Below are 72,089 nucleotides of genomic sequence, written 5' to 3' on the forward strand. Positions count from 1 at the left end.
TTATGAATGCTAGGAGTTCACATGTACACGTTGTACCACTCGTCTTCTGGTAAGTGGAATGAATGGTGAGTTGCTTTCATCACTTGGTTGGTGGTACGAAGGTGGGTTCCTTCTTCCTCTGGTTGGTGGCATGAATGGCAAGTTGCCAAATGATATTAGAGTACGGGTTGTACATTTCATCACCTGGTTGGTAGCATGAAGGAGAGTACAGGTTGTACATTTCATCACCTGGTTGGTGGCATGAAGATGAGTTCCTTCTTCACCTGGTTGATGGCATGAGTGACAAGTTGCCAAATGATATTAGAATACGAGTTGTACATTTCATCACCTGGTTGGTGGCATGAAAGAGAGTACGGGTTGTACATTTCATCACCTGGTTGGTGGCATGAAGATGAGTTTATTCTTCACATTTCATCACCTGGTTGGTGAGAATAAGGGTAAGGTGTCTAGGCACATTGTAGCAAGTGTCGAATGACACAAAATATGTTGAACCCTTTCAAAGCATAGTTGGCTTATGTATGAATGTGTTGGAATGTATGATTGAACGAATATACCGTGAAGTTGTTCGTTTATTTGTATAGTCTTATTGACATATACTTAGACTTTGTTTCATGTTGGAAGCATTCATGTTGAAGCTTTGAACCCGAATGTTTCATTGCTAGGAATGTAAGAGGATTAGGATCGAGTTGTCTAAATCACCTCTTTATTGAATTCATGCCAAATAGTCTTCGTTACATAGGATGCCGAACGGCTGAAGCTTAGCACTTGTACAATGTGAGTTTACTTGTAATAGTACTTCAAGTGATCAACATTCCATGGATGGCCAAGGGTCTTACCATCGGAGCTTCTAAGCTTGTAGGAGCCAGGGCGATTGATGCCAACAACTTCAAACGGTCCATCCCAGTTTGGACTAAGTGTTCTTTCATTTGGGACTCTGTCGTAGAGTAATCTTTTCTTTAATACCCAGTCCCCCACTTTGAAAGAACGAGGTTTGACCCTTGAGTCATAGTAGTTGGAGATGCGCTGCTTGTAGGCGACATTCCTCAAGTGAGCTTGGTTTTTGTGTTCCTCGACTAGATCTAAGTTGAGGGTAAGTTGTTTGTCATTTTCGTTTTGCACGTAGTTCTGGACTCGGAACGTTGCTTGCTCAAACTCAACTGGGATAACTGCCTCTGTACCAAAGGCAAGTGAGAATGGGGTTTCTCCTGTTGATGTCTGATACGAAATGCGGTATGACTAAAGAACTTGGGGTACAAATTCTAGCCAACAACCTTTAGCCTTGTCCAAGCTGGTTTTCAAAGTTCGCTTGATTATTTTGTTGATGACTTCAACTTGTCCATTAGACTGGGGATGAGTTGGGGAGGCAAAACATAAGTTGATGTTGAACTTAAAGCAGAACATCCTGAACTTATTGTTGTCGAACTGTCACCTGTTGTCAGTGACTATCGCATTGGGAATGCCGAATCTGCAAAGGATGTTCTTCCAAACAAAGTCTTCTATTTTTGCCTCAGTAATGGTTGCCAAGGGTTCTACTTCAGCCCACTTTGTGAAGTAGTCAACTGCAATGATTGCATAGCGAACCTTGCCCTTCCCTGCAGGCATTGGGCCGATCAAATCAAGTCCCCATTGGGCGAAGGGCCAAGGGCTGATCATAGGAGTGAGCGGCTGAGGAGGGGAGTGAGGAATAGTTGCGTAGCGTTGATACTTATCACATGAGCGGGATATTCTGATGGCATCTTGGTGTAGTGATGACCAGTAATATTCTTAGCGAAAAGCCTTGTGTGCTAGGGATCGAGATCCAGCATGATCTCCGCAGACTCCTTCATGTATTTCCCGAAGGACAGTTTTCGCCTCTGCGGGCATAAGGCATCTTAGGTATGGTAGGTTAAAACCCCGCTTGTAGAGTTGGTCATTAATGATCAAGTAACGGGTAGCCTTGTATCGAATCTGCTTAGCTTGGACTTTGTCATTTGGAAGGGTGCCGTGAGCAAGGAATCTATAAATCGGGGTAATCCAACTATCTCCTTGTTGTAAGTTGAACACTTCCGCAACCATGGTGTTTGGTGCTGCCAACAATTCGACCTGAATTTTTCTCCCAATCTTGTCTTCCACCGCTGAGGTGAAGCGAGCCAAAGCGTCTGCATGACTGTTTGCCGCTCGAGGAATTTGGGTGATCTAGTAGTGGAAGTGCGCTTAAGCAACAATTGTGTTTGTGCCAGATATGCTGCCATGGCACTATCCTTAGCGTCAAAGTTGTTGGTGACCTGGTTAACCACCAATTGAGAGTCACTGAAGATATTAATTCGTTTAACCCTAAGGTGTTTGGCCAAACGTAAGCCTGCTAGGAGGGTTTCATATTCGGCCTCATTGTTCGACACCTTGAATTTGAAACGAAGAGCATACTCCTTCGCCACTTTGTCAGGGGTCGTAAGGACTAGTCCTGCTCCACAACCCGGTTGGTTGGACGAGCCATCAACATATAGACTCCATGCTGGGGCTATTGGTTCTATTTTCTGAGCTTTCGAGGGTAATGAAACCACTTCTTTAGGCGTAAAAACAATGTCAATAGGATATGTGAAGTCGGTGATGAAGTCTGCCACTGCTTGGCCCTTCTCAGCTGACTTTGGTTGGTAGGAGATGTCAAACTCACCCAATGCTATCGCCCATTTAATCATTTGCCTGGAAGTGTCAGGACTTTGGAGTATTTGTCAAAGATGATGATTGGTAAGCACGATGATGAAGTGTGCTTGGAAGTAAGAGCGAAGTTTTCGAGCAGACATGACCAATGCTAGAGCCAATTTCTCAATGTTGGAGTACCGTGTCTCCGCATTTTGTAAGGCCTTACTAGCGTAGTAGACATGCCGTTCGACATTACCATCCTTTCGAGTGTCACCAACCTCAGGTTTGGAGAGCATAGGGGCTTTACTTATGTAGTCTTTGTGGTTCTTGAATGCCTCAGCACATTCATCAGTCCATGTAATGTACTTTTTACTTCCCTTAAGTACTTTGAAGAAAAGAGCACATCTGTCTGTGTCCTTAGAGATGAACCTAGTTAAGGCTGCCACCTTGCCAGTAAGGCTCTGTATGTCTTTTGAAGTTACCGGTTCCTTCATGTCGAGGATTGCTTTGATCTTCTCGGGATTAGCCTCAATGCCTCGTTGGCTTATCATGAAGCCTAAGAATTTGCCAGAGCTTACACCGAAGGCACATTTGTTGGGGTTCAACCTCATTCGATACCTTTTTAGAATGGTGAAAGTTTCAGATAGGTTGGTGATGTGTTGGTCAGCATGTTTGCTCTTGACTAGCATATCATCAACGTAAACTTCCATGCTCTTCTCAATCTGTTCGCCGAACATTGAATTGACCAGTCTCTGATAAGTCGCTCCTGCATTATTTAGGCCGAAGGCCATGACTTTATAGCAATATAGTCCCCTGTCAGTAGTGAAGGCTGTGTGTTTTTGGTCTGGAGGGTTCATGAGGATTTGGTTGTATCCTGAGTAAGCATCCATAAAGCCCAGGAGTTCACACCCTGCCGTAGAGTCTATAAGTCTGTCTATGAGAGGAAGAGGAAAGCTATTATTCGGGCATCCTTTGTTTAAGTCGGTGTAATCGACACACATTCTCCATAAGACCTTTTGGAGCAGGAGACTTTCCTTGGTCGGATTCTTCTTAACAAGGACAACATTTGCTACCCACGTTGGATAATTGACTTCGCGGACGAAGCCTATGCCTTTGAGTTTTTCAACTTCTGCCTTCATTACCTCGTACCGTTCAGCGTCATAAGATCTTTGCTTCTGTCTCACTGGCTTGGTCTTGGGATCAATACTTAAGCGATGACAGATTATATCGGGAGAGATACCTAGCATGTCCTCGTATGACCAGGCAAAGACCTCAATGTTCTCTTGCAAAAAAGAGATCAATGCCAACCGAATGAGTGGTGACAAGGTGGTACCAATCTTCACCATACAATCCGGATAATCTTTTGAGATAGAGACCTTCTCCAACTCTTCAGCGGGTTGTGCTTGCTGGGTGAAAGAGTCATCTCGATGATCGTCGGATTGACTGTTGCCACCGTGAAGATCCAAGTTGGCTTTGTCTGGGCTGGTCTTTATGACTTCGTCATGTATAGAAAGGGTTTCCTTGGGCACATGCGGGTGATGTTGCTTGACCGAAGTGTTGTAACATGATCGTGCACTAAGTTGATCTCCTCTGATGTAACCATTGCCATAGGGGGTTGGAAATTTCATCAACAACATATGTGTGAATACCATGGCCTTGAGATCATTGATGCCTGTGTGTCCGAAGATGACATTGTATGCCATTGAGCAATCAACCACCAGAAAGTTAGTGGTAATGGTAGCTGTGTAAGGGCCTGTACCAATGATGAAAGGTAAGTGTATGCTCCCCAAAGGTTGCATGATATCACCGGAGAAGCTTATCAGAGGGGAAATCGAGCGGTCGAGCAAGTGTTCAGCTACATTAAGTACCCTGAATGCTTCAGCAAACATGATATTAACTGAAGCCCCCGTGTCTACCAGGATTTGTCGTACTTCAAAGTTGGCTATGTGAGCTTCCACGACCAATGGGTCGTTGTGAGGGTAGATGATGCCTCTTTCTTCCTCAGGGTAGAAACATATTGGATCCCAGTTAGGCTTTTGATACTTACCTCCCCTGATGTCTTCCACGTGAAACACTTGGTGGCCAGACCTTAAAGCTCGTTCACTATTTTTCATGGCCCTGTTGGAAGATTTAGATATGGGTGTGCCACCACTTATGGAATATATCACATTTACCTGGCATTGGTTACGGTTACCCTTTAGAAGGTGAAGGAGGAATTGATCAATTTTTCCTTCACGTGCCAAAGCTTCAATATGATCACGAATGGTGATACACTTTTCGCCGTCATGGCCGTTATGCTCGTGGTAGCAGCAAAACGTGCCCGTGTTCTTCATGGGCTTGTAATTCGGGTGCCTCAGCTTTGGCTTTGGTATCAAGTGTGCTATGCTGGGGTAAATGGCCACGCATGTGGTGTTCAAAGGTGTGTATGCTTCTGACCTCGGGGTAGGGGCTGTCCTGACACGTGCTTGACCCACTGTGTTGACTGCCTGGGGTCGGGGATTATCATGGCGATACCCTTGGTTATCGCGGTAGTGTCCCTTACTCATTTTACTAAAATGAGACTGGTGAGGATGAAAATCTTTCCTTTTGCCTTGAGATTGATATGTCTGTTGACTTGGCAAAATATTAAGTAAGGCAGGGGGAGGCACCGCTGCCGTTTGGAAGGTCGAGGTCTTCTCATTTGGATGGATTTGGCTTCCATTCCCTACTTGCTGATAAGGTGTGGTTGTGGGGGGTTTCCCTTGATATGTCTTTGCCTCGGCGGAGGCATGGTTGTAAGCCTATGCCATCACCTCAGAGTAAGTCTTCCAAGTGTTGGCATTGATCATGTACTTGAAGAAACAATCATGTAGGCCTGCCATGAAGGCCTTGAGGGCGGTCTTATCATCTGCCTCAGCGCACCGAGAATACTCATGGTTGAAACGACTAGCATACTCTCGTAGTGACTCGTCCGGCTTCTGGCGAATAGTGTACAAGTCATCTGTAGAATGCAAGCGATAGGTCTGGAAGATGTGTTGAGAGACAAACAGTTTCCTCAGTTCCTCAAATGAGTCTACTGTCTCAGGTGGAAGATAGCAATACCAGTTTAGAGCTCTGCCAGAGAGGGTGGAGGGGAAGAGAAGACATCGCTCTTCGTCGATATGCATCCGATATGCCATGGTGGACTCAAAGAGGTTAAGGTGTTCAATTGGGTCCTCCCTTCCAGTATAAAGTTGTAAACCAAGCTTTTGTTTTGTCTTTGCTTGAAAGGGCTGTCGAGAATCCTCATTGTGAGAAGGCAGGCCTCGATTGGTTCCAGTCAGGTATCTCGGCCTGACGTTCGGCCTTTAACTTGTTTACTTCCTCAAGGTGCTGTAGGACAAGGGGGTCTTGAGTGGAGTCATGTACCATTGGGATTTTCTTTCGTAAGTCTCCATCGCCTCTTAGAAGCAAGAAAGTTTGAGCATGGGTGTGTGATTTTTCCTTGGACTCGCCGTACTGACTTCTAGGGCGAGTCTGTCGGAATACCTCAGGGTCCCTTGTACCTTCATGTTCCTCTAGGACATGTTGTTCCTTCCCTAGATTGGCAGCTGGCCTGGGTCGTGGGAGGGGACCGAGTCTTTCAGAAACCCTTGGGTCATTGATCTTCGAGCATATGTGAAGGGGATTCTCTCGACGTTGCTTTAGGAAGTCTCGGCAGTCACGATAAACGGTTTTCGATCTTTCCAAACCTTCTGCAAGGAGGTATCTTCATCCACTTCTTCTGCTTCGGGTCGAAGCAGCTGGGTTGAGAGAAGTCTCACGTTGATTAATGTTTTGATGATTAACTCGCTCCTCATCAGGGATACCCATGTCGAAGGAATGTGACCCTCCATGTTGGGGGGCACCCAGATGATGGTTGATGTCCACATGGGCAACAAGCTCGTGTGTTTGAGTACGCATAGTTTCATGGAGCGTCTAAAAAAGCATCTCATACTGCTCTTGGAGGACCTCATTTTTCATTGCTATCTTGTTGTTTTGAGCTTCTAGCTCATCGACTTTAGCTTAAAGAGCAACCCTTTTTCCTTCCTTTTTTCGTTGCTTCGCACTAGGTGCAAGAAGGGTGTCATTCTATGTGTAGTGGCTTCCTTCGCTCCCCATGTTGGAGAGGGATGCCTGGTCAAAAGAGAGTGTACGAATGGTGGAAGCCAGCTTGACAAAGCTGAAGAGAATGAGAATAAGTGTCGTTCCCACAGACGGCGACAAATGTTAATGCACAAAATCAGTGAGAACTTTGGTACAACAGAAAGTGTTAAGTTTGTGACCTTCGCTAGATTGCTCCGGTCACTAGTGTGGATAAGTATGTAAATGGATAGAGACAGGGAAGCAAACACAAGATGTACGTGGTTCACCCAGATTGGCTACGTCCACGGAGTAGAGGAGTTCTCATTAATTGTGAAGGGTTTACATAAGTACATAGGTTCAAGCTCTCATTTAGTGAGTACAAGTGAATGATTTAGTACAAATGACATTAGGAAATATTGTGAGAGAATGATCTCTATTTATAGAAGAGAGTTTCTAGTTTCATTCTGACATTGACATGTGTCATGTTGTGATTGGCTTCTGATGTTGACACTTGTCGCGCTATGATTGGCTTCTGATGTCGACACGTGTCGCGCTGTGATTGGCCTCTTGGTTGGAGGGAAACTCTTCTGGGTCCTTGACGGTATAACGTTGACCGGTGTTCAGTAGTTTCGGGATTGGTCAAGTATGGTACAAACATACTTAAATTGTTGATTAATGAAGTATTCCTTATATTTGTAATTAATTGTCATTTTAGAGTACGAAATAGGGAATGTGATAATTAGTTTGCCATATATTGTTCCTAATAAGCATTTGGTTTTGACATGTGACATAAGTTGTGCCACATATCAAAGGAATGGGTGATGATATTAATACCATTATCCTCAACCATTGCATCTGGATCATATTGGGTGACGATAAATTCATCACTTATACATCTGATATGTGACGAATTTATTGGTCATTGACCTCTGTGTTTTGTGACGCCTAATTCATCAAACATATAGTTATTAGGTGACGTATGTGGTGTCACATTTTCTGAAAAAATGTGACGATTTTGAAATTTGTCACATAAACTATAGGTGAGTTGTATAGGTGACGCAACTAGTGACGCTGAAAATGCGTCACATATAGTCAAATGTGACGAATTTCCATATTTATGTGACAAATGTTTGTTGTCACATAATCCATGTTTTCTTGTAGTGTACGAGGTACTCACTCCTATCCCTTGCTTCTCTTCCATCGGTTAGATCTTGTTTCGAATTGTGAAAATTACAATGCAGTTTGTTGATGCTTCTTCTGAGGTCGAATTAAGATTACAACTCAAAGGTCGAAATTTCGAAAGCTCGAGAGATGTATTTGTGGATGCAGATGGCACCTCATTGACAATAAAAGTAGAGCATTATGGGTCTCTTATCATACTTGTGGAAAATAATCATCTGTTTGGTAAAATAAAGCCTTCTTAAACAATATGGTTTGTGAAACTATATGCAATGTGAAATTATATAAAAAACTGTGCAGTCTATAGGTCATATGTTTAGGGGGACAATTCTTGTCTTTCGCAGGTACATCGATGATGATCTGTTAGTCATAAACTGAAAAGAAACACGATCCTGAATTGAAATGGCCTGATATTATGTAGTCTTGGGAGTCTCTGTCAGTGGGATACGTGCAACTTTTGAAAGAAGCATCAATTTACATTGTTGGGGATTCAACTGAAATTAACCAAAAAGTAGCTCAAGAACTTGCAGTTGGTCTCGAGTATTTCTTTACTACCATTTTCTAGTTGCATGTTCATAACGATTAACTAGCTGCTAGTAATGGACAATAGTTGTTTCTAACGGGAACTGAGATTCAATTGCTTGGTTAAAGACTCTACCCATATCTCAAATGCTTTCAAAATTTTGATTGTTTTGATTTTTCGAGTCTTCCTACACTCAGTTGTTATCTTTAGTTGATATGGTTATAGATATACACCACTAGATACAAAGGAGTTTATGGAATCATTTGCAAAGCAGACCATTGAATCATGCGAGTATTTTGCTGGAAACTTGCAAGTGTTTATTGAGCCTCTACTCGCTGTGCCTTCTTCCTTCTGTAATCTCATGATGTGCATATTATTGAAACTTGAACTCGCTACGATCAGTGTTAGTGTAAACATAGTCATCTTTCTTTCTGAAGTGTTCAATAGATGAATCATTGAAGTTTTAGATTATGGACATTACAAAATTAACTTAGATGGAAGCGTGAAACAGTGCTATTGTGAGTGATGATGGTGATGGCTGACCAAACATTAACATGGTACAAATACGTGACCAACTTATGTTACTGAGATTTTAAATTCTTGTGGAGGGGCAATGTAGCCCTAATGGATGAGAGCCTTCAACACCCTTACTCCCTTCCCTCACACACGATCTCTGGTGCTGACCAAATTTATTTCCTTTTCCTTTTCTCGAAAATAATTAATTAATCCTTTTCTGCTTTATGATTGTTTTCTTTTCTGTACTCATAAATTGACTGTTATAAGTTAAAACCAGTGAAGAAAATATCGATAATATCGGCGAAATATCGCCGATATTATCGTTTTTTTGGGACCCCGATATTTTATTAACTATCCAACTTGTTTTCGGAAAAATATCGCGATATTATCGATAATATCGCGATATTTTCGAAACTATCGCGATATTTTGTATGGACTCATCGGAGAACAAAGCCGGAGCAAATAATCCGAACCCCTAAATCCCCAAATTCTAATTCAAAGCAAATGAACTGAATCTACAATACAGGAATCCCTAAAATCGATTTCAGTACAAAAATCAACATGCAGAAAAATCGCAATCTGTACAAAAATTGTAATTTACAAGCCGAGAAGAACGCCGGAGCAAATTAACCGAATCCCTAAATCCCCAAATTCGAATTCAAAGCAAATGAACTGAATCCCTAATTCCTAAATCCCTAAAATCGATTTCAGTACAAAAATCAAGCAACATGCAGAAAAATCGCAATCTGTACAAAAATAGAATCCCTAATTCCTAAATCCCTAAAATCGATTTCAGTACAACAATGGTGCAACATGCAGAAAAATTGAAATCTGTACAAAAATTTAAATTAAAAGCCGAGAAGAAGAGAAGTAGGAGCCTGGGAACATCGTCTTCCTCACGAATCCAAGACGGCTGGGACAACGTCGTGCTCCTCAGTGGTGTCGACGGCTGGGACTACGATGATTTCCGGTCGATCTCCATGGAACAAGGTGGTTTAGAAGGCGGTTATCGAGTGGTGTAGACGGCTGGGTTTAGGGCGGGTGAGATGGGAGGAGCAGAGGGAGACACGGACGAGGAGGATCGAGAGATGGATCGAGATTCGAGAGATGATGTCTCTGTGTGTGTGTGGAAGAACTGGAGAAGGGGGAAGGGAGGGAGAAGACTGAGAACGAAGGGTCAGAGAGAGAAGAGAGAGATTGAGACGATTCGAGAAAGGAAGGAAAGGAATGATCGAGAGAGAGACTGAGCTCCGTGTGTGGTGTGCGTGTGTGGTGTGGTGTGGGGGGTCTCGAAGTGTGTGTGTGGTGGAGTGTGAGTTCTTCACTGTTTTTGACTATCTGTATGGTGGCGTGTAAGAAAAAAAAAGCATCCAATGCTCCAAATAATTCAAAACCTATCTCTAGCTCTCTGATCCAATGATCCAAATAACTTTTTGCAATTTCAGAGCATGGACAACAAATAATACTGCTTTCATAATGAAATCGTGTGACAGTTAGTAAGATTCTTTCACATGCGAAACAGTGTCAATGTCTGTTATATACTTATGTATGTGTGGTGGAGTATCAGAGGCATTCACAGAATTTTCGTTTCTTCTTCTTCCCATACCATTTTCAAAACCATTACAGATCCATTCCAAAGCTTGAACACAAAGGGTTCCATATTTAAGGTAAGTTTACAAACTTAAATTTATATTATTGTAATTTATACAACAACAAATAAATTTGTGTGGACTCGTATGTTAATTTTTTTAAGTAATTAATACTTGCATGTTAATTTTTGTAAGTAATTAAGTAATGTTAACAATTACATGTTAATTTTTTTAAGTAATTAAGTAATGTTGTATAATTATTCCCTAGGATAATTTTAATATGTTTAATGTTATTTATTATTTTATTTCCCTTACCATTTTCAAAGTCATTCCAGATCCATTCCAAAGCTTGAACACAAAGGGTTCCATATTTAAGGTAAGTTTACAAACTTAAATTTATATTATTGTAATTTATACAACAACAAATAAATTTGTGTGGACTCGTATGTTAATCTTTTTAAGTAATTAATACTTGCATGTTAATTTTTGTAAGTAATTAAGTAATGTTAACCATTACATGTTAATTTTTTTAAGTAATTAAGTAATGTTGTATAATTATTCCCTAGGATAATTTTAATATGTTTAATATTATTTATTATTTTATTTCCCTTACCATTTTCATTATCAAATTGGATTATTATTCATCACCATGTTTTATATTAGGATTATTTTTTTATCAAATTGGTGGATTATTCATTAAATTGGATTATTATTATCAAATTGGATTATTATTCATCACCATGTTTTATATTAGGATTATTTTTTTATCAAATTGGTGGATTATTCATTAAATTGGATTATTATCAAATTGGATTATTATTATCAAATTGGATTATTATTCATCACCATGTTTTATATTAGGATTATTTTTTTTATCAAATTGGTGGATTATTCATTAAATTGGATTATTATTATCAAATTGGATTATTATTCATCACCATGTTTTATATTAGGATTATTTTTTTATCAAATTGGTGGATTATTCATTAAATTGGATTATTATCAAATTGGATTATTATTCATCACCATGTTTTATATTAGGATTATTTTTTTTATCAAATTGGTGGATTATTCATTAAATTGGATTATTATTATCAAATTGGATTATTATTCATCACCATGTTTTATATTAGGATTATTTTTTTATCAAATTGGTGGATTATTCATTAAATTGGATTATTATCAAATTGGATTATTATTCATCACCATGTTTTATATTAGGATTATTTTTTTTATCAAATTGGTGGATTATTCATTAAATTGGATTATTATTATCAAATTGGATTATTATTCATCACCATGTTTTATATTAGGATTATTTTTTTATCAAATTGGTGGATTATTCATTAAATTGGATTATTATCAAATTGGATTATTATTCATCACCATGTTTTATATTAGGATTATTTTTTTATCAAATTGGTGGATTATTCATTAAATTGGATTATTATTATCAAATTGGATTATTATTCATCACCATGTTTTATATTAGGATTATTTTTTTATCAAATTGGTGGATTATTCATTAAATTGGATTATTATCAAATTGGATTATTATTATCAAATTGGATTATTATTCATCACCATGTTTTATATTAGGATTTTTTTTTATCAAATTGGATTATTATTCATTAAATTGAATTATTATCAAATCGGATTATTATTCATTAATATTAGGTTTTATTATTCCATATTATTTGTATAATTACTTAAATTTTTACAATCATTTTCTTTACTTTGTATTTAATTCTTCTGTAGAATAACTTTATTATTTAGGTTCTCTTATTTTATCAAAACATAATTGTCTAATTTTCATGAAAAATAAATATAGGTACGTTTAAGATGTCCAGTAAACGTGATCCAGCTTGGGAACATGGAGACCCAATAGACGGAAACAAACATGGCACAATTTGCAAATATTGTGGTCGGGTAATGAAGAGTGGCTGAGTGACACGACTGAAGTATCATCTTAGTGGATTAGATCCATCAAAAAATGTCCAACGATGCGATAATGTCCCCCCAGAAGTGAAGGCATTCATCAGCACATTATTAAAAAATAAAAAACAGCAGAAGGAAAAGATAGCACAGGGAATGGAAAATATTCGAGTTGGGCTACGGGGAGAAGTCTATGGCCAAGCGGTTGACAGTGATGATGATGACGATGAGGACGAATGTGATGATGACATGGGACCTGAAGAACGACGCAGTTTGAAACAAGCATTACGTGCCTCCAAACAATCAGCATGGGAAAGAGAACACCTTCATAAAATTCCTAATAGGGGACAAGGTTCCGGGACAAGTGGTGGTGCACAAATGAGACGGGGAGGCAGTCTTAGAGAATCACAACCAACACCACCAATAGCCCCAAGTTTATATAAGTCATCCAACGCACGTCAAAAGAGTGTTTGGAGTTATTTCAAGGGAGGTAATGTGAAGGAGGGAATGGGGCGTCTAATTAGCAAGTTCTTTATCTATGAAAATGTCCCTGCTGCGAAGGCATCATCACATCATTTCAAAAATATGGTAGTGGGATGTCAACAGGCCGGTGTTGGAGTACAACCTCCCACTCCCTATGAGATAAGAAACAAATATTTAGATATGGAGTATAAAGACATTGGCGAGTATGTTAACAAGTTGAGGTCAAAGTGGGAAACTAATGGTTGCACAATCATGTGTGACGGATGGACCGGCCCGACCAGATTATCTATCATCAACTTCATGGTATACTCCAAGGGAAAGACAATTTTTTTGAAGTCTGTTGATGCTTCAGACCATATAAAGAATTACAAGTATATTTACAAATTATTGAGGGATGTAATCATGGAGGTGGGAGAGCATAATGTTGTCCAAGTCGTGACCGACAACGGTTCTGCATTTGTCAAAGCTGGAAAAAAGTTAATGAAGCATCATAATGTGTTTTGGACATCATGTGCAGCACATTGTATTGATCTCATGTTTGAGGCAATGGGGAAGAGAGAGAATGTTGCTACTGTGGTCAAAAGAGCTAGAACGATCACAAATTATATTTACAATCACGGTTGGTTGTTGGCAAAGATGCGTGAATTTTGCAAAGGAGAAATTATCCGTCCAGCTACCACTCGATTCGCCACCAACTATATTGCATTAAACAGCCTACTCAAGAAGAAAGCAGGGTTGAAGCAACTATTCACTAGTGACGATTGGGCCAACCACAATTTCAGCCGCTCAAATACAGGTCGTATGGTGGAAAGTATAGTGCTTGATCATGCTTTTTGGACTCAAACAAAACATGTGTGTCAAGTGTTTGAACCTCTTTACAAAGTTTTACGGATCGTTGACACAGAAGTGTATCCTACTATGGGGGCAGTATATGAGTTGATGCGTGTAGTGAAGGATGAATTGGAAAGAAAACATGGTGCAAGGTGGGTCATAAAAATAATTGAAGACCGATGGTATAAAACATTATACCACGATTTGCATGCAGCAGGTATAAATTATGTCATAATTTGCAATTCATTTTTTTAGTTGCATAAGTATTATTTCTCTTATTAGAGTATGTGTTTCTTTGAACAGCATATTATTTAAATCCCCGATACCAATACAGACCCGGTGTTGGAGATGATGGTGACCTTATACGTGCTGTACATAATGTATACTCTAAATTAGACCCTGCATCACCAGCAGTTGGCCAATTTGGAAATGAAGTACACAATTACTTAAATTATAATAATTACTTTGTTGGATTAAACTAACACAATTTATTGTATTCAGCTAACATGGTTTAAAGATGCAAGAAGAACATTTGGAGAACCAACATCAGTTGCTGCTCGAACAAATATGTCTCCTAGTGAGTATAAACATATTTCACTATAAGTTTATAATAGAATTTGTTGGAGTTATTAGGCTTATCAACATTATTTTTCATTGTAGCTGAATGGTGGATCATGTATGGGACCGATGCACCAACTGTGAGAAAGTTAGCAATAAAAGTATTATCACAAACAGCTTCCTCATCTGCTTGTGAAAGAAATTGGAGCACATTTGCACTCATACACACAAAGCAAAGAAATAAGTTGGCTCATAGTAGCTTGGAAAAATTAGTTTATTGCTACTACAACATGAAGCTTCAAATTCGAGATAAGGAAGCAGAAATCGATCATGTCGACCGTGGTGACCCACTAGATGTGTTTGATATTGTTGGTGAAGATGATGATACGGAGGGTAACCAACTTTTTCAATGGATTAGACCTCTTCATTTAGATGATGATGAAGGCAACCCAGCTCCCAGAGTTGCTGAAGAAGCACGTAATGAAGGGATAAATGTAGAAAGAGTATTAGAGGAGGAGGAGGTGGGATCTAGCAGCTCTGACTCTTTCGAAGAACTTTTGCACGCAAGACCAAGAAACACTGGAATTTCACCTTCTTCCAATCCTACACAACCACAACATCGTGCTGATACTAATGATAGCTCTAGTACAAGATCAGGAGACTCACCTACCACCGGAGGTGGGAATGATGAAGGACATAGTGGAGCTGGAGGTAGTGGAGCTGGAGGTAGTGGTGGTGGACATGGAAACTATTATGGACCACCACCTCCCAGATATATGAGCCCCTTCACTGGTGAGGCAAACTTCACGCATGCAACACAGGATGATGACCATGGCAGTAGGCGGGCAGGACCAGGAATTGGTGCCATAGGGAAGGACTATACTCGCAGAGAAAGAGGCAAGGGGATTTTGTCAAGTCAAGAAGATGACTCGTTATCTAGAACTTCAGACTCTGTTGGATTGGGAAGTAGTAACTATGGTTATACTCATAACCAACCATTTCCCTACCCTTCATATCCCATTCCTGTTGGGATGGAATCGAGCGACTTATGGAAACAATCCCAGACTCAATCTTCAAATGATTTTTCTTATGGACAACCTCAACCAATCTCGGATCCATATGGGTGGCATATTAACAATTACATGCAAAACTATTTTGGGGATTTATCATTTGATAACTACTTTTCACAATACACTCATTCTACACATAGAGATGATGAAGATAGTGAAAAATTTGAACCTCATAGGAACTCTATGTGGTACTAAAGTGTAAAATATTGTACTAATTCATTATATATAAATGATTATGGTGTGTTTAGACTTCTTTCATTAATTACTACATATTTTCTACACTCACAATATTTGTCAGATCGCTATATAATCAACTTGATAATGTTAAATCCATCATGCAATGCATTTCCTTCCAATTTTTTGTGATAAACTAATAGATAATTGACTAAATAAACATCCTACAAAGTTTCAATAAAAATTTCCAAGTTTTTCTTACAATTTCCGTGGTTTCCATGTAATTTTTATCGATATCGATATTTTACCGATATTTCCGTGTTTTCGGACTACCGATATTTTCTTCCTTGGTTAAAACAAAAGAATGAATTATGGAGGAATCTCTTTTGGTGCTTGTTTCTAATATGGGTAAATTACATAGTAGTCATTCAGGTTTAAGGTCTATTACAACCCTATACAACATCTTTAAAACATTTCACTTTCATACCTCACGTAATATTTTATTTCAAAATAATACTGTAGACATCGAAATTTCGGTAAATAAATGTTGACCGATAAATCAAAGTTTCAACGCTCATGTATTACATAAATTTTACACGTAGCATGTGTCTAAACAAAAAATCGAAATAAGTTGGAAAAGTCATCAAACAGGACACGTGTCAACGCCCGGTAGAAATGATTTATTTCATCTGATTATTTAATCCCAAAAATCAAGTTTTGGAATTCTATAAATAGAAGCCAATTTCATTCATTTCAAATGACCAATTCATATTACACCTTGAAGCTTTGAAGCTCTGAAACTCCGAAGCTCTCAAGCATCCAAGTTCCCGAAGAATCAAGAAAGCCTTCTTCGTTCTTCGTTCATAGTTCTTCCAAGATCAAGCCCCGACGGCCCTTGGATCAATAATCATCCACCAATTCAAGATCAAGCCCCAAAGGCTCTTGAAGAACTTCCACTAATTCAAGATCAAGCCCCGACGGCCCTTGAAGAAAGTATTCATCGTTCATTATCCGTTCATCCCAAAGAATCAAAAAAGCCTTCTTCGTTCTTCGTTCATCGTTCTTCTAAGATCAAGCCCCGACGGCCCTTTGATCAACAATCATCCACCTTCAAGATCAAGCCCCGATGGCCCCTTTGAAAAACTTCCACCAATTCAAGATCAAGCCCCAAAGGCCCTTGAAGAACTTCCACCAATTCAAGATCAAACCCCAAAAGCCCTTGAAGATTCGTTCATCACTGTTCTTCAAAGATCTAGCTCAAAAGCCCTTTGAAGATCCGTTCATCACCGTTATTCAAGATCAAGTCTCAACGACCCTTGAAGAAACGCTCATCCTCAAGATCAAGCCCCAACGGCTCCTTGAAGATCCGCTCAAATCCACTTTCAAGATCAAGCCCATGACCCTTGAAGAACGTTCTTCCAAGATCAAGCCCCGACGGCCCTTGGATCAATCGCACATCCAAAAATCAACATCTTACGGAGATCGAATCAAAGGATCAAATTTGAGAGAGATTGTAACCCAAAATCATCAAATGCAAATATTATTTTGTGCACATTGTTCTTGTCTCTTTCCTTTCAGGAAATTTTCGTTTCACAAATTTGGCACGCTCGGTGGGACTATCTTTACCTCTCATCTCTTTCTCCGTTCAAGAAATTTAAGCACACTTCCAAAATTAATGGCATCAAGGAAGGCTCAAACTGTTTTCGCAACCGGCGTAAAGAACAAGAGCGTCCTCATCACTTTGGGCATCACGACTCAAAGCAAGAGAAGAGCTACTTATGCCGCCTCTTTCACCTCTGCATCAACTCTGCCAAGGGAACAAGAGTACCCAAGGCACGAGCCTTTGATCACCTTAGCCTCACTAAGGGCACCAAGGGGGGAAAGCCTAAGGAAATACTCCGAATCCATGCTCTCCGATGTCGATTCAAGCGGCAATTCAGCCATGCAAGTCATGACCACTGGAGCAACTTCAATCGATGAGCAGTTGGCTCAAATGAATGAAGCAATCGCAAGGCTAACCCGAACTGTGGAAGAAAAAGACTTGCAAATTGCAGCACTAGTCAACCGATTGGAGGCGCAGGACGGCAAGAAACCCGACCCAGAGGATGATCCACTAAAGGGAGGAGCTGGCGGAGAAGAGGAGCCTCCGGTGAAGAAAATTGATGTGAAGCCAGAGCCAGACCAAGCAGCGGCACTCATAGGATCTCTTTCTATCCAGCAGCTGCAAGAGATGATCACCAACACCATCAAGGCACAGTACGAAGGGAGCTCCCATGCCTCCACGTTGTACTCGAAGCCTTACTCCAGGAAGATCGACGCCTTCAGGATGCCAATGGGCTATCAATCGCCGACGTTTATGTAATTTGACGGAAAGGGAAACCCGAAGCAACATGTCGCACATTTCGTCGAAACCTACAATAATGCAGGGACGGAGGGAAATTACCTCGCCAAGCAGTTTGTGCGCTCGTTAAAAGGAAACGCCTTTGAGTGGTACACGGACCTGGAGCCCGAGTCCATCAACAGCTGGGAACAGTTGGAAAGGGAATTCCTCAACCGCTTTTACAGTACCCGCCGCACTGTGAGCATGCTAGAGCTGACGAGCACGAAGCAATGGAAGGAAGAACCAGTCATGGACTACATTAACTGATGGCGTAATCTAAGCCTCGACTGTAAGGACAAACTCTCCGAGATTTCTTCAATCGAGATGTGCATCCAGGGCATGCAATGGGGTTTACAATACATCCTTCAAGGTATCAAACCACGAACTTTTGAAGAATTAGCCACCCATGCCCACGACATGGAGCTGAGCATCGCCCACCATGGAAAGAATGAGCCAATCACCGATTTCAAAAGGGATAAGGTGTTTACTTAAAGAGCAGACAATCATGGGAAAAAGCCCGCCAAGGAAGCTTTTACCACCAATACCACCCCTATCAAGACCTCGTCCGCACCCGTCAAAATCTCATTCAATAACAAAGCAAATGAGATAAAAAGAAGTGAGCCTTCCCACACCCAAGATAGGTACAAAAACACTTTAAGGGAACTGGAGCATAAGGTATACCCTTTTCCGGACTCCGACATGGACGCAATACTGGACGACCTGCTGGAGAAGAAGGTGATTGAGTTGCCTGAATGCAAACGCCCTGAAGAGATGAATCGCATCAATGATCCCAAGTACTACAAGTACCATCGCATCGTGGGTCATCATGTGGGTAAGTGTTTCATCCTAAAAGAACTCATCATGAAGTTGGCACAACAAAGGCAGATTGAGCTCGACTTAGAAGACACAGCTCCAACGCACACCACTACGGTCGTGTTCGAATCATTTAAATTGTGCCTCTTCAAGAAATGCCTGACCATGCTCGGTAATACTCAAACCACACTGCACCTTCTGCACCACCGTCACTGGGGGTAAGCAACCAAGATGCACCTACTGACGATGACAAAGGATGGACATTGGTGACCTATAAGAGGATGAGGAAACCGAGACCGTAAACTATAAAGCCAAAGGAGGAACAAGGGAGAAAGCATCGCCGCCGCAGCAATAGGAAGCCTAAAAGAAACATAAGAGCTGCTAAGCCAATATATGATGGGGAACCTGCGGAGTAAAAGCCACGCATTCCCGTCTCTTTGCACGAGTACTTCCCGGAGGACTTCTTCCAACATTGCACTATCGCTGCATGTCATATGGTCGAAGTAGAAATGGAAAAACCCTCAAAAGGCAAAGTTGTCGCCACTGAGGGAGAAAATACTCTTACACCTGAAGAAGGTCTGCCAACACACTTTAGCATCGAGGAAGCGCTACAATTGCCAAAGAAGATACGAAGGGCACTGGCAGCGGTTTTAGCAAGTCCAAACGACCACGAAGTGCAAGAAAGCAAGAACGAAGGCTTGAGGCTTTGGCCACACGAGTGTGCCACATGTTGTGCTGCCGAGGACATAATCCACTTCACCGACGAAGACTTGCTGCTAGGATCCAAGCCTCACAACCGTCATCTTTTCGTCTCTGGGTACGTAAAGGAGCACAAAGTCGACCGCATGCTTGTGGATGGCGGATCAGCCATAAATATCATGCCAAAGTCAACAATGAGCAAAATCGGCATCAAGGTGGATGAACTATCCCTAAGTCGTCTACTAATCCAAGGTTTTAACCAAGGAGGACAAAGAGCGATGGGCATGATCCGAGTAGAGATGACCATTGGTGAACTCAAGTCAAGCACAATATTTCACGTGATTGATGCAAGAACTTCCTACGGTTTGCTCTTAGGAAGGCCTTGGATCCATGCGAATGAAGTAGTACCGTCCACCCTTCACCAATACGACTAACTTTCCTCCATGACAGTTATTTATGGAAAGACTTGAAGAAGCCAAAGAGCCTTCCAGAATGAGAAAGACGACACCAGAAGTAGAAAAGATCGATCGTCTGGTAGAAAAAGATGACGTTCGAAGTTCCATTCCTTCAAGAATGAAGCGCCAAGCAATTTTGGAGGTAAACACAGTTGGATCACTGAAAGTAAAAAGGCGCACCATCATCCACACTGGACAATCTTCATGCCAACAAACTCGAGAGGTCAACACCGAAGAAGAGGCCCAAGACGTCTTCCACATCACAATCCAAGAAGGTGAAGAAGATGAAATCCTCGAGGAAGATGTCATTGTAGCACCGTCACAACTCGAAGATGGGGGGCAAGCCACAGTTGACGATCTCAAAGAACTCAACTTAGGCACAAGTGAGGAACCGAAGCCTATCTTCGTGAGTGCATTACTAAGTGCAGACGAGATAGAGAAGTATTACCAGCTGCTATTAGAGTACAAGGACGTCTTTACTTTGACCTACAAGGAAATGCCCGGCCTCGACCCTATCATTGTTGTGCATCATCTTGCAGTCAAGCCTGGAACATGACCAATAAAGCAAACTCAAAGACGTTATCGATCCGAGCTCATCCCACAAATCGAGGCCGAGATTGACAAGTTGATCGAAGCAAGCTTCATTCGAGAGGTGCAATACCCTAAGTGGATCTCCAACATCGTCATAGTCCTTAAGAAATTTGGACAAATATGTGTTTGCGTAGACTTCCGAGACCTCAATGATGCTTGCCCAATCATTGAAATCATGGTGGACGCGACCATTGGCCATGAGGCACTATCATTCATGGACGGCTTTTCTGGATACAATCAAATTCGTATGGCTCTTGAAGATGAGGAACTAACATCCTTCCGCACTCCAAAAGGTATCTACTGCTACAAGGTGATGCCATTTGGTCTGAAGAATGCTGGAGCTACATATCAACGCTCAATGCAGAAGATCTTCAATGACATGCTACACAAGAACGTAGAATGCTATGTAGACGATGTGGTGGTCAAGACAAAGAAAATATCAGATCACTTGAAGGATTTGCGAGTAGTGTTCGAAAGGTTACAAAAATACAACATCAAGATGAACCCGTTAAAGTGTGCATTTGGCGTCACATCTGGAAAGTTCCTCGGCTTCATTGTCAAGCATCGTGGCATTGAAGTGGATCAATCAAAGATCAAGGCCATTTAAAGCATGCCCGAGCTAAGAAACCTGCACGAGTTGAAAAGTCTACAAGGACGACTAGCCTTCATCAGACGCTTCATCTCCAACCTTGCAGGGCGTTGTCAACCGTTCAGTCGACTCATGAAGAAAGATGTTCCGTTCGTATGGGACAACGTATGCAACAATGCTTTTGAAAGCATAAAGAAGTATTTATCAAGTCCACCTGTCTTGGGGGCACTTGTACCAGGGAAACTGCTCATATTATACATTGCTGCTCAGGAAAGTTTAGTTGGAACACTCTTGGCATAGGAAAACGAATCCCAGAAAGAAAGAGCGATTTACTACCTCAGTCAAACGCTCACCGGCGCTGAGTTGAACTACTCCCCAATAGAAAAAAAAGTGCCTTGCCTTAATGTTTACCATCCAGAAACTCAGATATTACATGCATGCTTACACCATCCACTTGGTTGCTAAAGCTGACCCGGTCAAATACGTCATGTCCAAGCCAGTTTTGACAGGGCGACTAGCTAAATGGGCATTGCTTCTCAATCAATACGAGATCATCTATGTCCCAGCTAAAGCCGTCAAGGGACAAGCGCTAGCAGACTTCCTTGCCGACCATCCAATCCTAGTCGATTGGAAAATCTCAGACGACTTGCTTGACGATGAGGTGTTCTACATCGACATATTCTCGACATGGACGATGTTCTTCGACGGATCTGCACGAGCAGACGGAGCGGGGGCAGGAGTAGTATTCATGTCGCCACAAAGGCAAATACTACCTTATTCATTCCAACTAAGCGAATTATGCTCCAACAACGTCGCTGAGTACCAAACACTGATCATCGGGCTCCAAATGGCAATCAACATGGAAATCCCAGCCCTTGAGATATATGGCGACTCCAAGCTCATAATCAATCAACTTCTGATTGAATATAAGGTGAGGAAAGATGATCTCGTCCCATACTTCCGGCTGGCAACGCAATTGCTACAAAGGTTTGAGGTCGTAACACTAGAACACGTGACAAGAAAAGAGAATCAAATGGCAGACGCTCTCGCCAACCTAGCCTCAAGCATGACATTAGAAGAAGACGAAGCTGCAAACGTGCCAATTTGCCAAAGATGGGTAATCCCGCTTGTTACTGAAATGGTACTAAGCGATACAAACGTTATTTCAATACTTTCAGTCAATGTTGAAGAATGGAGACAGCCTCTGATCAGCTACTTGGAGCATGGAATACTTCCAGATGATCCAAAACACCGCTCTGAAGTACGTTGACGAGCACATCGCTTCCTCTATTACAAAGGGACACTCTACCGGTGATCTTTTAAAGGAGTACTTCTGAGATGCCTAGGCGAGGAAGAAGCCAATCAAGCCATGGAAGAAGCACACTTAGGAATATGTGGGGCGCATCAGTCCGGACCGAAGCTTCATTTCCAGCTCAAAAGAATGGGTTACTACTGGCCAAGCATGGTAAAGGACTGCCTAGAACATGCCAAAATGTGCCAAGCCTGCCAATTTCATGCCAACTTCATACATCAACCGCCTGAACCATTACACCCCACAGCTACTTCATGGCCATTCGATGCATGGGGATTGGACGTCGTAGGACCAATTGCGCCAAAGTCATCTGCAGGAGAAGCTTACATCGTGGCTGCAACATATTACTTTTCCAAGTGGGCTGAAGCCATACCCCTGAAGGAAGTCAAGAAGGAAACTGTCGTCCGTTTCATCAAGGAACATATCATCCACCAATATGGTGTGCCTCACTACATTGTCACTGACAATGGAAAACAGTTCTCCAACCGACTTGTGGACGAGCTCTGCGAGAAATACAAATTCAAGCAGCACAAATCCTCCATGTATCATGCTCCGGCTAATGGTCTCGCATAAGCATTCAACAAGACATTGTGCAACCTCCTGAAGAAGGTACTCGGCAGAACAAAGAAAGACTGGCATGAAAGAATAGGCGAAGCACTTTAGGCATACAGGACGACATATAGAACGCCTACCCAAGCTACACCTTATTCTCTCGTATATGGCGTGGAAGCTGTTCTACCGCTCGAAAGTCAAATCCCCTCGCTAAGGATGGCTATACAAGAAGGCTTGACTGATGAAGAGAATGCAAAGTTACGCCTTCAAGAGCTGGAAGCGTTGGATGAGAAAAGACTCGAAGCCCAGCAACACTTAGAGTGTTATCAAGCACGACTCTCCAAGACCTTCAACAAGAAAGTTCTCCCTCGTTCTTTTCAAATGGGAGATCTCGTCCTTTCATTGCGTAGGCCTACCATCACAACTCACAAGACAAAGAGCAAGTTCACGTCAAAGTGGGATGAACTATACGTAATACAAGAAGTCTACACCAATGACGCCTACTTAATCATGGTGGAAGACGGCTTGAAGATCGGCCCTATCAATGGCAGATTCTTGAAGCGCTACTACCCCTAAAAAAAAAAGGCAACAACTCCTGCTCTTTGTTCACACGAGCCTAAACTGCATGAGCCAAAGCTCCTGGCCCGCAAGAGCATAAACTGTGTACGGCGAAATCATCATCAAAATCATTGTTAAACCCATCGTTCATTTGAACTACGTCATGACTTGATCCCTCCTCAACCAAGGGTACGTAGGCAACTTGAAACTTCAAAACTTCAAGTACAGTCACATCATCAATAAAAAAAAAAACAATTTGAAGAATAAAGAGCAAATTCAAAATACGAATACTTTATTTCTTTAAAGGAATGAGTTGGCAGGCGACATGGTCGGTGTGCACGGCGACGTCAACTTCGAGGAAAGTTGTAACAAAAGACAGTACACAGCAAATCCCCGCTGCAGTCTTTTTGCACAACCCCACAAGGTAAAAGTGACGTACTGGAACGAGCTCCAAGCAACAAATAGCAGTGCATTTTGGCCACCATGATCAAAATCGACGAAGAACTTCAATAACCGCCGTCAAACGACTAGCCGATCATGAAGCTCGATGCCTTACATTCTGCCTCAAGCTCCAATGACTCCGCCATCTCTGCAGCGAATCCCCGCTGTAGTCTCTATCACAGCACCACACGGCAAAGACACCACTGAGGGAAACTGTGATCAAAGGCACTACATAGCAAATCCCCACTACAGTCTCTTGCACAGCACCACACGACGACGTCACCACCAAAGGAAAGTTGTGACCAAAAGGCATTACACAGCGAAGCCCCACTGCAGTCTCTTGCACAGCACTACACGGCAACGCACCACCGAAGGAAAATTATGATCAAAAGGCATTACACAGTGAAACCCCGTTGCAGTCTCTTGCACAAACCCTAGGCAGCAGAAAGCACAGATATGCCCACGTCCTGCTCACTCCAAATACCATGTCTCTGAAAGCTTCGTGAGGGTTCTAGCATCATGCTCTGCCTTCTCCAAAATTAAAGATTCCTAGCATCACATCAAAATAAGGAATAAAGATTTTACTAAAAGTTTGATGTTATTACAATTTCTTTGTACAAAAAAAAAATAAAAAAAAATAAAAATATATATATTAAAATAGGGTCTTTCTAGCCGGTCCAAAACTCTTTTCTTTCCAAAACCAGCAAGCCCAGGTACGAATCTACCAAAGCATATTCGTAGGCCCACCATACGGTCACCAATCTGCGAGCCCATCTACACACAGGTATTAGCAGCTGAGGAACACAACCCACATGCCACAGCCCAGCCCAGTGTCGTCATCAATTCCTCACCGTCATCATCTTTGTCTCTTTCTCTTCATCAAGGGCAGCGACGATTCGATTAACTCGGGCGACACTCACAATCAACTCATCCAGACAGTCGTGGAGCTTAAATTCCAGAACAAATTCCTTAAATCTCAGTTCGAATGATTCTAGAATCTTCAACTGCCAAAGCACGAAAGCAACAGCAATGGGATCTCAAGCAGGAGAATGGCGACAGGGAAGTTCCTGGACCTCGAAGGCGGGCAAAGGCGGTGGAGCTCGCATAAGAGAAGAAGTTTGGGAAGATGAGTCAATGCTCTGCTGTATGCGAATGACTGCTGGGGATGTAGAAGAAGCTGCAGAGGCTGATTTGGAACATGTCCCGAGACCTCATGTGTGCACCACAATTTGACCTGTACTTGACCCGTAGCCTTAAGCGCTTCTGCTGATAGCAGCCCGGAAAGCACCACCACGTTTAGGCATGCTGAGCAACAAATCCATGCAACCTGCCCACTCTTCTCTTGCTTCGACACTGCCCACTGCAGTCCGCTTCTCCCCTCGTCTCGAACTTCATCGAGTGGATTAAACCATTTAAAAAAAATAAAAAATTCATGGCAGCCCATGTGCAGCAAGCGCAGCAAACAGCAATAGCAGGGCAACAAGTAAGGCAATGGCTGTGCAGAGGTTGCAGTTGCTGCTATCCCATATATATATATAATGGCCTCTAGAGAGGCACATGAATGAAGGGCTGTGCACAGTAGAGGGAATCAGAAACAAAATATTAAAAAACACTGATGGTGCGGTGGGAGTAATGGTGGCGTGCGGAAGGTAAGTGTCAAAAAAATAAATAAAAGAAGGATGATGGCCATCATTTTGTGAGTTAGGGGTGGGTTCGAAAAACTGAAAACCGAAAAAAACTGAACCGAATACCGAACCGAGATCGAAAAAACCGAACCGAAAAAAAAACCGAACATAAAGTGTAAAACCAGACCGAACCGAAATTGGTTCAGTTCAGTTCAGTAAGGAAAAACGATGTCGTTTTTCTCTTGAACGGTGTCGTTCGTTCGTTCAGTCCAATTTGTAGCGCGCCGCGTCTGCCTTCCTTCAATCCTTCTTCAGTCTCAGAACTCTGAAACCCTAAACACTAAACAGAACCGAACCCATTCCCATTCCCATTCCCTTTCTCTTGAACGGTGTCGTACTTACTCTCTTACCATCTTAGCGACCTGTCTCTCACTCGCCGTCGCCGTCTCTCAGCGACCTTTCTCTTATCCCTCTCACTCGCCGTCGCCGTTTCACTCTCAATTTGTCACCCCTGCGACCCACGAATTTCTCTAGCCGGTTCAAGGCTCAAGTGTCGACCCACAAATTCCCTCATTTGCAAGGTTAGTATCTCACCCCATGATGCGTCTTGCAGATTTTTTTTTTCAATTTCGTTGGTTCTAATGAATTTGATTTGTAACTTTTCAATTTCATGGTTTTGCAATTTGTTTTGGGTATGCTGGATTTGGTTAGGTAACTTCATTTATGAACACTATTAGACTATTAGTTGAGGTTTGATTAATTTGTGAGAGTACATACGGTTTGATTAATTTGTTTTGGGTATGCTGCTACTGAAGCCTGGATTTGGTTCTGCAAGTGTAGCTTTATGACTATTAGATTTAGACTATGAGTTGCTGCAGATTACTTGTTGTTTGTTGTGTCTGAGATTGTGAATAACTAGTTTAATCCATCTGGTAGTAAATTTAAAGTGGAAGCGGAGAGGAAGATTTTGGAGGTGAGGGAGGGACAAATTAATGAAATAGCTTGTGAAAATTTAAGTGGGAAAATTGATGTGAATAAACAAACTAAAGGGTCAGAAACAAGGTTAATATATAACAAACATGGTTGTTTGATGTGCTTCTGAACGAGCAGCAGAAATATGGTTACTTATTTTACTCAATAGCACAGATTCTTTGTGACGTGTTTAGCACAGATTCTTCAATTGGTTTTAAGTTTTAACCTGAATATGGTTACTTATTTTACCATTTCCAAAGCAATCTAGATGGCTGATAACTACATTTGTGCATAGGGGGAAAGAACAAGAAAAACATCGAGCTAAACAAAATGAAATAAGGCGTTTCTAGTTCTAGTTTCGGATGAGCTTCTCTCAGTTATGTATGGTAGTGTTTCATCCATTTTAGGTTCTATTGATTTTCTAGGAGTCAAGAGAGGTTGAGAGTACCAAGCCTTCTAAAAGTAATATGGCGTGTTGAGGTGCGAGGTATAAACTGTTTCTTAAAATTTAGTTAAGTTGTTTTCCTTACTTTTCTGGGTTTCCCACTTTAATGCAAAATTGTTTTGTATCATATTGATAGGTTGTAAATAGGATAATTATGTTCATTTGCTGGATTAACTATTCTCGTGCATAGGTCAAATGATAATTACATTTGTGCATAGGTTCTACTTTAATGCAAAACTGTTTTGTCTCATCTTTGTGTGTGTAGCACAGATTCTACTCAATAGCACAGTAAGCCTTAGCCTATGATATTTCTCCCAACAAATAAATACAGGATATGTTTTGTTTTCTTTTTCTTCTTAATCAATGATGTATCCAGATGGCTGATAACTACATTTGTGCATATAGTTTGTGTTTTGTATCTTACCTTTGCTTCTTAGTCAATGATGTATCCGTAAGGACCGTAACCTTTCCAAAGCAATCCGTATCTTACCTTTGCTTATTAATTAGATGAAGTCAAGTGCATCAAAGGCCTCGAGCTCAAGCTCAAACTCAATGAGATCATCAAATAGCTCCCGTGAAAAAATAAACTCATCTACGTCTACTCCATCACAAGTAAGTTGTCATCTCTATACTTTCTCTATGGTTCTTATGTCTCTAGTTTATTTAATAATTAATTGTAATGATTCTTTCTATTATTTTTGAAGGACATTGTTGGTGAATCAACTCCACCTCAACTCCCCATGGTGGCAACTCAACACACTCCTCTTACTCATGGTGGATCCAAAAAATCATCCGATGCAACTCCAAAAGAGGGTTGCTCAAGTGATCAAGTAAGTAAAGAAGATACTCTCTTGGATTCACTAAAAAGTCATGAAAGGTCTACAATTTGGGAGCACTTTGATAGGACAATTGAGGGAGGTAGAGTTAAAGGGGTGTGCAAGTATTGCAACAAATCTTATATGGCCGACACGGATAAAAATGGTACAACTAGTATAAGAAATCACTTAGCTAGATGTAGGAGCTACGGTCCTAATAAGGAAATATTTGCTGCAAATAGGCAAAAGATCTTAACCTTTGCCGGCACAAAAGATAAGTTGGAAGCTATAGGTTTTTCTCAAGTGGAAGTTACTAAGGCTTGCGTTGAGATGATAATTATAGACGAGTTACCTTTTTCTTTCGTCGAGGGAGAGGGTTTTCGTCATTTTTGCATGCATGCATGTCCTTTATGGAGAGTACCTTGTCGTAAGACAATAGCTAAAGATGTACTTGGCTTGTTTTACTTCGAAAAGGAGAAATTGAAAAGTCAGTTGAAGACATTTAGGGTGTGTCTAACAACGGATACATGGACTTCTATTCAACAAACAAATTACATGGTTCTCACTGCTCATTTTATTGATGATGATTGGATGTTGCATAAAAAGATTTTGAACTTTTGTGTCATTCCAAATCATAAAGGAGAATCCATTGCTCAACTTTTAGAGGAGTGTTTGGTGGAGTGGGGCATAGAGAAGGTGTTAACTATTACGGTTGACAATGCTTCGGCAAATGATTCAAGCTTAAGGGATTTGGTGCATCGAATAAGTGGGTGGGGGATTCCTAATGCACTTTTGCATGATGGAAAATATTTGCACATGAGGTGTGTTGCTCATATTCTTAATTTGGTGGTGAATGATGGGATAAAAATGTTGAATACCGCCATACAAAGCATTCGTAATGCGGTTAGGTATGTAAGATCTTCCCCTCAAAGGTTGGAGAGCTTTAAAAGGTGTGTTGAGAAAGTGAGAATAGAAAGCAAAGGGCTTGTGATTTTAGATGTCCCTACTAGGTGGAATTCCACATTTTTAATGTTGGAATCGGCTTTGAAGTTCAAGATGGCTTTTGATAGGTTGAAAGTAGATGATGGTCATTACCTTCCTTACTTTACTAAAGAAAATCATGATAATATAAGGGAGGGGCCGTTGTTCTAATACTCCAACAATTCATACTACTTTTGGTGATTTGTTTAAGATCAAAAGTCTCATTCTTGAAAACAAAGATAATGAATTCTTGTCTATGATTTCCATGTTGATGCAAGAAAAATATGACAAATATTGGGGTTCAATTGAGGATATGAATCAATATGTTTTTGTGGCACTTGTGCTTAATCCTCGCCATAAATTGGAGAAGGTGGTTGATTATTATGAGATACTATATGGCGAGGACGAGGAAAAAGTTGAAATTGCAACTAATGCGGTGAAAGATTTGTTGTTTGATCTTTACAAGATTCATGAAAAGTTATCTTTTGATACACAACAAAGCACTAGTAGTTGTGGTAGTTCTCAATCGGCAACTACAAGTGGAGATCATTTATCAAGCATGACAGAGATTGAAAGAAAGTTGAAAGAGAAAAGTGAAATGAGAAAAGCAAAGAGAGCTCGTATTGTGCATAATGATTTGGATAGGTATCTTTTGGATCCTAATGAAGGGGAAGAAGAGGCAAACTTTGATATCTTGAATTGGTGGAGGGTGAATGGGCTTTCTAAGTATCCTATTTTGGCACGAGTTGCAAAAGAGATTTTAGCTATTCCCGTATCAACCATTGCTTCAGAATCCTCCTTTAGCACAAGTGGACGAATAATTGATCCATATCGTAGTTCTTTGAGTCCAAAAATGGGTGGAGGCTTTGATATGTACACAAAATTGGCTTAGGTCAATTCATGTAGCATTACATCATGAGCCAACCATTGAGGAGATTGAGTTTTGTGAAGAAGTTGAGAAAGGTAATTTTACTTATTGCATTTGGTTTGTTAGACTATTTTAATTAGATGCTATGTTGCACGCTTGCTTTACATCATGTTCTTTTTTTTTTAATTTGTATGTAGAAATGGCAAGTGGAAGCTCAAAGAAAGGTGCTATGTTGCCTCCTAGGCCGCCTATGCGTTGAGCTTGAGCTTGAAGACTTGGAAGATTTATTTGTGCAAGACATGAAGTGATGAAACCTTGAAGGTTTATTTGACTTGTGTGATGTTTATATTTGGACTTTTTGAAGACTTAAACTTTGATGTTTAAATTTGAACTTTTTTAGGACTTAAACTTTGATGTTTAAATTTGGACTTTTTGAAGACTTAAACTTGATTGATGATTCTATTTCTAGTTGGACTTTAAATGTTTATTTTCATTGTCTTTGATTCTATTCTAGTTGGAATTCTTATGTTATGATTGTTGGAACTTGGAAATGTTAAAATTTCATATTTCAAAATTTTTCATTTTTTGACTTTTAGTTTTATGAGACTTTATGTTTTTAGATTAATTAATAACTTCTTCCCTCATATTGAAAAACCGTCCTGGAGAGATGGAAACATATCATATTTTCTATCTTATGTTATGGTTGTTTTGCATTTTTTGGAGGAAAAAAAAAAAAACCGAAAAAAAACCGAAAAAATTTGAACCGAACCGAAATTTCGGTTCGGTTTCGGTTATGGCAAAAAACCGAACCAATAAGAACCGAACCCAGCCCTATTGTGAGTAGTGGTGCATGCACCGAATATATATATATATATTAAAAACAAAGTTATAAAGGTTTCAAGAATGATGGTGGACGGCACCAAGAAAAAAAATATACATATATATCAATTATAAAGGCTTCAGGCACCATGTGAAGGTAAAGAATAATAAATAAAAAAAAAGAGGCAGCAATGATAATGTTGGGAAGCATCTTTCAAAGGCAGCACCAACATCCAATTGTTTAAATTAGCAGATTGGAGGGATGAAAGGGAAACGCGCACTGACAACTTCATTTGAGAGCTGCTGCATTTGTGTTTTTTTTAGACGTCACCCATTGTTAGTACTACTTTTACAGCTTTTGGAAATGAAAGCATGAAGAAGAACTCAAGGAGGGGCATTCGGCTCTCACAATGCCAAAACCACACACAAAAAGAAGGTGCATACTATTGTTGGCAAGTCAAGAAAGAAAAAGGAAAAGAGTAGTGAAGACAGAATGATTGAGAGGAAAAAAAAAAACAAAAAACAAAAAAAAAAAAAAAAACAACAAAACACAAAAAAAATGCATTGAGAGAAGTAAAGTCCATTTTATTTATTTCTTTGGAAAGATTACATAAAATTGCATTCTACATGCAAACAAAAAAATTTTCAAATGTGCAAGCAGCAAATATAAGGGAGCCTTCATTGATCAGGTGGCGCCTCATCACTCGGCGGAACTCCGGGAAGAAGAGGAGCCGGAGGTTGATCATTTGGAGCTTTATTACGCGGTACAGCCCCAGAAGACAAAGGCAAATGTTGTTGAAACAAACCCACAAATCTTTGATGATCAAGTAAAATCTGACTATCAGATTCCTGCATCTGGTCAATCTTCCTCTTCATGTTTGTAGCATAGTTATGTGCGAGCTTGTGCAACTGTTTATTCTCATGCTTGAGCCTTCTAATCTCCTGTTTGAGACTCATCACTTCAGCCGCCAATGATTCAATTTGACGGGTTCGAGCAAATAGACGTTGGGCCATATTAGACACAGAACCTGCATACTGTACACTGAGAGCCAGAGAATCCTTAACAGCCAACTCATTAGACCGTTTGGAAAGTAGTATGTTATCTTTAGGAGTGACAAGGTTCCGGGCCACCACCGCAACAGTCATATCATTCTTAATCACCGAGTCCCCAACGGTAAGAGGACCAGTAGGGGATATGAAGGATGGGCGCCATATGTTGTCTGGAGAAGGTGAGACTGCCTCTTCACCAAGGTTTAAGTCAAGACGACGGTCGGAGGGGCCAGACATTTTCAAAAGTGTTGAAAGAAAGAAGAGGTCGAACAAGTCAAGATCGTAGAAGTGCAAGAAGGGAGTTTCTACAGACAGAAATTCAAGTTTGCTTTGAAACGTACTGCGTACCTCTATAAAAATCGGCACTCAACGGGATTTCAGAGATCAAAGAGGCGAGCTCAGAATTCAAAGAGGCCAATTCAAAATCGAAGAGGTGCTAGCTTTCTCAAAAGCTGGGCTTACTCAGAAACCACGGGCCAATCTTCCTTTCCAGACTTGTCCGCACTTGTCACATGCAACCTCTGCACTCGACGGAGCTCGGAAATCGAAGAGGCCAATTCAAAAATCGAAGAGGCAAGCTCAAAAATCGGAGAGGCATCTGCTTTTTCAGACGTGTCAGCATCTGTCACATACAGACTCAGCTTTGCAGAAATCACGGGCAATTTGTTGAAACGCCGATCCCAGATATCGAAGAGGCGCCAGTCTTTTTCAACCTTGTCAACACCTATCACATGCACACTCAGCTTGGCAAAAATTACAGACAATTTGTTGAAAAGTTCTGATGAAGAAGAAAGCACGTGAAGCCATACTGATCAATCACTCAATAGTTGCCGACACGAGTGAAAGAATAGTACCTCTACAGGTATTAAAGAACTTCCTATAACTGTCCACCTTCACCGTCCATAGCAAAGCATACCTGCAAAAATGCCCCAACCCTTCCTCATTTCCGAGAGTACACACCCAGCAGAGCCTCTCGAAATACCCAGTTTTCTTCTTCTCCTGGAATACCTCTACAAACAAATGACACCAAAGCAAAAGTATCTCATATCACTAGGGTAGAAAGCAAGAGTATCTCATATCATGCTTTGTCCTTGTTCTTACCTGCAAAGACAAGGATAAAGAAAGCAATATGTTTGAACCTCCACTCAAACTCAGGTAAGGAATCGACTACTTGGAACCTTTGCCTGGTTGCTTACCTGGCATTGCTTTTGAGTACTCGTCTTCAGCTGCTGATATACTTCCGAAGAAGATGCCACATTTGCCTGGAGAACAGATAAGGCAAGTGAAAATGATACCTTGCAGCATGTGGTGACAATGTGCAGAAGAAACAAGCAGAGAAGAATGCAGCCCGCACAGTCAACTCAGCAGAAGATGTCTGAATTGAGGAACTCAAGAAGCTGCCACATCTGCCTGGAACCCTATCCTGATTGCTTACCTAGCCGGGTTCTCGAATACTCATCTTTAACATCTTATGCTTCCTCTTCGTCCACCACATCTGCCTGGGGAATAGATAAGGGAAGTGAAAATGATACATTGAAGCATGTGGAGACAAGCACAACAAAGCACGTGCCGATTTATCCGCTACTTCTTCAAAATCAAAAGTATCTCATATCATCAGGGTTGCAATCACTCTGGGTGGAGGACTCGTTTTGACCCTCAAATTCTTGGGTCGACTCGCTAGGCGTTGTATGCTGTACGGGCCGATTCACCACCCTTGAATCAAATCCTTAAAGATCAAGTCACCAATTGGAAGAAGAGCCCATCAATCTTGAAGATCATACCGTTAACCAAACTGCTCAGGTGTGAATTAGAAAGATTGAACAAAGCAACAAGTCGTCACCTTCACCTCATGCCTGCTTGTCATGTGTTCGAGTCAACCTTCAAAGAATCAAGCCTCAACGGCCCTTGAAGAAGTTTCCAGCCAAATTCAAGATCAAGCTTCGACGACCCTTGAGGAAATCACAAGTCCGATTCAAGATCAAGTGTCTACCACCCTTGAATCAAATCCAGTTCAAGAATAAGCTGTGGAAAGTCAATAATTAGAGGAAACCAGAAAATCCTCCAACCTAGTTCAAGAATAAGCCTGTGGAAAGTCAACAATTGGAGGAATCCAGAAAATCCTCCAACCCAGTTCAAGATCAAAGCTGTGGAAAGTCAAACAAGCGCAACAAAACACGTGTCGATTCATCCATTACCAAAGCCAAAGATCATTTACCACATGAAGCTCCTTATGGTCCAATTTCAACCTTGAAGATCAAGCCTCGACGGCCCTTGAAGAAATTTCAAACAAAGTTCAAGAACAAGCCTCGACGGCCCTTAAAGACATTTTCAGCTCAATTCAAGGTCAAGCCTCAACGGCCCTTAAAGAAATCTCAAGCCCAATTCAAGATCAAGCCTCAACGGCCCTTGAAGAAATCTCCAGCCCAATTCAAGATCAAGCCTTGATGGCCCTTGGATCGACTTCTACAATGAGGGACTTCAAAACACATCTCCTACACATGACAAGCACATGTATACGACGCGCCTTGAAGTGGGGGCATTTGTAGACATCGAAATTTCGGTAAATAAATGTTGATCGATAAATCAAAGTTTCAACGCTTATGTATTACATAAATTTTACACGTAGCGTGTGTCTAAACAAAAAATTGAAATAAGTTGGAAAAGTCATCAAACAGGACACGTGTCAACGCCCGGTAGAAATGATTTATTTCATCTGACTATTTAATCCCAAAAATCAAGTTTTGGAATTCTATAAATAGAAGCCAATTTCATTCATTTCAAATGACCAATTCATATTACACCTTGAACCTCTGAAGCTCTGAAACTCCGAAGCTCTCAAGCATCCAAGTTCCCAAAGAATTAAGAAAGCCTTCTTCGTTCTTCGTTCATCATTCTTCCAAGATCAAGCCCCGACGGCCCTTGGATCAACAATCATCCACCAATTCAAGATCAAGCCCTAAAGGCCCTTAAAGAACTTCCACCAATTCAAGATCAAGCCCCGACGGCCTTTGAAGAAAGTATTCATCGTTCATCATCCGTTCATCCCAAAGAATCAAGAAAGCCTTCTTCGTTCATCGTTCTTCCAAGATCAAGCCCCGACGGCCCTTGGATCAACAATCATCCACCTTCAAGATCAAGCCCCGACGGCCCCTTTGAAGAACTTTCACCAATTCAAGATCAAGCCCCAAAGGCCCTTGAAGAACTTCCACCAATTCTCAAACCCCAAAATCCCTTGAAGATCCGTTCATCACTGTTCTTCAAAGATCTAGCTCAAAAGCCTCTTGAATATCCATTCATCACCATTATTCAAGATCAAGCCTCAATGGCCCTTAAAGAAACGCTCATCCTCAAGATCAAGCCCCAACGGCTCCTTGAAGATCCGCTCAAATCCACTTTCAAGATCAAGCCCACGGCCCTTGAAGAACGTTCTTCCAAGATCAAGCCCCGACGGCCCTTGGATCAATCGCACATCCAAAAATCAACACCTTACGGAGATCGAATCAGATGATCAAATTTGAGAGAGATTGTAACCCAAAATCATCAAATACAAATATTATTTTGTGCACGTTGTTCTTGTCTCTTTCCTTTCAGGAAATTTTCGTGTTCACAAATACATCCGTTACATTTTCCATGAATTCATCCGTTAAGCGCTACCGTGGCTGCCAAATGTGTGTCACATGGCAAAAATAATAATTTTTTAATTTTTTAATAAAAAAACCTAAATCTTCTAAACTAAAAAAAAAAAATCCAAAAGCTGACCCCTACCCCCGTGAACCCCTCTCCCCCATGACTCACCTCACCCAGGAAACCCTCCCGGGACCTTCCTCACCTAGGCGGGTGACCCACCTCACCCACCCTCTTCCCTCCTCTATACACCCACAACTCCTTAAATCCACACATATTCCTCCCATCTCATGAACCCGATGATGACGGGGTATGAAATTATTTTTTTCCTAGGTTGCAGGTAAGGGGAAGAAGTTGAAGATGGGGGAGAAGACAGGAGGAGGAGGAGGAGGAGGGGTGGGGAAGACGAACTAAAGGGCTTTTTTTTTCTCTCTCCTGGGTTGCAGGGAAGAAGATGAAGATGGTGGGGGCTGCGGGGAGAATAGAGGAGGAAGAGGAGGGATAAAGTTTCAGTTTATTTATTTTCTCTCTCTCTCTCTCTCTCTCTCTCTCTCTATCTCTCTCTCTCTCTCTCTCCTGGGTTGCAGGGAAGAAGATAAAGATGGTGGGGGTTGCGGGGAGAAGAGAGGAGGAAGAGGAGGGATAAAGTTTCATTTTTTTTTTTTTGCATGGAAGAAGATGAAGATGGTGGGGGTTGCGGGGAGAAGAGGGGAGGAAGAGGAGGGATAAAGTTTTAGTTTTTTTTTTCTCTCTCTCTCTCTCTCTCTCTCTCTCTCTCAGGTTGTAGGGAAGAAGATGAAGATGGTGGGGGTTGCAGGGACAAGAGAGGAGGAAGAGGAGGGATAAAGTTTGAGTTTTTATTTTATTTTTATTTATAAATTTAGAAGATTTAGGTTTTTTTTTTAAAAACATAAAAAATTATTATTTTTGCCACGTGGCACACATTTGGCAGCCATGTGGCACAAATGCGGCAACCACATCAGCACTTAACGGATTAATGGATGGAAAATGTAACGGAGGTATTATTTTGAAATAAAATAGTACGTGAGGTATGAAAGTGAAATGTTTTAAATATGATGTATGGAGTTGTAATAGACCTTAAACTCGATGAGTTAGTATGTAATTTACCCTTCTAATATTCTCTAAGCTTTTTAATATGTGTTTTTCACATTTGCTCGTAGTTACATTCATTTATTTGTAAATCACTAATTCCCTTGCCTACAATTGTCCTTCGAACTTTATCTAGTTGCTATTAGCTACCCTGTATTCATTATTTTATCAATTCCAGGGTTGCTAAAGGTTCTAACTCTGTAGCAGAAGCAGAAGTGATGTATTACAAAGTTTACGTAGGTACTATATGTCAATGATTTTTTATGTTTCTTTTTTGGGGATGGGGTGGGGGCAGGGGGTTGAAAAGATTGAATCTTTTAATGGGCATTGTTGGTGATCTTACTTTGGAGCAAAAAATAATCAAGAAAATTATGGAGGTGATATGTAGACTTTTGGGTAAAAATGACAAAATTACTCTTAAGGCACATACACACATGCAACAGACAATAACGGCTCAATCAAGGAAAAGTCAAAGGTGATCAAAATTGTATTTATTTAAATCCCTCTTATCACTCTTTATCAAATCCTTATTCAAAAGGTAACTCTCAAAATCCTATTTAATTTGGGATTAATTACCATGTTAATTGCAAGATATTTTTTCACATAACATCTTGCAATTATTGTCCAATTACACCATGTTTGTACCATACTTAGGGCTTCCGTATTTAGATCTCGTATAAATACTCGGGGGACTTAAATGTAATTATGTAATAAAGGAAGGGGCAAATATGTAAAAAGGGGAGGAGCCCTTAGTCTATAAAAGGGCCACCTCACCCTCACAATTCTAGAGCCTCCTCACCCCCTCAAGCCTCTCAGATTGAGAAGAGCTCTCTCACCCTCAGAAGCTCTCACTCTCCCTCTTCAACATCTCAGAGAAATACAATATCAGTGTGGACGTAGCCCAAACATTGGGGTGAACCACGATACATCTTGTGTTATTTACATTTCTTGTAGATTCACGGTCGGATTTACGTTGTTCCAAGACCCTTCCAGTTTTGTGCATCAACATTTGGTGACATATGTGGGAAGCGATACGAAAAGTTGTGTTGGTTCTCTTTTATTTTTTCATCTCACCACCGTGAGACTTCATCCCTAACCACCGTGAATCTGCAAAACACACACATACACACACACCCACACACACACACACACACACTCCCTTCACATTTCACACCCAAAACCTAGAAACGAAACCCAGCAAAGAAAATGATACAAACCCAGCAAACCAAAAGCAGAAAAGCAGAGAAGAAGAAAAAAGAAGCATAAAAAAGGGACTCCGTTAAGTCCTTCAAGGGCTACAGCAAAGTCGACGAGCTCGAAGAGCAGGCCTTCAAACGCAAGACCCAGAAGTGTCTCATCATCCTCTCAGTCTCCACAGTGGTTCTGTTGGCGGTGATCATTCGGAGATGGGATCCATACTCCGATTCGGACACCTCGTGCTCTGGCTTCCAACCGTACCCAATATATTCGGAGTTAGGCTCATCAGCTTCGAGCCTTCGTTGATACCCAGATCCATATTTCGAACCGGAGTGTCTATATTCGGGCTTCCGACCATAACCCGATTCAGGCCTCTCGAATCCGAACTCGAGTCTCTCCTCCCCACCAGGCTAGAACCCATAGGCCTTCTGAGGTCTGCCTTTGTACTCTCCCTCTGGATGTCCCCGACCAGGATTGAACCCGACAGCTGGTCTGGGTTGGTGTGTTGGTCGGGTGTAGTGTGTGTACTCGTCTTCAAAAGCCTCGCGGCGTAGGCGGAGGGCTCAGAGTATGACGAGAATTGGGGGCGTTTGTAATCGAAATCATCAGACGGCGATGAGTTAAGGTAGCAAGTCTCGTTGGACGGGTCGAGAGGGCGGCCGAAGGTCAGGTAAATGTCGTATCCCCTGCCATAAGGCGTCGGATCATACTCATCAAAGTCAGTGGCTTCATTCCCGGCGTGCGTGTAGTACGACATCATTTAGACCTTGGAAATGCGACCGTTAAAATTGACGACGAAGCGAGATCTCGGGGATGTGTATTTTTAGTCGTCGACGATTTTCACGTCAGGGTTATTTCTGTCTTGGTCAGTCACACACGGACAGTTTGGAGATAGGAAGACGAAGACGGTGGTTTTCGGCAACTTGAGCCTTGTGGACTGCACCCCCACCTTCTCCACCGCCACTTTTGAAAAAGAAAAAGGGAAGAAATGAGTAGAAAAGAGCAGCAACAGAACAATAAAAGTAGAAAGCAAAATAGGGAGGTGCAAGCTGTCACCAATGAGTCATATTTGTCAATTTAAGCGAGGCAAGCTTCAAAGTTGCAGAAAAAACAAAAGCAAAAGAAAAGTGCGCTTCAAAGTTGCAGAGAAAACACAAAAGCAAAAGAAAGGCGCGGTGGAAAAGAGAAAAGTAAAAGCAAGAATAAACACCCACACTGCAAAAGCAAGGAATAAACACCCCACCAGAATGATGTGATTTACTTTTCTTGTTTTTGAATGATGTGATTTATTTTTCTTATCTTTCGGAGACATCTGTATAAACCCTATCAGAGGGTAATAATAATAAAAAAAAAAAGGCAAGCCCAAAATAATGGGCTAGAATGTTATGTGGAGGTCGAAGGCCCATATGCCCAAAAGAGCCAGGCCCTCTATTATCACCAACCAGGTAATCAAAAGTATGTCCAGTACTACAAAAAATTATTCGGCAACCTGCCGCTATTACCACCAACCAGGTCATCAAAAGTACGCCTAGTACTCCAAAATTATTCGGCAACCTGCCGCTATTATCACCAACCAGGTGATGCCGCTATTATCACCAACCAGGTGATGCCGCTATTATCACCAACTAGGTGATCAAAAGTACACCCAGTACTCTAAAATTATTCGGCAGCCTGCCGCTATTATCACCAACCAGGTGATCAAAAGTACGTCTAGTACTCTAAAATTATTCATGAGCATCACTCATGTTAATCATACATAAACATTCATGAGCATCACTCATGGCAATCATACATAAACATTCATGACCATCATTCATGTCAACATTCATAAGCATCACTCATGTCAATCAACATAAACATTCATGAGCATAACTCATGTTAATCTAGCTTCGAAAGCTTCATTTACAGAGCTTTAGCTTCGAAAGCTTCATTTACAGAGTTCTAGATTCGAAAGCTCATTTACAGAGCTCTAGCTTCAAAAGCTTCATTTACAAATGCTCTAGCTTCAAAAGCTTCATTTACAGAGCTCTAGCTTTAAAGCTTCACTTGCAAAGCTTCACCTACAAAGCTTCAGTGCAGGGTATACAAATACCGCCTCCAAACAACCGCCATTTCGGCCCATACATGGATTCAATTTTAAGTCTCCAGCCAACATACCCTATTGATTGAAGACTTGGAAGACTACACTATGTACCATATATTGAGCCTCATAAAAAATACTTAGGGGACTTAGCCCATTATTTATGTATTGAGGAGCGAACCTTTATTTTATAAAAGGGACTCCCTTACTATCATTAAAGAGCACCTATCATTCATGTACTAAGGAGAAAGCTTTTATTTTATAAAAGGGACTCCTTCACTTTCATTAAAGAGCATCGCTGCCAGCTGAGCAACCGACTCGCCGCGAGCATCACTCCTAACCCATCACTTATGTATTGAGGAGCGAGCCCTTATTCTATAAAAGGGACTCCCTCACAATCACTAAAGAGCATCAACTCTAGCCCATCATTCATGTATTGAGAAGCGAACCCTTATTCTATAAAAGGGATTCCCTCACCTTCAACACCACAAGTCGAGCCAACCAAGGCAACATAAGCCACAAGCCGAGCAGCCTCGCAACATGTGCTACTTTTAGTTGAGCATCATTTCAGATTGAGCACCGCCTCATATTGAGAATTAGTTCAAAACGATATCTAGTTACTTCGGCCCACACATGGACTAAATTTCAAGTTTCCAGCCAAAAGACTCTCTTGATTGAAGACTTGGAAGACTACTATTTGTACCATACTTAAGGCCTCCGTATTTAGATCTCGTATAAAACTCAGGGGACTTAAATGTAATTATGTAACAAAGGAATGGGCAAATATGTAAAAAGGAGAAGAGCCCTTAGTCTATAAAAATGCCTCCTCACCCTCACAATTCTAGAGCCTCCTCACCCCATCAAGCCACTCAGATTGAGAAGAGCTCTCTTACCCTCATAAGCTCTTTCTCTCCCTCTTCAACATCTTAGAGAAATACAATATCAGTGTGGACGTAGCCCAAACATTGGGGTGAACCACGATACATCTTGTGTTACTTACATTTCTTGCAGATTTACGGTCAGATTTACGTTGTTCCAAGACCCCTCTGGTTTTGTGCATCAACACACCATTTATGGCCGGCCACTCCCCTATAAATAGCCTTATTATCCCACTAAAAAGCTAAGTCATTTGCTACCCACAAACTCCTAAGCACATTCTTTTCAAAATTCTAACTTTTGGCCTTAATCTTAAGTGTTATTATTTTGTAGGTGCATTTTCGTCAAAGAAGAAGATGACGGAAATTTACATCCATAAATTAGTGCTTTCATTGAGAGCTTGATTCACATGCTTAAAGAAGACTCTCGCATTCAAAGTTTCTCATTTCTCGTTCATTTGTCAATTTTCATATGTTCTTATTCCTCGAATTTGATGGAGATTGTGATGTAGCCCTACCACGACGATCCATGAGGCTTAACACGGCTGCAAAATGAGTTACTTTGCCACTATGGAGTACCACCACCACGATAGCCACGCAATCACCATGACAGTGGGGAGTAGGATAGCTCAATGGCAGCAAGGCCACGAAGCAACAACAGCTGCCACTTTGCAAAAACGAGCCCAGGCCCTTGCCACAAGGCAACCAACACAGCACGAGGCAGCTCATAACCAGTAGGCCCACGGCGCTGCCATAGCAGTTGAGGCCTAAAGCATGGCTCAAGCAGCTGCAACTGTGGCAAATTGAGCTACCTAACATTCGTGGCCCAAGGCCAGCGCAAACCCAATACACCATCGGCCTAATGCTAAGCAGGCTAGATCGCACTGTGCCCGCGCACCCTATATATGGCTCGGTTTACTTTCGTGGCCCAACCTACTCTTGCAATCCACTTAATGATCCCAACCAGTCCAAGGGTAGTTCAACAATCCCACCTTCATATTTCTGGATCAATGATTGAATTTAAGGTATTTTCACCCATAATTTCTACAGATTTGACATATCTTAACTTAAATCACTCACCTGGAGTCCATTGCACTTCCATTACTCAAGGAGACACATATCGTCAAAGCTCTTCCATCCCAAATTACGAACATCACTTGTCTCGACAAGTCATAAAGTTGACAAGCGCCCTTGCGTAACAAATGACCTTGGTGAATCAACTTTTGCAGTGCACTGAGGTGCAGGATGCCCTAAACAAGGTGTCCCAAAGCAAGATAAGGGTAGACGATGAACCTCTCCAGCAACATCCCAGCAAGCAACCTCTTGACCAGCTACGAATCGAGCGTTTTAGCAATATACACTCCTGTCTGGGCCCCCGAGATAGCGTGTACTCTCGTCTAAGTGCGCGGAAGAATGTGTACTCCCAGTTAAGCCCATGGACGAGCATATATTCACGGTTAGGACCACACTCCAATATCAACATGGACAACTTTCCAGATGAAGTTTTCAATTGTGGCTAGACCCGCAATGAGCATCTTTCACCTTACATCAGAGTATGTAGCACAATAGATGGAGATAAGCAGTCACTCAATCCGGCTCAAGTTTAATCGACAGCTTGCTAGTAACCCGCTCGCCTGCTAATAACGTACCATATGCACCGTAGCTGCAACATAGATGAACCGATCATAAAGATGAGCAGCCTAGACCAACAATAGCTGAGAAATTAAACTCAAGCAGTTTTCTCCTTCTTGGCAAGCAGCACAGATGTGGCAGCCCAAACCGTGGCAAAATGCTACGCCACTTCCTTGTCCCATACTGAGCCAACCTTTGGGTCCAGCCAAGCTAAGTAACCCAAGCCATGGCCCCATCCACACCAACTCATCGGCCCATGCTAAGCTGACTCTTGGCCTATGCCAGCCGACATGCCACACTACCTCGACGATTACCCCGCGGCAGCACCACCCAAGAATAAGACAAAGAAAATTAAGTTTTTCTTACCTTGGTATGGCGTGGAGAAGACAAAGAAATCAATGAAAGACGATTTTTTGCACTGGCAAGCGAAAAAGAATGCCAAGGAAGAGGGAACAAATATCCTCTAGTTTTCTCTCTTTCTTGTAGGGATAAATAATTTCCCTCCCTTGCTTCAGGTAGACTTAAATAGGTTTTGGGGGTGATTTATTTCCCTTTCCTAGAAGAATCTAATTCTAAGTCTAAGTGGGAATCTGCATCAAAGTTGAAGATCTCTACACTTGGTGCCCTTTCTTGCGAGTAACCCAGCAGATGTGGGGGCATTTGTGGAGTGAAATATTATCAAGAAAATTATGGAGGTGACACGTGGAATTTTGGGTAAAAAGGACAAAGTTACCCTCTAGACATACCGGGATTCCTACGCGCATACAACGGACGATAACGACTCGATCAAGGAAGAGTCAAAGATAATCAAAATGGTATTTATTCAAATCCCTCTCATCACTCCTCATCAACTCCTTATTTAAAAGGTAACTCCCAAAATCCTATTTAATTTGGGATTAATTACCATGTTAATTGCAAGATATTATTTTACATAACATCTTGCAATTATTCTCCAATTACACCATATATGGCTGGCCACTCCCCTATAAATAGCTCTATTATCCCACTAAAATGTTAAGTCATTTGCTACCCACAAACTCTTAAACACATTCTTTTAGAATTCTAACTTTGGCATCAGAGATTCTTTGGCCAAAGACCCCCCATTCATTGTGGGCACGTTAGGCTTTTGGCCTTAATCTTAGGTGTTATTATTTTTGCAAGGTGCATTTTCGTCAAAGAAGAAGATGGCGAAAATTTGCATCCACACTTACGGTCATGTTCGGGTAGTAGTTGCAACATTATGAGGACAACATGGAGCTGCAGGAAGGGATAATAATTGGTGCCATCTTTATGAAAGTTTCACTATCTAGGTATCCCAAACTGAAGATAACTTGTCTTTGATCCTTTGTTTAATTGCTTTGCTTTGAGACAAGAAACTCATTCACTACCAGTGTCTATCATGCTTAATGCAATTGGTGTTTTGTTGTTTACTAGTATCATTACGAACCTATGTACATTGATTAAAATTGGTAATAAGTTGATAGACATTGTTTACCATTGTTCTCAATAGCATAATTCAATATAACCAGAAAGAGAGAAAACAAAGCCAATGAAACTGAAAACAAAAGCTCAAGTCATTGTAACAAAAAACAAAATTCACAAGTCATTTGGGACATGGATCAACACGAGAGACTACATAAATTTGTGACATTATGGTTGCATGAATTTGAAGTCAGGATCTTCTGCTCTAGTATAGTGATAAATTTTACAATTTGCCATTTTTTTTAGAAGTTTAAGTCTTCGCAGTGTGAGGCCCAACTTTTTCATAGTTAAGCACAATTGAAGTATGATAGGATTAAAAGCACGACAAAGTAGCACATAAATGTCCTGTTGATTTTCCTTATTAACCCTAAGATTTGTCAATTGTAGTATATGAAAATAAGGGTCTTTCTGGCTGAAGATTGAAACCTAACTACTTAAAATATCACAAAAACTGGGATGTTGTTCATACGGACCAGCCACCGAAAACTAATTATTAGGCTGACTTACACATATCTAAATACAACAAAATTTTATATGCAGATACTAGACACATAGAGGCACACTCACACAAACTTTTCGGATTTTTGGAGTTGATTTTCTATTTTATTTAAATCCAACAAAAACATGATAGAAATAAAAAGAAAAAAAGGAAAGCCGATTTGAGTTCACAAATTAAAATGTTGATGCAAGGTGATCAGATGTATGTGTCGAATGTAGAAGAACTGAAGAAAGAAATTCTCGATGAAGCGCATATTTCAGCTTATGCAATGCATCCCGGGAATACCAAGATGTATCATGCCATCTGACCTTTCTACTATTGGCCTGGAATGAAAAGAGAAATTGTAGAGTATGTGAGTCGTTGTTTAGTTTGTCAGTAGGTTAAGGTTGAAAGAAATAAACCATTTGGGTTACTATAGCCACTTCCGGTACCTTAGCGGAAATGGGAAGATATCACAATGGATTTCGTGTACAAGCTGCCTCATACGTGAAATGGCTATGACGGTATCTAGGTGATTATAGATCAGCTTACCAAGTTAGCACACTTCTTACCTGTTCGTGAGAACTACTCGTTGGTTCGGTTCACATAACTTTTCATCTCTAAAATCGTCAAGTATCATGGTGTTCCAGTTAGTATCATTTATGATCTAGACCCTAGATATACTTCGAAGTTATGGGTGGCTTTCCAAGAAGCTCTAGGATCAAGATTACTCTACAGCATCGCCTATCACCCTCAAACCGATGGGCAGATCCAGACACTAGAGGATATGCTAAGATCTTCAGTCCTGCAATTTGGAGACGCATGGCACAAACGCTTTCCATTGATAAAATTAGCCTACAATAACAGCTTCTATTCCAGCATTGGTATGTCGCCTTTTAAGGCGTTGTATGGGAAACCATGTCGTACTCCACTGTGTTGGTCCAAAGTTGACAAAAGAGTTTTGGTGGGCCTTGAGATCATGGATGAGACGACATAGAATGTTCAGGTGATAAAGGCTAACCTCAAAGCAGCACAAGACCGACAAAAGAGTATAGCCGACGGACATTCGACCTATAAGGTATACAAGTTTGGAGACTGGGTATTCTTAAAGCTATCACCGTGCAAAGACGTTGTATGATTCAGGAAGAAAGGGAAGCTAAGCCCTCGTTACATCGGGCTACACTATATAATCGAGCGAGTTGGTGAAGTTACTTACCCACTTGATCTACCTTTAGAGTTATCAAGGGTGCATAATGTTTTCCACATGTCGATGCTACGGAGATACGTCTCTGATCCATCACATGTGATTCCTCCTCAGCCGTTAGAGATTAATTCAGATTTGACGTATGACGAGGTTCTAGTGATGATTCTTGACTGGAAAGATAAAGTACTCAGAAATAAGATCGTTCGTATGGTGAAAGTCATGTGGAGGAACCACTCAGTTGAGGAAGCTACTTAGGAGACAGAGCAGCGCATACGAGAATTGTACACACGTTTGTTCGTTGATTGATTTCTAGTGGTATTGAAATTTCGAGGATGAAATTTTCTTAAGGGGGTAGGTTGTGACAACCAGACCTTAATTTTCTATGTAATTTCTCCCCAAGTGTGTAAATTGATATCTATGCCCTTGTTGGCAAAGTGACGTGGACGTGATTATGCAACTTTAAAATATCTCCACCCGAGTCAGTAACAAAAAAGTTACGCTACGTTAAAGTACATTAACAACGGATGGAGTGGTACACACGTGTGTTAATTTATCAGTGTTTTTTTGTACAATTTACTGTGCCAAATTTTGAAAAACCTTATCACTTTTCCTTTTTAAAATTGGTCCAATGTACCCATCTCCCTCACCAATCAATTTTCACTCCTCAATTCTCTTACCCAACCAAACAACTTCCCTCACTTTTCCACCAATCAGAAAAGTTGTCATTCTCTCTCTCTCATCTTCTTCTTCTCTCCCTCACCCGTACCTCCCTCTTCTTTGCAACTATAAGGACCTTCATCAAACATTCACAGATCAAACTTAAAAATATCACCATCGTGATCATCTCATCCTCACGAACCCAATCGTACAAACCGATCTTGAAGTAGCTGAGTTTTGACTCGCCAACTCGGAAGCTCCGACTCGGCCGAGTTACAATGTTTTGAAGGTTGTGGGAGCATCCACACAACTCCCTGGAATCCCTAGGCTAAGTTTAGAGTAAAGACAACGTCGAGAAGCACGGTTTCAAGGAGTCGAGTTTTAGGCTTAGACTTGTGAGGCTTTGTTAGGCCATTTTCCATCCATTTTTGGTCTTTCGAAAGGTATTATCTTGTTCTTCGCCTTAAAAGCTTCATTTCCATATAAAGTTGGTAAAAAATGGTTAAGAAATGAAGAAGTTATGTGAGTTTGAAAATTTTCCAGAAACCGGCCACTTTTTCCAGAATCTGGCGAAAACAGATAGTGGCGGTGGATAGCGAGGATCACCAGAGAAAAATAAGAATATTTCATCAAAGTTGACGAAATATTCTAATGGTGTTAGGTAACGACGTTAGGTTCTGTTACTATTTAACAGAATATTCCGTCCACTTTGATAAAGTATTCCTTGTCTTTTGTCAGTCTTTGCCAGACGCGTGGCCACATGTGTGACTGTGGGTTGGGTAGCGTGTGAGGGCACGTCCGGCCTTTGGCCGGCGAGTGGTTGACATGTGCGGGTCCGTGACTTTGAGTTGAACATTTTCGTATATTCAAACCTTCTGTTTAAGCAAGCTATGGGGAGTTTTTCTTAGCTTTTTCGTATATGTGTTAATTAAGTAATTATTATTAGTTGTTTCACATATAGGGAAGACTTATCTGAGGATGTATGAGGACAAGCGAAGCTATGAGGCTATGATCCATCGACATATCAGTGAGTGGCCATTTTGTTTTAGAATATATATATGTGGACAAGCGAGGCTATGAGGCTATGATCAATCGACATATCCGTGAGTGGCCATTTTGTTTTAGTGTATATATATATATATGTGGTTGTGAATTATCTATTGTCATGGCATATACATATTACCTGCTCATTAATGTTGTACTATGGTTAAATGCTAAATAATCCTACAGAATGAGTCGGTAAGTTCAGGTAAGTTTATATTGGTGATTGGAATTATTGAATCACTATGGCATGCATATATTCATTTAGTCTGCTCATCATTGCTGCTCCCCGGTGTTAGTGCTCGCCCCGGGCCAGGGCCAGTCCTTCACGTGTATGTTCACCTCTCGCATCGTAAATTTGCCTTGGATCCAAGTAGGTGTCAGTCCTGTCGTATAGATCGTATTACGCGACTCCGACTCGTAGGTGACCGTGATTATCGCCAGTCTTCACGTGATCGTACCACTAAAGCGTATATTATTACACCAAGTCTTGTCATATAAGTTGCATTAGGTGACTTCGACTCATGTGCTAGCATAGATTGATGAGCAGGCCAGTCGTACAGGTTGCATTAGGCGACTTCGACTTGCGTGCTAGTATAGATTAATTAAACACCTGATTTTATTTATATTGCTGTTGAGATATTGTGGTGTAGCATACTACCTGATTTACTGTTGATTTCCCATTTGATTTCATACCTATACATAGTATGTTTTTTGGAAACTATACATGTTTTACAGCAAGGGATTAGTATGTTCAGAAAATAAAAGGATTTTATAATTTTTTATTTTTGTGCCCACTCACCCTTCTGTTTTTCGCCCCTCCAGGTGCTAGATAGCTGACCTACTCTGTGGTACACAAGGATCACGTGATGATTTTGACATATCTGTATTTAATGTAGGAACTGTTTCCAATTGTGTACTAAGTACTTTTCTAGTTTCGACTGCACTATTTGTTATTCTTTGGACATTTGTATTCTATGGGTTCTACCCACTATTGTGCACTCACTTTAGTAGTTTAAATAAGTTCTAGTTTCGGTTTTAATGTATCCACATTTTTTACATCATTCACACTTTGGTTACGTCACCTTTGGGTGACAGCCAACATGCCTCGACTCCGGTTGGGGTGTGTCACTTTAGGGAAATAAATGACATTAATCGGATGACAAACGAAAAGTTCGATTTTATTACAGAATTTAAAATGTAGTTTTGGAAGCTTAATTCTGACACCAGAATATTTCTTGGTGTCTTTTCTGTCACTATATTGATTGAACCCAATATTTTCCAGTTTTAATTCTTCTTTTTCCGGAACTTCAAACATTTTTTTATAATTCTTCGTGAGAGTGATAGTGGTGATTGCAACAGCGAAGGTCATGACTTGTGAGAGTGGTAGTGATGATTGCAGCAACAATGGTAGCATTAATAGTGGTGGAATTTAGAAATGGTTGGCTTTTTTTTTTAATTCACACTCATAAGAATTCTTAAATGACAACTATTTTGAATCTAAACAAATTTCTGCATGTCAATTTATAAAATTCGTCTCAATTTCAAGTTTAGTTTCCCTATCTAATGAAGGCTTAGTGATATTTGCTAAAGAAAAAAGTTTAATATAATGATAATAATAGTTTATCTCATCTTGAGAATGACCTAAACCAGAGTGTCCAAGTAACGTAGACAATTTTTGGTTTTTTGATATAAGTGAAGACAAAGAGTAAAAGAATTGAATGTGAAACCTCGTATATTAGCGATGAATTGTCTTAATCAACTAAACTACAAAACTTTCTGTAGAGTTTCTAAAACTTAAAAGTTCAGATTGAAGGTTTTGGTGATTCTTTTTGTGTATGAGTTGGTTACCTACTAATGCAACCAACTTGTACAAAATCTTTCACATATTGGTATTAAAAATAGCTTTGGTTGAGTTTTATAAAAAAAAAACGGTTTTGGTTGAGAGTCGAGGCAAGAGAGATTTATTTCCTCTTATTAGTAAGAGCAGGCCCCCGCCTCGAAAGCCGGGCAGACAACGATGGGACGGCCATGAATGATCAAGGCAACAAGGAGGTAAGGTCGTCATCACTTCACTACTCTTCTCTCTCTCTCTTCTCCCTGCCCGATCTGCCCGTAACATGTGAGAGGGCAAAGCTGCAGCACTTCTGCCAAAACGACCACCCGTTCAGCAGCAGCAGCAGGAGAGAGGATCAATCATAGAACAATAGATTACTAAATGATTTAGGCGAAATTAGGTTCTAATCCTTTCTTTTGTTACTTCATTTATTAAAATTTTATTCATTTTCAATTTTTTATCAAGGTCATTGGATATTAATAACATCATAAATTATTCCAATAATAAAATATTTTTTTATTTCTAAATATATTCATTTAATATTAAAAATGTTACAATTAGTATATTTATATTTATGACTAAATTCTTTATCATATATTTTTAATTTTAGTTTTTAAATGTAGTTCTTTTTTAATTTGTACCAATTTTCTTTTTAGTTTTAATTTGTACCCGTATATTAATTTCTTTTTGTGTCCATATTTTTTAAAGTTTATTTGTATTTGTACCCATACATGTTTTTTTATTTGTACTTTTTGTTTTGTTAAATGTACCCATGCTAATTGTATGTACCCATTCATGTAAAACTTTTTAATCTTAAAATGTACTCATTCTTAAATATACCAATTTGTTATATGTAAAATGTACCATTTTTTTATATAAATTCTATTCAATTTTTTTCTAATCCATTTTTAAACTTATATGGATACATTCTTTTTTCTTTGATTTTAAAATGTATCCATGTCAAGTTTAATCGAAGAAATTTTCTAATGTTATTAAGCCTAATATCTTTCTTTTTATTGATTTTGAAAAAGTACCCATGTTTTGATACGATAATTTTTTTGGTTAATTTTGATGAATGTACCCATGTTTATACACACACACACACACACACACACACACACACACACACACACACACTATAGTATATTTATATTTTAATATTTTTAATCCCACAAATTATGGTTTTTTATTTAAAATCTCATTTATATAAACAACTAAAATTTCTAATTTTTAATTTAAAAAATATAGTGTCACAGTCCGTCCCGAATTATTATTATCGGTGATGTAAAATGACGGTTTTATCCTTGGATGTTGAAATTTTAGTGTGTGTGACTTATTTTAGAGACTTAGATGGTATTTCCTTGGTTGGGTGGTGACCACATGGAGCACACACACAACACACATCCTCTCTCTTCCTTCCCGTGCTCTCTCTCTCTTCTTTCTTGTACGGACGACACCCAAAACCCTTTGAAACGTGACAGATCAAAGGACTGAAGCACACCATTGTGTTCTGAAGCTCAGACAAATCGATTGGTACCATTTATAAGTAAGGAATCCTCCGATTTCAAGTCGAACCATGAACCACTGATTTTGTCATTGTTCATGCATACGGGAAATATTGTTTTTCATGGAATTTGAAGCTTATAGGAAGCTTAAGGAGGTCCTCACGACGCTCGAGGTATTTCGTTGGCAGGAAATGGACGTCAGAGGGCTGAGATCGACATGTATCTAGGTAAGCCGAACTATTGAGCTTTCTCAAGGAAAATCTAGTAAAAGTTAAGCCTTGAAACTTATATAACGTGATTCTACATATTATTAGCTTCATTTTGGTACCAATTTTGTGAAAAATGGTGAAGAAACGAAGGAGAATAAGCGTTTTAAAGTTTTACCCACAAACCGGCAAAGTCGCCTGAGAAGAAAGGCGTATCTTCCGTCAAGGTTGACGAAATATGCTAGCGCCATCAATCATCTTTAATAGTTGCTGTTGGATTTAATGGAATATTCCTAACGGCAGTTAGAGAATCCGTCAAGATTCCCTCCGCGTGGCCGCACGTGTTGCCGTGCACTCGCCGGCGCGTGAGGGGTCAAAAAATATCCTAAAAATTTAGGAATGATCCTGAGGTTGTGTAGGTCCTGAGGTTGTGTAGGTCACTGTGGTATATTCAAATACCAAAATTGAGCATTGTATAAGAAGTTATTAGCTAGTTTTGCCTATGTGCTTTAAATAACGATTTTATAGTTAATTGGCATATAGGTGAGACTTATCTCGAGGATGAGCGTGTTCAAGGGCGACTCGGGGGCTATGACCCTTCGACATACCAGTGAGTGGGCTTTTGGTTTTCAATATTTATTTATTTACTTGATATTTTCCCAGAAATATGTGTTTAAATGAAAGTATGCCTTAAATGCCATGCATATTAATTTATATTTCGTATATGAATTGGTATATGATGCATTATATATAATTGTGGTGCTGTGGATGCTCAGGTAAGCTCAGGTAAGTTATGTTTGGTTATGTAAATCATCGATGATGTGATATGTCATTGAATAACATTGAGCTCATAAAACTGCACCTAGGGTGATTGTGATTTAGCCAAAGATATGGCACATGCCTGTATATAATGTCACCTCCCGCACCATATGCTCAGATTGGATCCAATTTAGGTGCACAGTCTTGTCGCATAGACCATTTTAGGTGGTTCCGACTCATAGGTGACTAGCGATTTATAGTCCAGCTATTATGTGTGAATAGTATTGAGCATGATTATATTACACCCATTATTGTTGTACAGACCTTTTCATTTGGTTCTGACTCTTGTGCAGTATAATGTCGTATAGGTCATTGTAGTGACTCCAGTTAGATTGACTTTCGAGCTATGAATTCAGTCATATAAACTACCACAAGGGTTCCGGCTAACATGTTATATTTATATGAAATTATTCTTTCCTGAACTGCTTACTCTGTTATATCTTGGCATGGCATACATATGAATATGATTATGTGAAGCATAATTTGAATTGATATAATTACATATATATTTATGAATACGCATACATCTTGATTCAAGGAAAAATTATACATGTTTTACAGCGAAGGGTTATACATTTGTTTGCTGTCGGTGGCCTTGAGGATTTCGACGGTTCTGACATATCTAAATAATAGTAGGACATTCCTGGTACTGTATAACTAGTACTTGTCCTACTGGACTGCACCTAGACTTATTATGCTCTGATTAGGAGTATTTACTTTTGTAATTGACTCCTAACACTTCTTGTTCTCTAGTGCACTCTAGTAGTTTCATTTTATTTAATATTCGTATATTTCTTATCTTAATTGTTTTTGCACTGTGCATATGGCTACGTCACCCTTATGTGACGGCCATCATTCCTTGATCTTGCTCGGGGTGTGTCAGTTTGGTATCAGAGCCTAGGTTTAGCAGTCTTGTATAGTTCTAGAATATTATAATTCTTGTGATGTCTTTTGTCAGAACTATGTTGCCTCGTAGAAAGCCCCGTCACTCAGCAGAGCCTAGTTTCCCCGATATTGCTCTGTTAGGGGAAGCTATAGTTACTGCCATTAAGTCTGCATTTCGTCTTCCTTAAAGGATACCTCTTGAGAATGTGTATAATCTGAAGCTGAATCACGTCATAAGAAATGAAGGTTATGAGGGAGCGGAAAAATGGCTTAATCATATCGAGAAAACCTTTCTTGTGATGTAGAGTCAAGGGAATCTTCCTCCTAATAGGTGGGTCGAGACGACTACCTGGTTTTTGGGAGAGCAGCCTACATCCTGGTAGAGACAGGAGTCTTACCAGTTGACCCCAGCGGAGATTGCAGACTGGGGAGTGTTTAAAGAGTTGTTTCGAAAAAGGTTCATTCCTCCTGAATGCATTGATCGTAAGAAACAAGAGTTTACTCATCTGAAGCTAGGCAAAATGTCAGCTAATGAGTATTATAGGATGTTCACTAATTTGTCGCGTTATGATCCGGAAGTTGCTGCTAATCCGGTTGAGATACTTCGTCGCTTCAAGTTGGGTACTAAGAAGAAATGGTGTTGTATAGTGGCATCGACTTCCTGTGTCACTTACCAAGAGTTTTATGAGATTTTACTGCGGATTGAGGACTCAGAGAACATGCCCAATGAATGTGAGGATGAGGAAGAAAAGAATGAGAATCAGAGGCGAGATGATAAGGGAAAAGGGCAAGCATCTCAAGGACCTCGTAAGACCCAAAATATTAAGAGAAACGGTGGTAGTTCCAGTTCTTCTAGCGAAGGATTGAGTTCTAATATGCGGAGGAGAGGTGGTAGATTTACTGAAGGCCTTAGATTTTAGAGACAGAGGGAATTTGGTGGTTCAGGTGCTCATTTATCCCGTAGGTGTAATAATAGGCATTTTGGGGAGTGTAGGAGAGGCAGCGGTGGATGCTACACTTGTGGACAAATAGGTCATAGGCTGCTTAATGCCCTCAGAATCAGCAGAGACCCCGGCAGTCTTATTTCCCACCACTTGTACTGACCCAGCAAGTTTCAGGATGTAGTGGTTATGCCCAGAATGGTCATGGAAGTGCCTATTATTATCAGGGTGATGCCACTCCATATACTTCAGGGCAGCATCAGTACTCTCAGGACTTTCAGTATCAGGAAGGTTCCATGTCGTATCAGCCACGTTCAGCCAGTGGATCACAGTGGTACTAAGGGGGACAGGCTCAGCAGGTTGAGATTACTGCTGGCAATACAAGATCATCGAGGTAGTCTGGTCAGCCGAGACAGTGATGTGGTGTTCATGCTAATAGAGGTCGTGGTGGACGACAGCAGAATCAGGGACGTATTCATAATATGTCACTGCAAGATGCTCAGAACAATCCTGATTTAATCATGGGTACGTTAAATATTCTTGGTCCTTTTGCTAGAGTATTGATTGATTATGGTGTTACGCATTTTGTTATTTCTCATACATTTGCTCAAGTAACACAACCTCATCCTACACCTCTAGGATATGATTTAGAGTTTTCTATGCCTAGAGGGGATAGATGTTTTATGGACCGAGTATATCCATGATGTCCAGTGATAGTAGAGGATGTTGTTATGCTAGCTAATCTTGTGCCCTTGGATATTATGGATTTTTAAGTGATTTTGGGCACTGATTGGTTGCACTATAATCATGCCAAGATAGATTATTATGGAAAGACAGTCACGTTTCATTATCCTGGATTACCTGAAGTTACATTTGTAGGAGAGCCTAGTGGAGTGAGGCATGGTCTTATTTCTGCCATAAGAGCCAAAAGATTGTTGTCGAAAGGTTTTCTGGGATATTTGGCTCATGTGGTGTTGAATGATGATGCTCCTAGCAGTGTGGAGGATGTACGTGTGGTCAGATATTTTCTGGATGTATTCCTTGAGGATTTACCTAGGTTGTCGCCAAATAGAGATGTGGAGTTTGTTATTTATTTGCTTCTAGGTAGGAATCCTATATCTTTTACTCCTTATAGAATAGCTCCTGCTGAATTAAGGGAATTGAAAGTTCGGTTGCAAGAATTAGTATTCAGCCTAGTACTTCACCTTGGGGAGCTCCAGTCTTATTTGTGAGGAAGAAAGACGGAACTTTGAGGTTGTGCGTTGATTACAGGCAATTGAATCGGGTTACCATTAAGAACCATTATCCGTTACCCCGTATAAATGATTTGTTTGATCAACTCAGAGGTGCCTGTGTATTTTCTAAGATTGACTTAAGGTCAGGTTACTACCAATTGCAGATTAAAAATGAACATATCCCTAAAACCGCATTCAGGACTCGATATGGTCATTACGAGTTTCTTGTGATGCCATTCGGGTTAACTAATGCACCAGCAGCTTTTATGGATTTGATTAATCTAGTATTCCAGCCATATTTGGAGAAGCTTGTTATTGTTTTCATTGACGATATTCTGGTATACTCTAAGTTTAAGGCTGAGCATGCTAGACATATGAAATTGGTGTTGAGCAGTTTGAGGGAACACCAGTTATATTCCACATTTAGCAAATGTGAATTTTGGTTGAATCGAGTGGTATTTTTAGGACATGTTATTTCTGCTCAAGGCATTCAAGTGGATTCTCAGAAAGTGGCAGCTGTGGAAAATTGGGAAAAGCCTTGACCTCTCACCGAGGTACGGAGTTTTCTTGGCCTAGCAGGCTATTATAGACAGTTCGTTAAGGATTTTTCAGAGATTGCTTTTCAATTGACAAGGTTGACTCGAAAGAATGTTAAGTTTGAGTGGGATAATAATTGTGAGCAAAGTTTTCAGTAATTGAAGTATTATCTCACTCATGCACCTGTTCTAACACTCCCAGATGATAGCGGAAATTTTGAAGTTTATAGTGACGCTTCTTTGAATGGTTTGGGTTGTGTATTGATGCAACATGGTTGGCTAATTGTTTATGCATCGAGACAGTTGAAACGTCATGAAAAGAATTAGCCTACTCATGATTTGGAGTTAGCAGCTATCATCTTCATTTTGAAGATTTGGAGACATTATCTTAATGACGAGAAATGTAAGATCTTCACGGATCATAAGAGTCTTCAGTATTTCTTTATTCAGAGATATCTTAATTTTCGGCAGCGGAGGTGCATTGAGTTACTTAGTGACTATGATTGCACGATTGAGTATTATCCTGGTCATGCAAATGTCGTCGCGGATGCACTTAGTAGGAAGACTCCAGCTAGACTTAATGCCATCTATGATTGTCATGTTCCTTTCCTAGCGGATTTGAGGTCCACTGGAGTGGAGTTGGGAGTGGAAGATCGAGAAGAATCCTTGCTTGCTAATTTTCAAGTTAGGCCAATTTTAATTGATTGTGTGCTTGAGGCTCAAATGAATGATGAAGAGACCCTAGAAATAATTAAAGCAAGGAATCAAGGCAAAAAGAAAGATTTCAGGATTCGAGAAATTGATGGTATGATTATGCAGGAAAGCAGAATGTATGTGCCGAATAATGCAGAGTTAAAGAAAAAAATTTTGGATGAAACACATATTTCGACATATGCGATACATCCAAGAGGCACTAAGATATCACACCATTAGACCATTTTATTATTGGCCGGGTATGAAAAGAGAAAATGTTCAATATGTGAGTAAGTGTGCCATTTGCCAACAGGTTAAAGCTGAAAGGAAGAAACTGTTTAGGTTGATGCAGCCACTTCCCGTTCCACAGTGGAAATGGGAAAATATTACTATCGATTTTGTGTACAAGGTTCCTCGTACATAGAATGGTTATGACGGCAGTTGGGTGATAGTTGATCGGCTTATTAAGTCAGCACATTTTACTCTAGTGAGAGAAAAGTATTCATTAAGCTGATTAGCTAAGTTGTTCATATCATAGATTGTGAAGTATCATGGCGTTCCAGTTAATATTATCTCGGATCGAGATCCTAGATTTACTTCCAAGTTCTGGGTAGCATTTCAGGAAGCTTTTGGTATGAGATTACTTTATAGTACAACATATCATCCTTAGACAGATGGACAATCTGAGAGGACTATTCAGACATTAGAAGATATGTTGAGATCTTCAGTGCTGCAGTTTGGAGATAGTTGATATGATCGTTATCATTCAAGTATTGGTATGGCACCATTTGAGGCGCTTTATGGGAAATCTTGTCGTACACCTCTATGTTGGTCAGAGGTTGGGGAAAGAGTTTTTGTGGGCCCTTAGATTGTAGACGAGACTACTCAAAATGTTCAGGTAATTAAGTCTAACCTGAAAGCGGCCCAGGATCAACAAAAGAACTTAGCGGACAAGCATGCCACTGATTGGAAGTATAATGTAGGTGATTGGGAATTTCTAAAGCTGTCACCTTAGAAAGGTGTTGTACGATTTGGAAAGAAAGGAAAGTTGAGTCCTAGGTACATTGGACCATATATGATCACCGAACGCGTCGGTGAGGTTGCTTACAGGCTTGAGTTGCCTTCAAAGTTGTCCAAGGTACACGATGTGTTTCATGTTTCGATGCTTCAACATTATGTTTCAGATCCTTCACATGTGATTCCTCCTCAACCTTTGGAAATTAATTCGGATTTGACTTATGATGAGGAACTAGTGACTCTACTGGATTGGAAGGATAAGGAGCTAAGGAATAGACAGTGCGTTTGGTGAAATTGTTACGGATAAATCATTAAGTGGAAGAAGCTAAATGGGAGACAAAGGATCGGATGAGAGAGATGTATCCACGCTTGTTTTATGATTATTAGTGGATGTAGTGGCTGTATATAATTTCGAGGACGAAATTTTATAGGGTGGGGAGATTGTCATAACCCGTCCCGAATTATTCTTATCGGTGATGTAAAATGACGATTTTACCTTTTGATGTTGAAATTTTAGGGTGTGTGACTTATTTTGGAGACTTAGATGTTATTTCCTTGGTTGGGTGGCACAAACAACACATATCTTCTTTCTTCCTTCCCGTGCTCTCTCTCTCTCTCAGACTCACTTTCTCTCTCTTCTCTCTTGTACGGACAACACCCAAAACCATTTGAAATATGACAGATCAAGGGGCTGAAGTAGACCATTGTGTTCGTTAAGCTCAGACGAATTGATTGGTACCATTTATAAGTAAGGAATCTTATGACTTCACATCGAACCATGAACCAACGATTTTTTTACTGTTCATGCATACATTAAATATTGTTTTTCAGGGAATTTGAAGCGTATAGGAAGCATAAGGAGGTATTCATGAGTCTCAGGGTATTTCGTTGGAAGGAAATGGACGTCGGAGGGCTGAGATCAACGTGTATCTAGGTAAGCCAAACTATCAAGCTTTCTTGGAGAAAATCTAGTAAAAGTTAAGCCTTGAAACTTATATAACGTGATTCTACATGTTATTAGCTTCATTTTGGTACCAATTTTGTGGAAAATGGTGAAGAAATGAAGGAGAATAAGCGTTTTAAAGTTTTACCCAGAAACCGGCGACTCGCTGGAAAAGAAAGGAGTATTTTCCGTCAAGGTTGACAGAATATGTTAGCGTCGTCAGTCATTTTTAACAGTTATCGTTAGGTTTTAACGGAATATTCCATGGAATATTCCTAACGGCAGTTAGAGAATCCGTCAAAATTCCCTGCGCGTGGTCGCGCGTGTTGCCGTGCACTCACCGGCGCATGAGAGGTCAGAAAAATATTCTAAAAATTTGGGAATGATCCTAAGGTTGTGTAGGTCACTGTGGTATATTCAAATACCAAAATGGAGCATTGTATGAGAAGTTATTAGCTAGTTTTGCCTATGTGCTTTAAATAACATTTTTTATAGTTAATTCACATATAGGTGAGACTTATCCCGAGGACGAGCGTGTTCAAGGGTGACTCGGGGGCTACGACCTTTCAACATACCAGTGAGTGGGCTTTTGGTTTTCAGTATATATTTATATACTTGATATTTTCCCATAAATATGTTTTTAAATGAAAGTATGCCTTAAATGCCATGCATATTAATTTATATTTCATATATGAATTGGTATATGATGCATTATATATAATTGTAGTGTTGTGGACGCTCAGGTAAGCTCATGTAAGTTATGTTTGGTTATGTAAATCATCGATGATGTGATATGTGATTGAATAACGTTGAGCTCATAAAACTGCACCTAGGGTGATTGTGATTTAGCCAAAGATATGGCACAGACCTGTATATAATGTCAACTCCCGCACCATATGCTCAGATTGGATCCAATTTAGGTCCACAGTCTGGTCATATAGACCATCTTAGGTGGTTCTGACTCGTATGTGACTAGCAATTTATATTATATTACACCCATTATTGTCGTACAGACCTTTTCATTTGGTTCCGACTCTTGTGCAGTATAATGCCGTATAGGTCATTGTAGTGACTCCGGCTAGATTGACTTTCGAGCTATGAATTCGGCCGTACAGACTACCACAAGGATTCCAGCTAACATGGTATATTTATATGAAATTATTCTTACTTGAGCTGCTTGCTCTGTTATATCTTGGCATGGCATACATATGAATATGATTATGTGAAGTATGATTTGAATTGATATAATTACATATATATTTATGTATACACATATATCTTGATTCTGGGAAAAATTATACATGTTTTAGAATGAGGGGTTAGATAAGTTGATAAATGAAAGGGTTTTGTAAAACATTTGTTTTTACCCACTCACGTTTCCTGTTTGGGCCTCTCCAAGTTTTAGGTAAGCTTGTTGTCGGTGGCCTTGAGGATTTCAGCAGTTCTGACATATCTAAATAATAGTAGGACATTCCTGGTACTGTATAACTAGTACTTGTCCTACTGGACTGCTCCTAGACTTATTATGCTCTGATTAGGAGTATTTACTTTTGTAATTGACTCCTAACACTTCCTGTTCTCTAGTCCACTCTAATAGTTTCATTTTTTAAAATATTCGTATATTTCTTATCTTAATTGCTTCTGCACTGCGCACATGGCTATGTCACCCTCATGTGACGGCCAGCATGCCTTGATCTTGGTTGGGGTGTGTCAGTTCGGTACCAGAGCCTAGGTTTAGCATTGTTGTATAGTTCTATAATATTATAATCCTTATGATGTCTTTTGTCAGAACTATGCTGCCTCGTAGAGAGCCCCGTCACTCAGCAGAGCCTAGTTTCCCCGATATTGCTCAGTTAGGGGAAGTTATAGTTACTACCATTCAGTTTGTATTTCGTCGTCCTCAAAGGACACATCTTGAGACTGTGTATAATCTGAAGCTGAATCACTTCATAGGAAATGAAGGTCATGTGGGAACGGAAAAATGGCTTCATCATATCGAGAAGACCTTTCTTGTGATGCAGAGTCAGGGGAATCTTCCTCCTGATAGGTGGATCGAGACAACTACCTGGTTTTTGGGAGAGCAGCCTGCATCCTGGTGGAGACAAGAGTCTTACCAATTGACCCCAGCGGAGATTGCGGACTGGGGAGTGTTTAAAGAGTTATTTCGAAAAAAGGTTCATTCCTCCTGAGTACATTGATCGTAAGAAACAAGAGTTTACTCATCTGAAGCAAGGAAAGATGCAAGCTAATAAGTATTATAGGCTGTTCACTGATTTGTCGCGTTATGTTCTGTAAGTTGCTGCTAATCCGGTTGAGATGTTTTGTCGCTTCAGGTTGGGTACTAAGAAGAAATGGCGTTCTATAACGACATCGACTTCCTGTGTCACTTACCAGGAGTTTTATGAGATTTTCCTACGGATTGAGGACTCATAGAACATGCCCAGTGAAAGTGAGGATGAGGAAGGAAAGAATGGGAATCAGAGGCGAGATGATAAGGGAAAAGGGCAAGCATCTCAGGGACCTCGTAAGACCCAAAATTTTAAGAGAAACAGTGGCAATTCCAGTTCTTTTATTGGAAGATTGAGTTCTAATATGCAGAGGAGAGGTGGTAGATTTACTAGAGGCCCTAGATTTCAGAGACAGAGAGACTTTGGTGGTTCAGGAGCTCTTTTATGTCGCATGTGTAATAATAGGCATTTTGGGGAGTGTAGGAGAGGCAGCGATGGATGCTACACTTGTGGACAGATGGGTCATAGGGCTACTTAATGCCTTCAGAATTAGTAGAGACCCCAGCAGTCTTCTTTCCCACCACATGTACCAACCCAGCAAGCTTCAGGATCTAGTGGTTATGCCCAGACTAGTCGTGGAGGTGCCTATCATTATCAGGGCAATGCCACTCCATATACTTCAAAGAAGCATCAGTATTCTCAGGATCCACAGTATCAAGAAGGTTCTATGTCGTATCAGCCACGTTAAACCAGTGGATCACAGTGGTACCAAGGGGGACAGTCTCAGTAGGTTGAGATTACTGCTGGCACTACATGATCTTCGTGGCAATTTGGTTAGCCGAGATAGGGACATGGTGTTCATGCTAACAGAGGTCGTGGTGGACGACAGCAGAATCAGGGACGTATTCATAATATTTTACTGCAAGATGCTCAAAACAATCCTGATTTAATCATGGGTACGTTAAATATTCTTGGTCATTTTGCTAGAGTATTGATTGATTGTGGTGCTACGCATTCTGTTATTTCTCATACATTTGCTCAAGTAACACAACCCCATCCTACACCTCTAGGATATGATTTAAAGTTTTCTATGCCTAGAGGGGATAAATGTTTTGTGGACCGAGTATATCCAGGATGTCTAGTGATAGTAGAGGATGTTGTTATGCTAGCTAATCTTATGCCATTGGATATTATGGATTTTGATATGATTTTGGGCACTGATTGGTTGCACTATAATCATGCCAAGATAGATTGTTATGGAAAGACAGTCACGTTTCATTGTCCTAGATTACTTGAAGTTACATTTGTAGGAGAGCCTAGTGGGGTGATGCATGGTGTTATTTCTGCCATGAAAGCCAAAAGATTGTTGTCGAAAGGTTGTCAGAGATATTTGGCTCATGTGGTGTTGAATAATGATGCTCCTAGTAGTGTGGAGGATGTACGTGTGGTCAAATATTTTCCAGATGTATTCCCTGAGGATTTACCTGGGTTGCCGCCAAATAAGGATGTGGAGTTTGTTATTGATTTGCTTCCAGTTACGAATCCTATATCTTTGACTCCTTATAGAATGGCTCCTGCTGAATTAAGGGAATTGAAAGTTCAGTTAGAAGAATTAGTGGATAAAGGTTTTATTCAACCTAGTACTTCACCTTGGGGAGCTCCAATCTTATTTGTGAGGAAGAAAGACGGAACTTTGAGGTTGTGCATTGATTATAGACAATTGAATCGGGTAACCATTAAGAACCGTTATTCGTTACCTCGTATAGATGATTTGTTTGATCAACTCAGAGGTGCCTTTGTATTTTCTAAGATTGAGTTGAGGTCGGGTTACTACCAATTGAAGATTAAAAATGAAGATGTCCCTAAAACCGCATTCAGGACTCGATATGGTCATTACAAGTTTCTTGTGATGCCATACAGGTTAACTAATGCACCAGCAGCTTTTATGGATTTGATGAATCGAGTATTCCAGCCATATTTGGAAAGGTTTGTTATTGTCTTCATTGATGATATTCTAGTGTACTCTAAGTCTAAGGCTGAGCATGCTGGACATCTAAAATTGGTGTTAAGCAGTTTGAGAGAACACCAGTTATATGCCAAATTTAGTAAATGTGAATTATGGTTGAATTAAGTAGCATTTTTTGGACATGTCATTTCTGCTCAAGGCATTCAAGTGGATTCTCAGAAAGTGGCAGCTGTTAATTGGGAGCAACCTCGAATTGTTACTGAGAAACGGAGTTTTCTTGTCCTAGTTGGCTATTATAGATGGTTCGTTAAGGATTTTTCAAAGATTGTTTTGCCACTGACAAGGTTGACTCGAAAGGATGTTAAGTTTAAGTGGGATAATAATTGTGAGCAAAGTTTTCAGCAATTGAAGTATTATCTCACTTATACCCCTGTTCTAACACGCCCAAATGATAGCGGAAATTTTGAAGATTATAGTGATGCTTCTTTGAATGGTTTAGGTTGTGTATTGATGCAACATGGTAAGGTAATTGCTTATGCTTCGAGACAGTTGAAACCTCATGAGAAGAATTACCCTACTCATGATTTAGAGTCAGTAGCTATCATCTTCGCTTTGAAGATTTGGAGACATTATCTTTATGGCGAGAAATGTAAGATCTTCACAGATCTTAAGAGCCTTCAGTATCTGTTTACTCAGAGATATCTTAATCTTCGGCAATGGAGGTGGATTGAGTTACGTAGTGACTATGATTGCACGAATGAGTACCATCCTGGTCGTGCAAATGCCGTGGCGGATGCACTTAGTAGGAAGACTCCAGCTAGACTTAATGCCATCTATGATCGTCATGTTCCTCACCTAATGGATTTGAGGTCCACTAGAGTGGAGTTGGGAGTGGAAGATCGTGAAGAAGCCTTGCTTGCTAATTTTTAAGTTAGGCCAATTTTAATTGATCGTGTGCTTGAGGCTTAGATGAATCATAAAGAGACCCAGGAAATAATTCAAGCAAGGAATCAAGGCAAAAAGAAAGATTTCGGGATTCAAGAAATTGATGGTATGCTTATGCAGGAAAGCAGAATGTATGTGTCGAATAATGCAGAGTTAAAGAAAGAAATTTTGGATGAAGCATATATTTCGGCATATGTGATGCATCCAGGAGGCACTAAGATGTATCATACCATTAAACCATTTTATTATTGGCTAGGTATGACAAGAGAAATTGCTGAATATGTGAGTAGGTGTGCCATTTACCAACAGGTTAAAGCTGAAAGGAATAAGCCATTTGGGTATATGCAGCCACTTACGGTTCCACAGTGGAAATGGGAAAATATTACTATGGATTTTGTGTACAAGCTTCCTCATACACATAATGGTTTTGACGGCATTTGGGTGATAGTTGATCGGCTTACTAAATCAGCACATTTTGTTCCACTGAGAGAAAAGTATTCATTAAGCTGATTAGCTAAGTTGTTCATATCACAGATTGTGAAGTATCATGGTGTTCCAGTTAATATTATCTCAGATCGGGATCTTAGATTTATTTCCAAGTGCTAGGTAGCATTTCAGGAAGCTCTTGGTACGAGATTACTTTATAGTACGGCATATCATTTTAGACAGATGGACAATCTGAGAGGACTATTCAAACATTAGAAGATATGTTGAGATCTTCAGTGCTGCAGTTTGGAGATAGTTGACATGATTGTTTGGATTTGATGGAGTTCGCCTACAACAATAGTTATCATTCAAGTATTGGTATGGCACCATTTGAGGTGCGCATTATGGGAAATGTATCCACACACTTGTTTTATGATTATTAGTGGATGTAGTGGTTGTATATAATTTCGAGGACGAAATTTTATAAGGTGGGGAAATTGTCATAACCCGTCCCGAATTATTATTATCGGTGATGTAAAATGACGGTTTTATCTTTAGATGTTGAAATTTTAGGGTGTGTTACTTATTTTGGAGACTTAGATGTTATTTCCTTGGTTGGGTGGTGACCACGTGGAACACACACACAACACACATCATCTCTCTTCCTTCCCGTGCTCTCTCTCTCTCTCTCAAACTCACTCTCTCTCTCTCTTCTCTCTTGTACGAACGACACCCAAAACCCTCCGATTTCACGTCATTGTGTTCGTAGAGCTCAGACGAATTGATTGGTACCATTTATAGGTAAGGAATCCTCCGATTTCACGTCGAGCCATGAACCACCGATTTTGTCACTATTCATGCATACAAGAAATATTGTTTTTCTGGGAATTTGAAGCTTATAGAAAGCTTAAAGAGGTCCTCACGAGTCTTGAGGTATTTCGTTGGAAGGAAATGGACGTTGAAGGGCTGAGATCGACGTGTATCTAGGTAACCCGAACCATCGAGCTTTCTCGGGGAAAATCTAGTAAAAGTTAAGCCTTGAAACTTATATAACGTGATTCTACATGTTATTAGCTTCATTTTGGTACCAATTTTGTGGAAAATGGTGAAGAAACGAAGAAGAATAAGCGTTTTAAAGTTTTACCCAGAAACCGGCGATGTTGTCGGCGACTAGCGACTCGTCGAAGAAGAAATGAGTATCTTCCATCAAGGTTGACGGAATATGCTAGCGCCGTCAGTCATCTTTAACAGTTATCGTTGGATTTTAACAGAATATTCCATGGAATATTCCTAACGACAGTTAGAGAATCCGTCAGGATTCACTGCGTGTGGCCGCGCGTCTTGCCGTGCACTCGCCGGCGCGTGGAGGTGTTCGAGGGGTCAGAAAAATATTCTAAAAATTTGGGAATGATCATGAGGTTTTGTAGGTCACTATGGTTTATTCAAATACCAAAATTGAGCATTGTATGAGTAGTTATTAGCTAGTTTTGCCTATATGCTTCAAATAACGTTTTTATAGTTAATTAGCATATAGGTGAGACTTATCCCGAGGACGAGCATGTTCAAGGACGACTCGGGGGCTACGACCCTTCAACATACCAGTGAATGGGGTTTTGGTTTTCAGTATATATTTATATACTTGATATTTCCCCATAAATATGTGTTTAAATGAAAGGATGCCTTAAATGCCATATATATGAATTTATATTTCGTATATGAATTGGTATATAATGCATTATATATAATTATGGTGCTATGGACGCTCAAGTAAGCTCAGGTAAGTTATGTTTGGTTATGTAAATCATCGATGATGTGATATGTGATTGAATAACGTTGAGCTCATAAAATTGCACCTAAGGTGATTGTGATTTAGCCAGAGATATGGCACAGGCCTATATATAATGTCACCTCCCGCACCATATGCTCTAATTGGATCCAATTTAGGTGCACAGTCTTGTCGCAGAGACCATCTTAGGTGGTTCGGACTCGTAGGTGACTAGCGATTTATCGCCCAGCTATTATGTGTGAGTAGTATTGAGCATGATTATATTACACCCATTATTGTCATACAGACCTTTTCATTTGGTTCCGACTCTTGTGCAGTATAATGTTGTATAGGTCATTGTAGTGACTCCGGCTAGATTGACTTTCGAGCTATGAATTCAATCGTACAGACTACCACAGGGGTTCCGGCTAACATGTTATATTTATATGAAATTATTCTTTCCTGAACTGCTTACTCTATTATATCTTGGCATGACATACATATGAATATGATTATGTGAAGCATGATTTGAATTGATATAATTACATATATATTTATGTATACGCATATATCTTGATTCTGGGAAAAATTATACATGTTTTACAACGAGGGGTTAGATATGTTGATAAATGAAAGGGTTTTGTAAAACATTTGTTTTTGCCTACTCACGTTTCCTGTTTTGCGCCCCTCCAGGTTTTAGGTAAGCTTGTTGTCGGTGGCCTTGAGGATTTCTGCGGTTCTGACATATTTAAATAATAGTAGGACATTCCTAGTACTATATAACTAATACTTGTCCTACTGGACTGCACCTAGACTTATTATGCTCTGATTAGGAGTATTTACTTTTGTAAGTTACTCCTAACACTTCTTGTTCTCTAGTGCACTCTAGTAGTTTCGTTTTTTTTTAAATATTCGTATATTTCTTATCTTAATTGCTTCCGCACTGTGCACATGGCTACGTCATCCTCATCTCGGTCGGGGTGTGTCATATAATAATGTACATAGAAATAAATTGTCACATTTATTTCAGGAACCTCAATCAAAAATTAAAAATCAACAAGGTTTCAATCAAAGAAAATTCATAACTAAGGACCGCATCGAAAATCTCCCAATAATTTATTTACCTCGCCCTGCACACCTGGGTCGTATTCAAACCCATGACGTCACGTCCACGGGGGCACGTGTGAAGGATTTCAAAAGCATTTGTGGTGGTTTATAATTTGCTGTCCGTCTAAGTAAATAGAAAAAGGCAGAAGAAAAAGACTACAATTGTGTTTCAAACTTGTAAGAGCATATATAGGGGTTTCGGAATCCTCTCTTTTATAGTTTCTTCCCATTTCCCTTTTTCTTGATTATTTTGTCTCAATTTGATTTGGAATTTATTTGAGAAACACACTATAGGGCCAACTCTAATTTTTTTATAACAAAAAATATTATCTATACGAAGGGAGGTGAGGGTGAGCTTAGTCTTACAATAGGTTAGCAATAATGTGATTCGAATTCGTCTTTGATGAAAATCGAACCTTAGACCTCCCACTTAGAAGTGAAGAAGAATACCATTAGACCGTAATAATAAATGGCAGGGCAACTCCACATTAAATCTTTTAGGTTTTCTTTCAAATATTTCTTTTACAAAAAATCATCTAAATCAGAAACCATAGTCATTTTAGTGTTTCTTTGAAGTACCCCTTAGTCTATTTTCTTTTCCAAAATTTGATGTCTATAATTTTGAATTTGTCTATGTTTTACAAATATGATCTATGAATGATAAATTAAAATATAATTGATTTGGATCAATAAGAAAAAATTATGGAGTGAGCCTCACAAAGTGTCCCTCAAAGATGCTTCAATAGAAGAGGACTTCATATATAGTAGTTTATTGCTAAAATGATTATTGTATATGAATTTACGACAATCTACTAAAATATCATATATAGTAGTTTTGCTAAATTGATGATTGTGTGTGAGTTTACGATAATCTACTAAAATGATCATATATACGAGCAGCTTCTTAGAAGAACTCTCGACCGTATTCTAGAGCAAGAATCATTGATACAAAAATATTAATTTTTTTCAAAGAAAATAAAAGAACTTAAAAAAAAAAGTTCACATGTTCCTCAATAGGCAATAATTCAACCACCAGTTTATTCGGTGGAGCAAAAAATAATCGAGAAAAATATGGAGGCGACACATGGATTCTATGGTATAAAAAAACAAAATTACCCTCGAGGCACACCAAAGCTTCTACGCGCAAGCAGTGGCAAAGCTACAGAGGGACTGGGCTGGAAATTAAGCTCTGGAGTGTGCCTCCGCCCTTCTTGTCTCGTCGAAATTAATGGTTGCACCTACATTGCAGATCGGTTTCTGGGTTTCTGCTTGAGTTTCTGTTGCTACACACCAGCAGCTTATGTTATTTTTTTTTTTCAAATCCCTTAAATGAAACAATGCCATTTCATTTTGTATTAAAAAAAAAAATACCTCCTTAATCAGACGACGCCGTTTCGTTTAATTGATTAAAAAATATAAAAAAATTAAAGGGGACCACTATCCCTGTACTTTCCATTTCAAATGAGCCTTCACTTTTTGAAACCAATCCCCTTTTTTAAAACCAATCAGAAGACCCATGCGTGCCCCCCTAAATCCCAGCAGCAGTTTTCACGTTTCAACGCCCTCCTCCCGACTCCGTTTCGTTCCATTGTCCCTTATTTCTACTTCAAGCCGAGCCAGCCTCTAGCAGCCAACTGTTGGTTGGTTTTCCACTTCTCTCTCAATCTTAGGTAATTTTTTTAACTTTCTAATTTATATTATCCCTAACCCAAATTAATTAATACTAAATTTTAGTTAATTAATATAGAGTCATAGAGTAATACACTAAAATTGAATCCTATGAATGATTATTGATCAATGAAATTATTGTCTAGAGTAAAAATTGAATTATTGATTATTGATATTAATTTAGGAATTGAATTTTTGTGTATTAAATCATTTATATGAATATTGGTATTGATTAATTGAATTGTTGGTTTAATTAGCTAGTACTCATATTGACTATAGTAAAGTTTACTCTAAGATTAAGAGTCTTAGGACTTTTTTTTCTTTTCCATATACAATTACATAATCGAACAATACTATAAGAAACAATGCTTAAATCTCCTTCAAATATTCTGGCTAGTCCTTCTTCGAATATTCCGAGTAGTCATCCTTTGAATATTCCAAATATTCATTCTTCGAGTATTCCGAATAGTTTCCAACAAAGTGAGGTCACTGAGTTGGATGAAATACAAGCTAATCTTCCTACAGACCCTGGACATAGACGTCGAATGCTTGATTATCCACCTAATTATCGTGAAGCAATTCGTCGACACTATCTCCAAAATAATCCTTGTCAACCTAAAGACCACATCATGCCCAGAAAAGTTAGCAACAATTGATGTTTTGTCACCTGTTGATTTGATCATTTTAAGTGGTTGGAGTATAGTATAGTAAAAGATGCTGCATTTTGTCGTTATTGTTATCTATTCAAGTGTGATTTTGATAAAAAGGGAAATGCCAAAAGTGATGTCTTCATTGAGATTGGGTATACAAATTGGAGGAAAGGACTTGAAAATTTTCGAGAGCATGAGGGAGGTGTTGGAAGTCTTCATAATAAAGCTTTACAACAAGCTATAGATTTGATGACACAAAAGCAACATATTGAAACATTTATGATTAAGCAAATCGATGAAGCTCGCATTAATTATCACACTTTATTGCGTGGCGTAGTTGATTGCACAAGTTGGTTGTTGCAACTTGCAACAAGGTTTGCCTTTTCATGGCCTTGATGAATCATTCAAATCAAGCAACAGGGGTAATTATTTGGAGCTTATGCAATTTCTTGCCGATCATAATGATAAAGTTAGGAAGGTTGTGTTTGAGAATGCTCCCAAGAATCTCAAGTATACTTCTTCCGATATTCAAAAAGATTCTGTCCGTGCTTGTGCCATTGAAACTATTGGTGCAATTACTAAAGCTATGGAAGATGCATTTTTTTTCTCTTTTGGTTGATGGATCATGTGATTCTTCAACTAAAGAACAAATGGTGATGGTATTGCGTTATGTGAACAAGGAAGGAGAAGTAATTGAAAGGTTTTTGGGTGTTCAACATGTCTCCTCTACAACTAGTAGCTCGCTTAAAAAGGCCATTGAGAGATTATTTGCTTTAACAAATTTGAGTATGTCCAAGTTATGGGGACAAGGCTACAATGGAGCTAGTAATATGAAAGGAGAACTAAATGGCCTTAAAGCAAAGATTTTGAACAAGTATCCTCAAGCATTTTATGTTCATTGTTTTGCACACCAACTTCAAGTAGCTCTTGTAGTCGTTGCAAAGGGAATTGAGGGTGTCGCCATTTTCTTCAACAATGCTAGTATTTTGGTCAATACTATTGGATCATCGTGTAAGCGTTGTGATGCATTTAGAGAGAAACAACTAGAACAAATTAAGAAAGCTCTTCATATTGGTGATCTTGAAACAGGTAGAGGGTTAAATCAAGACATTAATTAGTCTCATGCGTCCTTGTGATACACATTGGAACTCACATTATGGTACTATAGTTAGTCTTATTGTCATGTTTGAAGCCGTGGTGGAGGTGCTTGAATGGATTAAGGATGATACCAACCAAGACAATTTCGGTGAAGTAAGTTATTCCACGACATACAAACTTTTGATTTTGTGTTTCACCTTTTTTTTATGAGACTCATATTGGGAATTACAAATGAGTTATCACAAGCATTACAAAAGAAAGATCAAGATATTGTGAATGCGATGACGTTAGTGGAAGTATGCAAGCAAAGACTACAATCCTTGAGAGATGATGACTTTGCGGACTTGCTTGATGATGTACAAAATTTTTGTCAAGATCATGATAATGTCGTTCCTAACATGGAGGATTTGCGTTTTGTACGCGGAAAATCAAGGCGTAAAGCTCCAAGACTCACAAACTTCCATTACTATCGTGTGGACCTCTATTTTCAAGTCCTTGATACACAATTAAAGGAATTGAATGATCGCTTCAATAAGGTAAACACCGAATTGCTTCTTTGTATGGCATGTTTGAATCTGGTGAAAATTTTTGCATATTTTGACAAAACAAAAATTGTTTGTCTAGCTTAACTTTATCCTCAAGATTTTGATTGTATGGACCTCATGAATCTTCCAATTCAACTTGACATTACATTCACAATATGAAGATGCATAGTGAGTTTTCATCAATGAGAGGAATTGGTGATCTTGCAAAGGAGTTGGTGAAGACCGGGAGGTGTGCAAGCTATATGTTAGTGTATAAGCTTCGTACATTGGCTTTGGTGTTATTGGTTGCAACCACTTTGGTGGATAGAGCTTTTTCTGCTATGAAGATTGTGAAAACACCATTGCGTAACAAAATGGGAGATCAATGGTTGAGTGATAGCATACTTGTTTACATTGGGAGATATTGATAATGAGCCTATTATGCAGCGTTTTCATGATATGAAACCTCGTCGGCAACAATTGTAATTTGTTTGTATTGATAAATTATGGAAGACATTACTATATAAAAGGATTTTGTTGCTGCTATTCTTTTGAACCTTGCATTCTTTTAACTTCGGCCCTCCCCCAATCAATTCCTGGCTTTGCCACTGCGCGCAAGCAGTGGATAATCAATGTCAAAAGTGATCAAAATAGGTATTTATTCAAAACCTATTTCATCCATCCTCATCAAATCTCCCTCACAAGGTAACTCCCAAATTATTTCTCCTAAATTATATTAATAAGCTAATTAATTAATTTATTATTCAATTAATTTATTAATTAGCTAATTAATTGTAAATTACACCCAAAAAACCACTAAAGTGGCCGGTTCCCATCTCTCCCAAAAGGGTTGGCCACACCATACCACCCTATTTTCTCCAAAATCCTAAGTTCAACACTCTTGCAAAATTCTCCAAATTCTCTAAACACTTCGCTCAAATTCATCGGAGGTTCTTCGGCCAAAGTCCCCCCCAATCATCGTAGGTGCATGAGGCTCTTGGCATTGACCAAAGGTGTTAATTGTTTTGTAGGTGTAATTTGTCCAAGAAGAAGAAGGTGAAAATTTGCATCCACAAATTGGTGCTTCCATTGAGAGTCTTAATCAAATGCTCGTAGAAGACTCTCGCATTCAAGGTTTTTCGTTTTCTTGTTCATTTGTAGATTTTTCGTACGTTCTTATTCTTGGATTTTTTTTCTAAAATTTCTTTGATAAAACGTAAAAGAAAAGTACAATGGCAAGAGATTCAACGAACAGAAATTCCAACATTCGAGGATTAAGACCGCGGAGATCTACAAAGCTCAACACAACGATAAGTGGAGCGGTACCACCCCTACCGGGCACCACGATGGCCACCACGACAACCACCCTCGGCAAGGCTCACGGCACCACAACCATGGCTTAAGTCGTGCCATTCAAACCCACATGAGCCCAAGCCCAAGGTGAGACGGCCCAAGCCACTCAAGCCTGACACGAACCCAACATGTTGCCAAGCTGAGCCTTAGCCTTGCACCCACATGCGCCACACGCCGAGCAGCCTACTCCCGCGACCCAACTTACTCCCGTGGCCTTCCAAGCAACCCAAATTGGTCTAAGATTAGTTCAACCGTCCTGGCTTCAAATTTCTGGACCTATGATTGAACCAAGTGCATTTTCACAACATTTCTCTGAGGATTTGACATTTCCCAACTCAAATCTCGCGCTCGGAGTCTACCACACTTCCACTGCTTAAGGAGACACATTCCTTCTAAGCTCTTCCAACCCAAATGGAGAACCACACTTGTCTCGACAAGTCATAGAATTGACAATCGCCCTCGCACAGCAGACGACCTTGGTGAATCATCTTTTGTAGCACACCGAAATGCAATGTACCCTAGACGAGGTGTCCCGAAGCATGACAAAGGCAGATGATGAACCTCTCCAACAGTGTCCTAGTAAGCAGCCCCTCAACTAGCCATAATCCAAGCGTTCTAGTAGTTTATGCTCCCACCTAGGTCCTCGAGATAGCGTATACCCTCGTCTTAACGCGCGGATGAGTGTGCACTCTCAATCAAGCTCACTGACGAGCATACGTTCACGGTTAAGGCCATACTCTAATTATCAACATGGACAACCTTCCAGGCAAAGTGTTCATTCATAACTAGGCTCACAAAGAGCATTCTCCACCTCACATCGAAGTAGGTAGCATAACG

General features: G+C 40.0%; 1 long non-coding RNA gene and 2 pseudogenes across 1 annotated transcript; all 3 read left to right on the plus strand.

Moving 5' to 3' along the window:
• The first annotated feature begins 7,937 nt into the window (after nucleotides 1-7,937).
• Nucleotides 7,938-43,410, plus strand: LOC114822322 (probable inactive shikimate kinase like 2, chloroplastic; annotated as a pseudogene).
• LOC139193205 (uncharacterized) lies at nucleotides 29,344-30,064 on the plus strand. Its single transcript, XR_011577619.1, has 2 exons — nucleotides 29,344-29,751; nucleotides 29,854-30,064. It is a non-coding gene; the product is annotated as an uncharacterized lncRNA (long non-coding RNA).
• A 19,275-nt stretch (nucleotides 43,411-62,685) lies between the features above and the next one.
• Nucleotides 62,686-70,327, plus strand: LOC139193136 (uncharacterized; annotated as a pseudogene).
• Nucleotides 70,328-72,089: the final 1,762 nt, after the last annotated feature.

This window comes from Malus domestica, chromosome 16 (assembly GCF_042453785.1).
Source record: "Malus domestica chromosome 16, GDT2T_hap1".
NCBI lineage: Eukaryota > Viridiplantae > Streptophyta > Magnoliopsida > Rosales > Rosaceae > Malus > Malus domestica.